At 46.7% G+C, this 72089-nt stretch overlaps 1 protein-coding gene and 3 long non-coding RNA genes across 4 annotated transcripts; 2 read left to right on the top strand and 2 right to left on the bottom strand.

Annotated features, from left to right (window-relative positions):
• Window positions 1-11082: 11082 nt before the first annotated feature.
• On the top strand, window positions 11083-21791 carry LOC144139120 (uncharacterized). The gene is made up of 4 exons (XR_013316060.1): window positions 11083-11301; window positions 14517-14862; window positions 15871-16024; window positions 21250-21791. It is a non-coding gene; the product is annotated as an uncharacterized LOC144139120 (long non-coding RNA).
• A 16477-nt stretch (window positions 21792-38268) lies between these two features.
• LOC144137985 (uncharacterized) lies at window positions 38269-45721 on the bottom strand. Its single transcript, XM_077670017.1, has 2 exons — window positions 45310-45721; window positions 38269-40473 (listed from the first exon to the last, which is right to left on the bottom strand). The coding sequence occupies exons 1-2, from the start codon at window positions 45592-45594 to the stop codon at window positions 39274-39276; spliced, it is 1485 nt and encodes a 494-aa protein (XP_077526143.1). The 5' UTR covers window positions 45595-45721; the 3' UTR covers window positions 38269-39273.
• Window positions 45722-52653: 6932 nt separating this feature from the next.
• Window positions 52654-70507, bottom strand: LOC144137984 (uncharacterized). Its single transcript, XR_013315794.1, has 4 exons — window positions 70408-70507; window positions 67544-67649; window positions 52811-52889; window positions 52654-52722 (listed from the first exon to the last, which is right to left on the bottom strand). It is a non-coding gene; the product is annotated as an uncharacterized LOC144137984 (long non-coding RNA).
• LOC144139119 (uncharacterized) lies at window positions 59268-65402 on the top strand. The gene is made up of 3 exons (XR_013316059.1): window positions 59268-59527; window positions 60761-61003; window positions 63844-65402. It is a non-coding gene; the product is annotated as an uncharacterized LOC144139119 (long non-coding RNA).
• Window positions 70508-72089: the final 1582 nt, after the last annotated feature.

Here is a 72089-nt window from a genome sequence, read left to right as displayed (position 1 = left end):
GGGTAATACAACTGGTTCATAAGTCCTACTCCTTTATCGATTCCCTAGCGTGCGCTACAGGCGATTGATTAAAAAATGTTGGCTCCAATCCACGCTGTGCAGGTGGTTGGAAAGCAAAGCTTTAAACGACACCCACAACGATTGCACAAGCGACGTCCCTTGAATTCACACACGCGGCTCTACAAAGAGTGAAACCAGAGATTCTGCCAGTCGTTACCTGGAATTCACGGGGGCGGCGTCCCAAACGCTGCAGCATCGGACACTGCGGCGTAGAGCGGCAGACGTCGCTGCTGTAGCCCGGCCGTGCGTCGGTAGGAAGAACACGGAGAGGAGTGTCTTTCGAAGGCTGAGACAGCGGAACCTAGGCACCCTGATGTGCTGGCTGGGAGCTACACCACCGCCGGACACAAGCGCAGACAGCGAAACAATTCGGCATGTCAGCTTAGTGACTCCTATTTATACCGTTTAAAACTAGTCGGCTTAGGTACTTTGAGAACAGCGAGAAAGCTGAGGGAACTTATATAACCGCTATTGATAAGATCCAGTTGCTCCCTTCGCCTTTTTTAATACCTGTTAAAACACAACCGAATTGGTATTCCCGAATTTGGAAAACGGGGACCCATTCGTGGCAAGCAGTGCGCCAAAGGTAGCGTTTCCCTAGTGGTCTTCACATTTTGTGGTCCCATCCTGCAAACAAAATTGTTAACGTATCCTTGCCATAAAATTACTTAATTTTATCGGGTTCGTGTTACCCAGGAGGTGCTGTCAAACAAGCTAATAAATCCGTGCAAAGGCAGAACACAATGGACACGAAGCTGCACCAAAACAGGCGCCTTTCGGTACCATTCGTGGTGTGCATGGATGCTTCCGCCAACAGAAGTAGACTTAATAACGATGGGCCATCAGCATAATAAGGTGATTGGAAGTCTAGAGATTTTGCAGTATATACTTGCACTTCAGTGCCAAAACAAAAAAATAAGCGCGAGTTGAAACACTGGGCGAAGCATACAGACCTACAGATACTTTGTGGGGAAATAAATCAGTCCTACCAATAAACAGACTGAGTTAAACAGAACAGAATCTTACTTCGATAGCAACGTTGCACCAGTGCAAAATCGTCTTGGAAAGCCTATCTTCTATAGGACGCGTCAAGGCGACGTGGCTTGGGTATGACTCGCGCCAGCATAGCGTGCGTGCAGCGCAATCTTTTTGTTAGGATCCTCCTGCCACAGTATTCGTCTGGAGTTGCGAACAGCTCGCAACGAGCTCTTCCTTGGTGAAGTGGCGCATGGTTCCTTCAAATGGCAGTTAACCGCAACCCTTTGTGTGTGGAAAGCTCTGCACGAGATCGCTAGCTGTTCGCCAATGACCTAAGCACGATCAGGTAAAAAGGTTACCCCTGCTGACCGCTTCAGCAGCAGCATGTCCTGGAGTTCATTTCTTGCTCCACCTGAAGAAACTGTCAGAGAACGCTAAACTGCCCCACGTTTGAAAAAGTAATGCTGCGAGAATTCGTGTTGCCTGGCACCGTGCCTCATATAAGACGTATTTCCTCCCATGAGGCTTTCAACTTGAATTGCAACTACTACCGGAAAACTTGCCTTTTGTTTTCGAATTCAAGGCTCACCTGTAACGGCATGGTGGCCTATTGGCTGGCTAAAGTACTAGACAACCACCCGCGTACTGTTGACGTCGAAATTCGCAGTTGTATGATCATGCATGACTTCCATGCTGCAAAGACATCTCGCTCCGTAACGGTATCAACACGTAAGGTACGCCATAGGAATAGCCGGTTTGCGCAAAACACGGATTCCTAAGAACGTAAAGACGAAATCCCATTTGTTCGCATCTTTCGTTATACTGTTGAACTTTTGGCCGAACTTTGTGGCAGTTTCCGTCACCACTTCACCAGCCCCCTGGACACAAGCCTCCGAAGCTCGTTGTGCTCCCTGGTCTTCGTCAGCAGTCTCCTGTTTGCCCTCGTATATACCTTAACCTCTCGAAAGAGCTCGGTTCGCGCGTGCATCGGGGCCCTACATACCCCGGTGCTGCATGTCGCCGGCCTTTTTCGCAGACCCCCTCTATTCTTTCTTCTACACTGCTACTTCTTCTTTTCCGGCTATTGGCCAAATTTTTGTTCCACGTACTTTTCTGTGCCGGACAACACAAGTGCTTCAAATATACGTATCTAAGGTCTTGACGATAAAACCGACGGCAGCGGTTTTATTGTGTAAGCACTGTCGTGAGACTCCCCCCAGAAATGTGTCCGTCTGTTCCTCCATCCGTTGGTCTCTGCATATCGGGTGCCACAGTGCGCTCGGTAGGTATAGAAAAACCCTTTGGACTATTGAAAAGTTTAAAAGGCCGCGTTGCTTTAGGAGCTCTGTGCCCGTGCGCTACAGGCACAGCGGTAAGGCTTGGATGGTGCGCGATTTATTCGGGGATTGGCTGAACGAGTTCGACGGTGACATGCAGAGGCAAGGCAGGCGCGTGCTGCTCGGGATGGATAACTGCTCTGGGCACCACGTTCAAACTTCGCTGACGGCAGTGACCCTGCTTTCCCTGCCACCCAATACCACTTCGAATGTGCAGCCGCTTGATTTGGGAATAATACGGGACTTTAAGGTATCGTATTGGCCCCGCGTTGTGGGGCGCATGGTCATCGCTGTTGACCGCCCGGACCCCAACTTGCCGTTTCAAGGTTCGCTGTATTCAACTGCAGAGATGGTGAAGGCTGCCTGGTCGTAGGTGACAGCCACTGGCGTGCCGAATTGTTTCCGCATGGGCGGCTTCGTGTACACACAACCTGAATCCGACCCTGATGCTTCCGATGGTCAGTCCGGTGGCGATTTGTGGGAGCGAGTCATCCACTCCGACATGGTGGCTATGACCTCGACTGGGACGATTTCGTTTGTGCCGATGAAGATGTTGACACTGCGGAATCGTGCGCGAACGAGGGTATCGTTAATGAAGTGCGGAGGAATCGTTAATGTTAATCGTTAATGAAGCGACGCGGAGGAATCAGACGCGAACGACGGCGAAATTTCCGTGCCTGCGCCTATAATCGCTCCTGTTTCAATGGGCTACATAGAGAACCTTAAACAACTGGTTTACGCCAAGGGCCTCCACGAAGGTCACGCGGCTGCTCTAAATAAACTGGAGGCCCCCTAATAAAGTCTGCACTGCAGAAACAAACAGCCACCACGGACTTGTTCGCGAAAAAATAAATTGTGTTTTGACATTTTTTTTTACTGTGGTTCATTTACTTCGAACTTCGGGATATAATGAACGGAGGCCGTGTGACGCTCAGGTTCCTTATAAGCGGGCTCGACTGTATTAGATGGATGCGTTTACAGAAACATGAACAAGTTAGTTTCGTGCATAAAGTTAAGGAGTTCTCGGAGAAATCTGAATAAAAAATCCTGCTCTTCTTTTTTTTATTGTTTGGTAACCTGTAATCTGTTGTAAGTTGCCTTTATCGGCGAATTGTGTTTAAATGTGCGAAATATCTTGTTGTTATCCACCCCATGTAATGCCTGCTAGGGGCTTTAGGTTATCTGATGATGAATAAACTTTATTTGAGACCAGGTGCTGATATTAGCGCACGCGCCTGGTAGGGTATCTGAATAAAAAAAATGGCCCATGCACTCAGCGTTGTAGATCAGGAGGGCGGCCAGGATGGGAAGCGGTTGCACGAAGGTTTCCATTTGAGCTCAATGGACACTACATCGCCCGATTATTCATCGAACAGTTTCTGAATCATGCCGATATGACGTCTTTCCCTGCAAGGGGGTAAAAGACTCCACTGGTAACCGTGCTGCTGCGTCTACCTGCTCCATTCAAATTCATTGGAAAAACAGAAAACGCAGCATCCAACATCCGCAACGGCTTCATCCACACACCTGTTTCTAGCACCGACAGCGCGCACCTGCACTAGCTCCGAAGGCCATTTTGTTTTCCCGTATATACGTGTGTTCCTGGGGGTTGCGTTGCGATACGAGTTTCATAATTTGTTCGACGCTGTCATCGTTTCAAGTAATTTGAGGTGGGTATGTTTCGCACTATGACCCCTCCACGTAACTGGATAGCACTGCGAAGCAATATTATTTCATTGAAGAATGCCTAAATGGTTTGCACCAATGCGATTATATATTATACGCCTGAGAATCCTTACCTTTCCGCACGATGTTCGATGTATTTTACCCGCCTACTGCTACACTGAGATTTCTCAACCGTTTGCGTGAAAATACCATCGTCTTAAACAGTCGGCTTGTTTATAGACGTAAAGCAATAAACTACCAGAGTGGTTAAAAAAGAAATGTGAAGGTTTTTAATATAAAATAGTCAAAATGTTCTAGTCTCAATACAAGAACTGTTGCCAAGAGAAATAGCAACAAGGCGAGCAGAAATACCTGACGAAGCGTCAACCTTGCCCCCTCCTCCCCCCCAGAAGAACCTCTCATAAGAAGATTTCCAAGGTATTCCAAGTGGCCGACCAATTCTACGCCAGGCTACATGCGAGCGACGGTAAAGCAGGGGAAAGTACTGAGCGTATATGCTTACATTACAACGTTCTCGGGGGCATAAAAAGACGAACAGCTGAAAAGGTTGACGTATACCCGTGGATCTATTGAGGGAGGGAAGAGATATTGTACTGGAAAAACTGACAGCCCTGTTTTCAGAGTTCATAAGGAGTCTAAAAGTGCACATACCCTGAAGATACGCCAAATGAATTTTGATTCATAACAAGGGTGATACCAAGGACCTTAATAACTACCAACCCATCAGGCTACTATCAGTTGTAATAAAGCTTTTTACCAGAGTAATAGATAACCGCATAAGTGTGAGCCTTGATCCCTAATATTCGTGACAGCGGGCTGGGTTTAGGAAAGCATACTCAACAATGGATCACATACCTTTCTTCAATCGAATAACAGGAACTGGCGGAGAGTACAGCAAACCCTTTTACATGGAATTGATAGACTACGAAAATTGTTTCATTTAATAGACATGGGCTCAATGTTGAAGGCGTTAAAGGACCAAGAAATTGAAGAGACCCACGTAAGACTAGACAGGATACTGCTAGACTTTCCCAGCAGACGAAAGATCTAGTTAGGAAACGTCAAACCATGGCAATCTCCACCCCAGCTGACAGAATAGAACTAGCCGAGGTTTCGAAGTTAATCAATAAGCGTAAAACAGCTGACACACGAAAGTATACTTATGGAGAGGAACGGAGGTAGCCTGGAAGCAGTGAAGAGGCGTTTTGGCGTGGGAAAAAAATCAGATGTATGCATTTAAAGGTAAGCAAGGCAATGTCATCACAAATTGAGATAAAATAGTCACAGTGGCCGACGAGTTCTATAGGGATCTCTACAGCAGCCGGGACATTCAGGATAATGCCGGACGATAAAATAGTTCAGAGGAGATAGACATCCCACCAGTAACGACCGAAGGCTTTGAAAGAAATGAAATGGGGCAAAGCACCTGGTGAGGATCAGATAACAGCAGACCTCTTGAAGGATGGCGGAGACATTGTACTTGAAAAACTGGGAAACCTGTATATGCAATGCCTAATGACCGCAAGTGTACCAGCATCTTGGAAGAACACGAACATCATACTAATGCGTAAGAAAGGTGACATGAAGAATTTGAAAAATTACAGGCCGATCAGCTTACTGTCAGTCGTCTATAAGGTACTTACCAAGGTAATCGCTAACATAAGTTCTGCAACCTTAGATTTCAGTCAACCTAAAGAACAAGCAGGGAGCCATAAAGGTTATTCAAGAATGGACCATATTCACACGATCAATCAGGTGATAGAGAAGTGCGCTGAGTATACTGAACCCATATGTATAGCCTTCATAGATTATCAGAAAGCATTTGACTCGATCGAAACCCTAGCAGTCAGTCAGGCATTGCGGAACCAGGGTGTAGATGAGCGTTATGCAAAAATACTAGAGGATATCTACAATGGGTCCACAGCTACCATCATCCTCCATAAGGAGAGCAGTAAATTACCTATAAACCTATAAAGAAGGGAGCCAGACAAGGAGACACAATCTCTCCAATTTTATTCACAGCATGTTTACAAGAAGTATTCAGAACGTTGGATTGGGAACAAGTCGGAGTAAGGGTTAATGGAGAGAGAGAGAGAGAGAAAACATCTTTATTTGTCCTGCAAACGCGACGCGGCCTCACGTCGTGTCAGCCGGCCAATCGGCTTCCGTCACCTACTCATGCCTACCCCCGGGTGGGGGTGACACTTTCGGGCGTTGAAGCTCGAGGGCGTCTGACACTTGCTGGACGGCCATGTGTTGTATGACGTAGTCTTTGCATGCCGCCGCACTGACAAGGTACGGCGGGAACGTCTCTGCTGCACTGGCCTCGCTCGGGTGTCTTCTGCAGTCCCACAGGATGTGGGCTGCCGTGGCCCTGTCCTTCTTGCACATCACACACACATCACTGGGGTACACCTCCGGGCATATGTGTTTAGCTATTACTGGAGTCATCAGCGCACGTGTTTGCAGCTGCCTAAACACCACTGCTTCGCGTCGCGTCAGCTTAGGGTGGGGTGGGGGTAGCGTCCGGCGGTTAGTCCGGTACCACTCCAGGGTGTCCTTGTAGGTGGTGAGTGGCACCACCTCGTCGTCTTCCTCCGCCGCAAGTTGGGGGCTCGGGCTCGCGCCGCGGCTGGTGAACGCGCGTGCCGCCCGGTCCGCCTCCTCGTTGCGGTTCTCGCCCGTGCTCAACGGGCCGGCGTGCGCCGGGAACCACTTAATAGTCACCGATGATCGTCTGGGGAGTAGGGCCCCGCACACCCTCGAAACACTGAGGGAGACACTATTCGTAGCGTAGTGCGAGATCGCCTGTCTAGCGTCACTGATGACTGTGGTGCACTCTGGGTTCGTAAGGGCTAAGGCGATCGCCATCTTCGGCGGAGGTTCGCCGAAGGGTTAATGGAGAATACCTCAGTAATCTCAGATTTGCTGATGACGTTGCCTTGCTAAGTAACTCAGGGGACGAATTGCAAAGCATAATTTCCGCACTGGACGAACAGAGTAGAACCGTGGGCCTGAAAATTAATATGCAGAAAACCAAGGTAATGTTAAATAACATCGGGACAGCACAGCAGTTTGAGATAGGTGGCAAGGCAGTGGAAATTGTAAGCGAATATATCTACTTAGGCCAAGTTGTGACCCCAGATCCCAACCATGAGGCAGAGATAATTAGAAGGATCAGAATGGGGTGGGGTGCATATGGCAGACATTCTCAGATAATGAATGGCAGCCTACTATTGTCCCTGAAGTGTATGACAGCTTCATATTACCGTATGACAGCTTCATATCAAAGTGTATGACAGCTTCATATTACCGGTACTCACCTACGGTGCAGGAACTTGAGGCTCACTAAGAGGGTTCAACTTAAATTGATAACGACTCAGCGGTCAATGGAGCGGAAAATGATAGGTTTAACCTTAAGGGACAAGAAGAGAGCGGAGTAGGTCAGGGAACAAACGCGTGTTGAGGACATATTAGTAGAGAGAGAGAGAGAGAGAGAGAGAGAGAGAGAGCGTAAACTTTATTTTCCGAAAAAAAAGGGGGGGAGCACGTGGTCGGATTCCTCATTTGAGGATCCCGTTGGAGCTTGCTGCCTTCTGCGCACTTTCCACCAGCTGAAGCTGAGTTTCGCTGCTGGAGCTGGCCAGTTCTGTCTCCCACTGCTCATAAGAAGGGTTGGGAATTGGGCGAACATTTGGGTTTTTCTGGCAGGCCCAGACCATGTGGTAGAGGGTACAGATATCACCGCAGTGTGAGCATGTGGCGCTGTAGAGGGTGGGGTTGATAGCGTGAAGTTTAGATAGGTGTGGGGACGTGTTTCTCTGCAAAAGCCTGAGTTTATGCTCCTGTTCTTTGGTGAGTAACGCGTGGGCAGGAGGATACTCTTGCCTACTCAGCTTGTAGTGCTGTGTGATGCCTTGGTATGTTACTAGGGGATGACTCGCTAGAAACCAGTCGTCACGCGGTGCCCGGTAGGCTAATTCTCGGGCTATCGTGTAGGCCATGACATTGCCGTGAAGGGACGAGTGGGCAGGCGCCCACACCATACTGATCTTGCGTTGAGGGATTCGCTGGAGAAGAATTCTTGCAGGTGTCTTGCTATTCTTCCGCGTAGGTAGCTTCGGCATGCTGTTGAGAATCAGTGATGATTGTATCGGCTGAGGTGTGGGCAATGGCAAGAGCGATGGCTGCTTCTTCTGCTTGGGTAGTGTTGATTCCAGTAAGTGTTACACTGGCGACATGCTCGGTGCATGTGGTGACGACAGCTGTCATCGTATCCATGCGAGCGTAGTCGGCAGCGTCCGTGTACACAGTTTTGGGGTTTGATCCATGGGTGCTCTCGCCGCACGTCTTCCTTAGTGAAACTGAGGGTGCGTATTCCGTGGAATAGGAGCCACATAGAAGTTTTGCCTTATGGTTGTGGGTATGTCCATGGAAGAACTGTCTTGTTCTTCTGGGGTATTGTATCCAAGGCGACCAAGCAGTTGGCGTCCTGTTCTTGTGGTCGCTAGACGGTAGTGCTGGTTTACCAAATGAGCCTCTATGAGCTCCTTCGCAGTGCTGTGTACTCCCAGTTTGAAAAGTCTATCCATTGCCGTGCTGACGGGGAGACCCAGTGCTTGTCTGAATGCTTTCCGAATGAGTGTATCAAGTTTGGTTACGTCGCTTTTGGAGAGGATCGCATACGGGATGGCGTAATTGATCCGAGAGATGATGAAAGCTTGGACAAGCCGTAGTGTGTCTCTTCCTTCCTTCATCCCTCTAGTCTTCGTGGTGATTCGGTGGAGCATGTGAACAATTTGTCCTGTTGTTTGAGTTAGGTGCCGAAGAAGTATAGATTAAGAAGAAGAAATGGACGTGGGCAGGGCATGTAATGCAAAGGCAAGATAACCGTTGGTCATTAAGGGTAACAGAGTGGATCCCCAGAGAAAGCAAGCGTTGCAGGGGGCGGCAGAAAGTTAGATGGGCAGATGAGATCAAGAAGTTTGTGGGGATAAATTGGTCACAGTTGGCACAGGACGGGGTAATTGCAGAATAATGGGAGAGGCCTTTGCCCTGCAGTGGGCGTAGATAGGCTGTCGATAACGATGATGACGACGTAAGACTCCTACACGATATAGAAGTGATGTTCGGGCGGGGTAATCCTTCTCAAGCCATGCCAGAAGTTCCGTATCCGAAAGGGAGTGCGACGGGGCGACACAATTTCCCAAAATTGTTCACAGCATATCCGGAGGAATTATTCAGGGAGCATGGCTGGGAAGGCGTACAGTTGCGGATTAACGGAGGATGCACGAACCATTTGAGGTTTGCAGAGGGCACAGTTTGAAGAACTACAATCAAAAAGATTCGCCTTTGGGCTAAAACTAACTACGAAAAAACCGAACCTTATGACAATAAATATGCGGAATCCGCCCTCTTCATCATGGGTAACGAAACTCTAGAGCACGTACAATTTAATTGTAATGGCCGGATGGTCAGAGTTGATCCCAACTAGGAGAAAAAAAGCCGCCGCAGAATCAGGGTGGCTTGCTGTTCATCCTGCAAGCACTCACAAATATAGAAGAGTAAACTCCCACTTTTCATAACGAATGGTATACAACCAATGCATGCTGCTGGTGAATACTTAAGGAGCGGAAACGTGGCGCATTATGAAACAACTGGCAAGCAAACTAAGGCCGGCCCAGCGGGCTATGCAGCGACTAAGACTAGGGGTAACACTGGGGACAGAAACGAGCACTGTGGATCAGGGAGAAAATTCGAGTAGAAGATATTGTAACTGAAATGAAGAAAACGAATTGGACTTGTGCTGGCCATTTTGTGAGACGAACCGCCTACGGGTGTCTCACGAGAGTAACCGGATCGATGCCGGGAGACTGGAGTAAACGAGGACGGTCATTAACTCGATCGAGAGAAGAAATACCGAAATTAGACTGCGAAGAATTTCCTAGGGCAGCGAGGACAGCAGCGTGTGGAGGTCAGTGGAGAGGCCTTCTTCCTGCAGCGCACCCAGATAAGAATTATCGATAATGGCAATGATGAAGATGATGATGAACTACGCAGTATAACTGAAGTTCAGTGTTATATACGCGAACCCCTATCGAAACAGGCGCTACAGTGGTGGATTTCGACCAAGCAGTTTTATGGGCATCCTGGAAACAAGGAAAACGCTGCACGTAAAGGATCCACTAAAATAGAACAAGGTGGACTCAAAAAATCGCCCCGGCCGCGGCGGCCGCTTTTCTGATGGAGGCGAAAAGCAAAAACGCCCGTGTGTACGAGATTTCGGCGCACGATAAAGATCCCCAGGTGGTCAAAATTAATCCGGAGCCCTCCACTACGGCGCGCCTCATCGTCTGCGTTGCGTCGGCGCGTTAAACCCCACAATCAATCAATCAAATCAATCAAAAAATCGCACACACCATTTTGAGCTCCCGAGATGAGACTGCAAAGCGAAAGAGTGCCCCTGCCATCGTTCTGACTGAGATTGCGCTGTCCGCTAGACATTTTGTACGTAAAGTTAACGGAGGGGCGCCAGATTCTCATTGTTTAACCACTATCGCAAGTCGTGTGCGGTACCAAGATTGCCGCACACAGAGCGGCAGGTATGGACGTACAGGGCGGGCAAGTTGTTTTGTCGTGTACGCCGAGAGTATACCCGTGGCTCCTGCGGCGCGATGGTTTGCTTGGTAGGTGGTAGTTTTCCTGCTAGACCACACGCCTGCCTCACTTGCTTCCGATCGCCGTTCGCGTCACGCGAAACGTTATGAAATGGCGCGAAAGAAGAAACGCTTTTTCATCGTTAATTTCTTGGCAAATAAAGGTTCTCTGGACGCCTAATAAACACTGAAAGGGTTACGGGGCAGTTGAACTTTCCCCTAAGCCCGACTTGCTAGTTGTCACAATTGTTCTCTGAAGCATACAGTAAGAGGACTCCTATCTAAGCCCCCCCGAACCCGCGTGCGACCCTTTGGCAAACGCAGTACACACTATAAAGAAATAAAGAACATGTTGCTTTGTTTTCTTCCAGTATGGCCGACATCAACTGCGTTACCGCACAACGGAGGAATGACTCAATCCCAGAACCAGAAAATGCCGAAGCATACGATGTAAACGTCGAACGCTACGCAAAATCCCATGCTCAAATCCTGGACAAATTCCACCTGGCTTTCCGGCGGTATGGCTCCGAAGAGAATCAGCAGTTTATTGATATCGGATGCGGACCTGGAAGCTTTACACTTAAGTACGAGGCGATAGCCTTTTTTGGGCCACTTAATTGGAAAATGTTGGTCTTTTTTTATCTCTCTCTACGTGTGTCCTTGATTCCCTTGTTTCAACCAAGCCGACAAAATGTAGGAGAATTCTTGAACGAGATTTTTGTAAAGGCAAGGCCATTCCAAACTATTAACTGTGGAAACATACTTTGTACTTTTCAACATTGTTGTGCAAAAGCAAATCTTTAGCCATACATCAGGCAAAACATCTCTGCCTTACTGGTGCTCGCAATTCTCTTTTATGGAAAAGAAATGTATCCTTCGTATGCATGGTAATGGTAATAGTAAAGGTATTGGTAATGGCATGGTAATGGTAATAAATGCGTAAAAAATATTTCACCCCAAAATGCAAAGCAGCCTGCGGGATCCTGTGTGTAAGGCACCATGGTGGTGTTGGAAGTGTTTAGAGTTAAGCAGTAACAAAACGCTGGAAGACTGGAGGAACTTGGCAAACCTTCTCCGTGCTCGTTGTGGGAGGAGCGATACGGGAGAAGAAGAGCTTGAGAGGTGAATCGTGCAGGAAAGAGAGGCATGCACGTGGCAGAGGTGACACAAAGCTACCGTCTTTCGACGGCAGTTGCCGTGAAGTGAGAAGGTTTGCAGCCAACCTTGCTCATAGCGTACTGCATAGAATCATCTCGTGCAGAATAGAAATTCTATGCGAGAGAGGTAGCTGGCTTTAAAAAGTATTAAACCACAGTCAGACCTGCAGTACATAGTTACCTTTCAAAACTGGGGAACCTTCTTTATCTTTCTGTGTCTGACAGCAGGCAGACCAAACAGGCTATAATTTTTGCTACTAAGCTTGATGAAAGGTAATCTGTCAAAGGTCTCCGCTTTAGTCACGTAACCCGGCCACACAGGCACAGGATTCGCAAGTCTTGGCTTTTGGACTTTCTCTTCTCTGGACTTGCTTCCCAACATAGAAAACTAAAGCTCCAGTTTTATATGCGTTGCAGCAAATATATGGAACGGAAGTGCAAACGGCCCGCCTTTTGACGAAGAAAGACTGAGAGGCAGATGTACACAACACATAGCGCTGTGCTGTGTGCGTTTCTTGTTCGTTCTTCGTCAAGTGGCCCGCTGTCTAAACTTCTGCATCTGCTGGCCAACAAGCTTAATACGGGTCTTTATAAACATTTTAGATGTGACAAAGCCTTACAGCTTGGCGAGTACTGTTATTTAACTTCTTGTGCGTAGTAATACCTGTTGAAAAAAATCCTTATAAAATCTAGTTAGCGTAATGATGTACTTCCTGCATATTGTGTACAGGCCATGGCCAGGCCGTGGCTGATAATAAGCGATTTTATGCCGATCAGATTCGAAGCCAATATTTTTAGGACCGAAGCCGCCTTGGGGCTGGGGCTGTTGGCGTCTCCTGTCGTGGTCATCGTTGCAACGATCATGCCAGGTAGTCAGGGTCCAAAACACCGGGAAACTGGTTTGCACCTTGCGCTGGAACGTGACGCCTACTAAAAAACACCGCGACACTCGTTTACGCCTCACGCTGGAGCGCTTCGTAACGCCTACTAAAATACACCGGGACACTCGTTTACGCCTCGCACTAGACAGCTTCGTGCTTCAAATACAACAGACTTTTGCAGCAAAGCTGTATACCTCTACACCACAACGGTTTCATCTCCGTTGGCGAAAACGCTAAGGCGCAAAGAGTACACCTAAACACTACATGTCTCGCCCCTCCCCAGGTTTGACGTTAGTCGAGATAGCCCGGGATTTTTGTTTGTTTTGTACAAGAAATCCCCCTTTTGGTAATACAAAACTTGAAAAGAAGCTACCTGTGATATCTTCAACCAGGCGATGCCTCCTAAATGAAAGTGTACCCTCAGGCGGCGTCCTAGCCATCTTTATTATAGGAGCAAACATTGCTTCCAACATTGATGCTTAGGCACTTTTAAATTTCTAAATGATGTCACAACATTATTAAAAGTCGTGGGGCTCCCTAGTCTTTGTCAGCATATTCTCCTTATGCAATATTTAAGTAAAATAATTTAAAGGGGACCACAGTCGCTCTTCTATGTCTCACTTTAGGTACCATTAACATAAGTCAATACGGCCACGCAAATCATAAATGACTAAACTTTTTATCTCAGCTGCTTTCCTTGCGTATTTAAAACACCACAAAATTGCTGTTTTATCACTCAAGAGATTTCTTATGTCGGTGACAACTGCGGTGGAAGAAAGAACGGACATTAGTAACCTTCTTCCTGAAGCATCTATCGGACTCCCTGCAAACATTCAACCATTTTCCTCTTCGGCAGTGCTTACATCGTTTTTAAGTACTTGATTATTACACGGTGACCTTCTAGATTAACCTTACAAGTTTCAATTGTGGCGTACATTAAAAACCTAATAACAACATAGCTGACAAGTAGCAAGCGCCATAGACTTACCAGGTATCTTTAGCGGGCGTCGAACTATTGGGTGCAGCAGAGTTTCCATACATCCCATCAGTCAGAAAAACAACAAATGGCACCGAAATCCAAAAACCCAATGTACAGTGACAGCAATTTATCAGGTATGTACTAGGCCATTGTTGCACCTGGGGCATAACTACGAGAATGCATACATGCATACATGCAATGCATAGATGCATACATGCATACACGCATACATGCATGCATACATGCATGCATACATGCATGCATAGATACATACATAGATACATACATACACACATACATACAAATTTGGAAAAACTCGGGATCTTCTTAAGGATCATAAAATGTTAACAAAGAAAACAGAATTTCAATAACAAATAAGCAACAATCAACCAATTACATCAATCAATGATCGCTTCATCTGACAAAGTTTAGCAGTATCCCTATGTGGCCATCCATCGAACAAACCACCCGCAGAATAACACCCACCCACAAACAGGGATTGGACACGGAGAAAATACACAACAAAATCACCTAAATCAATCAATCAGTCAAGTTCTGTCAACAGTTTTCTCAAATTTTTATTACCTAAAATTGTCGTTGCAAAACCTACACGGAGAAAATACACAACAAAATCACCAAAATCAATCAATCAGTCAAGTTCTATCAACAGTTTTCTAAAATTTTTATTACCTACAATTCTGGTTGAAAAACCTAAGTCAATGCTGAACTTTGTAAATATTATGCGGTGCTCTCTCTAAAACGTGTGCATTTCTTTCTTTTAGATACCTCTTACCCCGATGCCTTCCTTGCCGTTTGCTGGTGGCAGTAGACAGAAAGGAATCCATGGTGAAACATGCGGCACAGACATATCCACACCCAAAATTGAAGTACGCCAAGCTGGACATAGAGAAAGACGTTGGCGCCTTCGTGCAGGAGCACGGCCTTTTTCATCGCGTGTACTCGTTCCTGGCGCTCTACCTAATGAAGGGTCTGCCCCTAGCTCTCCGCAACATTGAGAAGCTGTTGGCTCCGGGAGGAGAGTGTCTCCTGATGATAGAGGCTGACATTGACATTTTCCACTACTTCGCAGCCATTATAAACTCCGGACGATGGGCCCGATACTCTCACGTACGTATTACGCTTACCCGCAATCTCAGATATCAGCTTGAATTTTTTTGTTAATCTAGTCTCGTTGAGCACATCGTTCTCTTATATTACAAAGAGGTCATTTTTGTGACTGGTTCTTACGAGTGGGTTTCATCAATACTCTACGTTACCCTGATGAAGGCCAGGGTATTGGTGGGAATTTGGGGGAACTTCGTTTTTATTGTTTATGCCTGCCTAGCATTTTTTTGCCTAGTACCCCTACCGCCGTGACGGTGTTACGCCTTGCATTTCTACAAAAATGCAGATTTAGCGCAAGTAACACCGTTAATCGTTACAATAGCCTGAATTCGTTGGACAGCGGAAATAGCGTCAATTGGTAGGACAGAATTTTAAACCTACAAAAAATAAAAAAGGAAGCAAAAATGTTCACAAAAAATGTGTGGCAAAAAAAAGGACACTTTTTTCCCCAAAACTGGAAAATAAAAGAAAAAACTGCGCTAAAGAACGTACACAATACCAATAAAAACAGCGAAAATGGTACGTCGTGTACCTTTCTGCGTTTCCACAAAAATTCAGATTTTCCGGACTTAACTCTTTTAATCTTATAATAGCGTGAATGGAGATAGTTGGTCGCACAAAATTTCGAAAAATCAAGAGCTAAGAAAAAAATACCTGCAAAAGAACGTTGGAAATACATCTAACAAATAGAGTTAACGAAAGAACTCGGTAGTACCCCTTGCTTCTTCGGGAAAAAAGTAGAATTAGCGAACTAAACGCGCTTTACATTTGCATTTAAATAATCAAACGTCTTTCTCTGCTCATACCCATATTCGGCTGTAAAGAACTCTCATTCCAGAAAAGCGGCGTAAGAATCATACGCATTAGTAGGCAGTTCTCTGAATTTCTGCAGATTTGGTTCGCATGTACCCGACTTTCCACCCCAGCCATTTTCACGCACTCTGCGAGTGCGCTTGTATGCCTGGTATACGTTTCTCATTATATGTTAATTGAAATTTTTGCAACAACCAGATGCTCGAGTTACCCAAAACGTGGGCCATAGAAGACGTGCACATAATGAGGTCCTACACAACGACGCTTTTGGATTGCACAAGTTTGATCCCACTTGCGACCGAAGTTTTTACGCTCCCGGCGCTACAAAGGCTAGGTCCAGAGAAAATCTTGGGTAAGTGGAGACTTTTCTGAACATGTTTTTTTGGTAAGTACACCTTTACGCTTAAGGTATTTTATACACAGCATTTTAAAAAGCACCTCGTCATACTCAGTTCATAACAATAACATGCCTTGTTCCTTAAAAAATACTCATAGATGTTGCAGCTGTCTGAATTCCCAATTACGTGTGATGCATCGAAACCTATTCAGAACAGTTACTTTTTCATCAAGCCTGTCAACAGGATAGCTGTTTCTTCGACGAAGCATGTACACTTCACCGTTCCCTATTCAAACCCGCACCCACTGGTCGCTCTACGGGCAGTGCGGTTTAACAGATGATATCTACACAGATAAATGGGTGACGGGACGGCGTAGGACAGGGATACCGTCTCGAAATTAACGTTTGATTTTGATTCTGCACGGTACTGCAGAGAGCCCTCGGTCTTCGAAGGACTACGCTATGGTCAAAGCAACAAGTTCTCATTCTACTCCAGCGCAAAGGAGCCTAGTTGGTTGTTTGTTTTTGACCACGATACATAAGCGCTGCCAAACATGAAGGAGAACGCAACACAAAAACGAAACGAAAGGTACCATACAAAGTGATATTAAAAATGGTTTAGTTACCTGAAAGGTTTAGTTACCAACATCGCATCTGTTTTTAAAAAACGACATGTTAAAGCAGACCAGCTTTACTATTTTAAATTGCTTTAGTACATACAACCAAATAAGGTGTACACGCCGGGCGTAGATCAGGATTCTCGTTATTCAATAGGACAAAAAAGAGGAAAATGCCAAAAAACACCTGGCACAAATTATCGGAAACATACAACTGCACACCAAACACTTTTTTTACTTACTCAATTAAATGGTAATATGGATTTCACACGTTCAGTAAGAGCATTTAAACAGCATATCAAAAATGTATCGCAGTCACTGGAGAGAGAGAGAGAGAAAATGACTTTATTGAAGGTTCCTGCGGAGGGTAGGGGCCTCGGCCACGCAGGGCCTGCCCTTCCTAGACGAGTATTAGGTCGTCCCCGAAGCAGTGCCTCGCGGGCGTCGGCGCGGTCGGTGCGTGGTGGGTGTTCGGGTGTTGACCCGCCGACCCCCCGACGACACTTCCCTGCGCTTCTGCCCTGCGAGAGCAGCCTCGAGCCGCTGGATAGTTCGTTGTTGCACCTCGTGCTCACCCGAGTTCATGGCATACGTAATGTCCTCGGGCAGGCGCGTTGCACCGTCTGCCTCCAGCGAGTGTCGTTCACATCCCCACAGCAAGTGGGCAAGCGTTGCGTTCGTTCTCGCGCACACACTGCACAGCACACTTTCGTAGACCTCTGGACACACGTGGCGCGCCAGCACCGGGGTGATCACCGAGTTCGTTTGTAGTTGTCTGTATAGCACGGCTTCCGCTCTGGTGAGCTTGGGGTGGGGGGGCGGCTTGAGTTGCCTGCCGAGCCTGTACCACTGTAGTATTTCCCCGTACGACGCGAGGGGTTCTTGTTCGGTTTCTGGGTGCCCGTCCGCCGGGGAGGAGCGGGGGGGCGCCTCGCGGTTGGAAAGTTCTCGCGCGGCGGCGTCCGCTGTCTCGTTGCGGTTGGGGTGACTGCTGGCTTCGACGTTCGTGTGCGCCGGGAACCAGCGGATGTGGGTGACCGGCGTCGCCAGCTCGCCGGACGTTGCACGACACTGCACTGTACTCACTGCCCTATCGCACACTGTGTTCTTAGCGTAATTCGCGATGGCCCAACGCGAGTCACTAAGCACTGTGGTACACCGCGGGTGTGTTAGCGCGAGCGCGATCGCCACCTCCTCTGCCTGTAAGGCGGTCGGAGCACGGACACTGCACGCACTGTACACATCACCAGTTGTAGCCTTCACCGCCACGGCCACGTAGGTGTTCGGGCGGTCTGGGTATCTCGCTGCGTCCACGTAGAGGGCGCCCGTGTCGTTTGTGTGCGCCTCGGTGAGGGCCTTGGCCCTGGCCGCCCTGCGTCCCGGATTGTGATCGGGGTGGACGTTGCGGGGCAGCGGGAGTACCTTGATGCGTTGGAGCATCTCTCTTGGAAGGCTCTGTGTGTTTTGCGGCTCCGTCCCCGCTCGGCCGCGGCCGTAGCCAAGCCGTTCGAGGATATTCCTACCGGCCCTCGTGGATGAGAGGCAGTCACTGGGTCTTCACTATACAAATTGATATTGCCTACCATTTTTTGTTAACGTGATCTGGGTGAGATTTCTTTTTCCTCATTTTGTGAATGACGTCACCGTGCTCAGCGAAACGTTGTACACATAGTTATACAAATGTGTCATGAGGAAATGCATGTACTGTTGGTGTAACTGTTTGATCATGTTGTTAGCGTTTTATTGTTGTTGTTTAATCGGTTTTATCAGCTACTTTATTTTATCTCGTGACCTTGATTGTATATATCGTGAAGGTAGTTTTTTCGCTGGTGTTTTTTTAGTTGACAAGTTGCTTTATTTTTATTTTTTTTGTTTGTGCAAATTTGATCCGTACGGGCACCCGTACTGTCTATCTCTTTTGCGTAAAATGTACACGAACAGCTGTTGAGCTGCAGAGGGGAAGAGTCCTCGTCAGGCGATTCAGCGTTTACTCTCTGTCCCTGTAGCACACGATGTACTTAGGTCTCTCCAAATAAAGGGTGAATAAATGAAAGAATTAATCTGACAATTCAAACACAGACTACGAACAAAATAACACGCACCATATAACAATCGAATGACTAAGCGCAGGTTCACTTACAACACATGTGCTCTAAAAAGATTTTTTACGGAAACAAACAGTCAGTATGAATTGTATATCCTTTTTCGCAGCAAAACGCTCGGCACTCTCACGCACTCTTCATTAGACACTGTGATGGTGTATGCTTCAAACAGTTTCTTTCGAATTGACTTATTTAATTTGCTATCATTTTTGGATTTTGAATAGGCAGGAATTGCATATTTAGCAGTGATGGCCAAGTTCTCTCGGGTTTGCGAGAGATCGCTTGTCGCAGGCAGCTGAAATCACCTAGCTATCAAACTGGCAAAGGTTCGAACCGCCAAGTTAATAAACCAAAGCTGGCGGGTATCAAGACACGCTTGTTGCTTCAATAAGAGACCGATGATCGAAAAAAATCAGTTGCCCTAGGTGGCCGTTCAGTAGCTATGGCGATGTGCCTTCCAAGGATGTCGGTGCCATCCGATACATGGGGACATAATTTTATGGAGGTGGTGAGCGGAAACGCCATGTGCCGCATATTGGGCACTCCCGGAATTCGTCGAAACTATTACTTGGCCATCGACTACGACATACCTCAGAGTGCATACGTACCTTCCGGACATTAAAATCGGGTAAGGTGATAAGAAATGAAGGAAAACAAAACAGCAGACCACAAAGCACGACGGCCAGCGGACTCCTCATGTGATAGCCGCGTATTCGAATCAGATTTTGCTCAGGTTAAAGAATGTTCCCGCCCGAAGTGATGTCGAGATTTTATTTTCAGCGCAGTTTGAAGTTATCGGCTGTGTTAAATAAGAAGCGCGCACGTGTAAAGTGAGTCGAAAATTCGTGTTCGGCCTTTCATCTCATGCGCTTCATTTTACCCTCACCATTTGCTTGTTGAAAATGCCAGACGTGTGTTGTGCAAATTATTGGCTGTTACTAAGAGTGTTTTCTGTAAGCTTAGTTTTTTTGATCGTTCTATTTCATTCTCCCTGGTGTTAGGCCTCGTGTCATTTTCTGCTCCACTCTCACTCTAGGCAATGCATTAAACAAAATACCGGTTCTTCAAAATGTTGCGAGAAGGTTTATGTCGATTTGTCTAGGCAGCTCGAATTTAATTTGTGTGCGGAGATTAGTGGCATAAGTTGGTATACTTCCGTTCATATTTTTTTCGGCAGTTAGACTTCCAGCGAACCCGTGGCCGCTCTAGTTCGAACAACAATCTATGAGCAGCAACGGTCCCCCTTTATATCTTGTAAGCAGTGGATTGCGTTACAGGTAAGACAAATGAAAACACAGGTCTCAATATTATAAACGATTTTGATATAAATACAAACGTAATACTTTCAAACGCCTATTCTATGCGTAGAGTTTTGTCTTCCAAGGAGAAATCTCGTAGACTTGCATACATCTCAACTCACGTTGATTTCCATACGATGAGCAACGATGGACACCATTATAAGACTAAAACGAGTGTGCTTGCTCCCTGCGTTTTTTCTATAACTCTTTCTGTTCTGAATGTCTGCGATAAGGTCTTCCCACCTGATCCGATTGTTAAAAATATTCTTCACAATAAGTTCGCCGGTAACTTATCTTGCGTTAGTGAAGCAGCTGTGTCGTGATTCGAAAGCAATTTCGTAATGCCATGCAAGGAACTCACCGCATGAAGTAATTGTTTGCACGACGTGCGTTCAATATGCGCACAACTCGTGTCCTTACCGCTTGGATCGGAAATAAGGTTCGCTAAACAGAGCAACGTATGCTAATGAAAGCCTCCATCTTGTGGTGTCTTGGCTGTGTAATAGGCAACGTCTTTCAAGATTTGAAGTTTTAGCAATTGTTGTGCTGTTAAAATACCTGATTTTGAACAACGTTGTGTTTGTGATTCCAAGAAAATTTGTCGTTCGGTTTCGACGTATCTCAAAGCATCTCCACTCAGGCCGGTTGATGCTTCCCTCACCCACCGCCCAGGTGGTGATGGAGGGACTCTAATCTCCATCTTCGCCATCACGTCGGGCTCATCACTAAAGGTGCAGAACAGACCACTAATCAGAACTGCTGCTGGGCAGATCATCCTGCTCATGAAGTCTGGCCAGTCCTCTCGTACTTCGTGACAATAAACATTCCAACAAAAACAGGTGTCGCCTCCTGACTATTTTTTGGGACTAAAATACAACGCCTCTCTACCATGTATTGTAACCAACAGTGCGTGATCATGAAAGTATGAATTACGGCGAAAACCAGTTTCCGGTCTTGACAGCCACCATCATGGCCGTCTCTTTAGGTTAAAATGAGAGCCAAATATGTGTTATTCATACGCATTGAGAACGGAACCACTTTCCTCTTCCAATCGGGCAATGTCTGTCACCCGCTGCTCAAGTTTGCAAATAGGCAATAGATGGGCGGGTGTTTGCGTGTGCTCGAATGCCCTGTGACGTGGTATTTACTCATTCAACACTCTTAACAATTTCTTCGAACGAGAAATCCACTAGGAGCCTTTTTGTCGATTCCATCTTTTACAGATACCTTCATTTCATTCAACCCAATCTACCTACAACTGGACGAAGAAGGAAAGAAGAAAATGATCTCGTTCACTCGGGACTTCATTAAGACAATGCTTGCTGGAAGATCCGGCGTCAGTTCTGCAACCAGGAGCATTTTTGTTATCCACGCGTGGAAACCTGACCAGTCCGAAATCTCCGAAGGAAGCAATTCACCTTCGGCGGGCTCGTTTACAGAACCATGATTTAGGTGACGAATTAAAACAAATACACGCGGACACCACACCATTTGTTTTGCAAGCGGCTTATGCTTTATAACACCCTTGTCTCTCTTAAACTTTCAAGAAGGAATCTTAGTTCGGTGAAACGAAGTAAACAACTCATGCTTCATTCACACAGTCGTTTTTCGACAAAACCACATTGAAATATTTGCTACAACAGTGTAACTTCCACCAGTATTGTGGCATTTTCTTGAAAGCGTCCGCCCTAATTTTTTTGTCTTGATATCTCGTTGTTCCTAAAGCTAAACAAAAATTGCTTCTGACGACAGTGTGAATAAACGTGCCGCCTATGACTCAAACGTGCTAAGATGCGAATTTTTGTCTTTTACTTCTTTTCAGGTTTGACCTTTTTGAAGGTGGTGACTGGATTACATACTAAATCTACATTGCTTTCTGGAGCCTGTGATTGATTCAGTTGCTTGGTAGAAAAGCTTACTGTAAAAGGTGTCTGAAATGGCAGAAAATGTCACCTCTCCGGACTATGTTTCTAATTAAAGCTAAACGCGTTGCACAAGGGAAAGTCGAAGAAAAGATCGGGAACATCGAGTATACGATGTATGCGAAGGCAATGGTGTCGTACTTTCTATCGATGACAACTTGACAAGTATTGACAAGTCGTGAACATCTTGACATGCTGAGAAATACCCAGCATGTTTATTTTATTGGCGTACGGGAATTACCATAACTCTGCCAAGCAAAAGGAACCTAGTATGGTATTTAAATTGAAAGAGGGAACCAGAGGGGGATTCAAACCGCACACGCGAAACATCCTGCGTGACTACTTCTCGGCACTCCTCCAAATCCGCAAAGATACCAACTGAACGTTGACGAACTCCTTCATGTCGTTGAGAGACATGATAGAATTCGTTTTAGGGATTTATACACACCCCTCCAACACCGCCCTCATAAGGATTTCTACACTCCCCAAAAGATTTCACAACTACCAGTACCCTGCCCAGGGATATACACAAGCAACCCCAACATCCCCCGACACCCCCGTAGGATGAGGTCGACCCCCCTCCCACCAAAAAATCGAAATTCTCCATAAACTCATAGATTCATCGTTTTGCATTGGCGAGCTGGCGAAAGATTATTGGCAGAGGTGAAGATCGAAGTAATAACGCGTTTTTATTGTTTGTTTGTTCAGAAAATGGAAGGAAAGCTTGATTTCATTTATAAGTGCGTCCTAATCGTGGAGGAAGTAACTATGTGCACCCGTGGAGTGAACAGTGTCCGGTCCAGCTGCTGCCTCCACTGCAATGCCTAGAAGCTCTGTTAATAGCGTAAATGCCGTTACTATCCTCTTATTTGCCGACATGAGCGAATGGCGCGAAGTAGCCGAGACTATAATAGCTGCATTTGCGCTATTTACGGAGATACTACACACTGCCGCGGAGACACAGCAGGTTGCCTAGATAATGGTTGGTTGGTGCGCACTGCGATCGTCCTCTCTGTCTTTATTCCCTTCTCGGCCCCATGCACCACATGAAGCTGATACCCCACTGCCTATTCTTCGCCAAGAAGGCTATCCCGTAACAATATCTCCTTAGCTTGAAAACAAAAAAAAAACATACCCAAACACTTTTTGCTTAGGCGGTTAGAATATGCAGCCATCTCAGCAACGAACCTAAATTATGTTACGTGAAACGGCAGACAATGCTCCAAACGGATGCGGAAGTGCAGACACAAAACCGCGGCCTTGAAAATGCAAGCGGCCACTTCACAATAGTTGTTGCCGATTGAGCGCCGTAGCTTCGGTGACATGTGGCTAGACTTAGCGCTTGCACATGTAAATAAAATTTACAAACACGGCAAGCGGTAATATTTCGCGATTATGCTCGCAACGGCAATACAGCTGCGGCCCAGCGCTGCTTTCGTTCGTCCTTTCCTATACGCCTTCAGTGACCGGTTGCGACGGCGACGCTACCTGGCGGTGTGCGTACCTCGGGCGCCGTATTGTGGGCTATGCGGAGGTGGAGAGTTTTACATCTGACTTTGTTTCTACAAACGTTGTCTTTCAGACCATTCTCGTCATGCCGGGCGTGTTTATGCGGAGCAGCGCGAATTTTCAAGTTTTACCGTACGTCTGCCATGTATGTCCTAATCTTTTTGCACTCCTTTTCACAAAGCCCTGGTGCCCCTTAATACAAGATGTGAATCTCCTAGCTTCAATAGTTTTAGAGATGTAAATTTTTGCGGTTCTTACGCGCGGGTAGGTTCGCGTTGAGTCACACCTGGTATTACAGGAAGTAAAACAAACCTAGCTCACTTCCGCGATAGGAAGGCCCCTCAGAGACAATGCCCACGTTATTGCAGGACTTTTCCGATAGTTGTACTCGTTAAATCAGATTGCTAGGCGCATTTTTGGTAAAGTTACAGCGAAAAGCGGGAATTTAATCAAAACCATCACCGTACCCTATTCGGCGAAGCCGCAAGAGCATAATCTTAAAATACGGCAGTAATTCACGCGGTGGGGTCTATAAACAGTTGAAGTACGTTTTACAAGCCATTCAATTGCATTGAACAGGCAATTAGAAACAAGAAAAAACCGTATAATAACGGCGCTGATAGAAACGCGATGTAATGACCTGCAGTAACCGCAAGCCTAGCTGGCCTATCCAGCTAAAAAAGAGAATTATTACCTATGCAGGATTCAAAGGTTGTGAAAAGCTAACGAAGAGCTTTCGCAGCATCGGACACTAAGATACGAAGAGAAAATCTCTAAAGACGTTCCGCGCTACGTCAAACACCGCGCCCATATCGGGGTAGGAATTGGATGACGGCCCAGGGACACAGGTAGCATCGCTGAACCCCTCGGTGCACAGAAAAGCCCAACCACTTCCCGTGACCGCCCTAGCAAGGACTACATAGATATGTAACAGAGTAGTGAGCTGGGCAAGTTGGTATGGCGTCATTCTGGGCAACATCGCGAAAAAAGACGTGGACGAACAGCGCTCGTCCTGTCCGTTTCTTTCGTCCGCGTTTTTTTTCGCGCTGTTGCCCAGAATGACATAGATATGTAATCGGTTTTAGAGACTATACCCTTTCTTGGGCTACTTAAACTCAGAAATTTTGGTCCGTCTGTACGTTAGTCTCCCTGCGACTCGATTCAGCCAGCCAGCCAAAGTGAAACTGAAGCTGCAGAATAGGTTTATATGCCCACATGCATATATAAACATCCAATTCTGGTTTTAATGTTTATACTTGTCAATATTGTTGAACTAGACCAAAACATTACCCATGAAATGAGGCAGAAGATCAATGCATAAGGGATATTTGCAGTGTTATAAAATTCATGGATGTTTCATTTTTGCAAATAGCAAACAAAACACCGCATCCACTGTAGACGAAAATTCTCTCCGTCTCTGCTGTCGCACCTGCACTATAAGCTCCCTACGGAATTTTAAGAAATCAAACGGCAACAGTAACAAAAGGTTCCCCTAGATAGCTTTCTGGTTCCGATGGAACGCACGTGGAGTAGGGCAACGGGGTTCTACAAACGCATGAGTGGGGTGCCTCTATTCACGCGCGTTTTCGCCGTACGGCAGCGCTGGCATAAAGGCATCCAGTGTGGATCAGTGCAACGCGGTAAATTTGAATTGACTTGAGGAAGGAACGAGCGTGTTTATCTTGTGAGGAGCGAGACGGGAGAGCCAGAGCATGATAGGAGAGCGGGAAACAGAAGGGAGGAATTACTTGACAGTTGTTCCAGGCGACTATCGTCTTTCGTCGACAATTGAAATTAAAGGAGCAGATACGCGGCAATTTTTGACGCAGAAACATCGAAATAGAGCCTTTGCACAACTGTCATGCTCCCAATGTTTCCGAACTTTATAGAGCACAGCGTCCCCTAACTTTTTCACATCCCTCCTAAAAGGTCGCTGTTGCTGGCGCTGCACACGATAAAAAGTTTTCCGGCTTAAAATAGTATTAAAATACGGAAGATATGTACTGCGTGAAGGTACATGATAGGAGAGGGCTGAGAACAACTTTAGTAACATCTGGTTACCATGTTAGGGGTGCATAAGTAGGATAAATATATATGAAAGAAGGTCGCTTTTCTGTATTACCTGTTGGGGGGACACACAAACATGCATTCAATAATTTCTCGCAGTGCAGGTAATTCCTCAAAGTTAAATACGTTCACCGCACTTCACCATTAATACGCACCATACCATTTACAAGTTAAAATTGCTCAGAAGTTTCCTTCTCGCAGGCCGTAATAACCATCGGTTTAACGCTTCTTGCAACTGAAGTCGCCCTAAGTGATTTTACGGCTAAACAGGGAAGAGCCGTGAAGATGGCGTACCTGTGAAGTTGTCCACGACAAAACCGCAGCCTATTACGCTACGCAGCGTAACAACTGGTAACCAATGTACCTGGATGTTAACGCTAGTCAACGCATTCTGTGCTGCCTGTCCTATGCCGGGATCACGACTACAAAAAATTTTTTTGTTTTCGGGGGGCCATTATCTCGCCTCCGGTTACTTTTCATTGGTCTGCCTGCATGTTTCTTTGCCCTACTATCGCTTCGATGCTCTGTTGCATGCCAGTATAAATTGTAACAACTTTTGTTCGCATAACAAGAAAACAACCCACACCCACACGCACGCGTTCACAAACGAGCACGGATGTGCGTACTCACTACTTGCTCTTTCCTCTCTAGCCAAAGGACGACTTCTTTTTACAAATAATAGCTCAAAATGAATTTACGGCGCATTATTTTCTTCCGAGGACTGCGGTATGTAATAAACGCAGAGATAAACAGTAATTACGTTGCTCATCTACCACATTAAATACAATAGAGTTTCTAAACTGTCTTCATTAGAGGCGTCGTTTCGGCGTAATTTATTCGTCATCGAAAGAGCTTTCGCTTTAAAAGAGCTTGGACCTGAGCTAGACCTCGAGGTGCCATTCAAAGTGCAATCGTTAAGGGGCCCTAATATATGGCGCGCGAGCCGTGGAACGCGGGAAAATTGAATTACTTGAGCAAACCTACACCGTATTTATCGAGAGGAGAGCGACACGGGTGAGAAAAAGCGTGAGAGTTTGGCGAGGAGGAGGAGAGATTTACTCGGCATTTACGTGGCTGGGGCGGCAGTTGAGTAGCGTGGTTTGGCAACATTCGCAGCCCAGTGCAGAGATAGGCGGCCAATCTTGTCTTCCGGATTATGCAGGTAACAAATACGCGCTTTGATAGACCGACATATAAATCTTCGCTTGTTTGATGCGTGATGATTGCAAATAAAACCGGCCAGAACAACAGCTTCGTTTCGTCGTATATGGGTCGCCAGTGCCTGCAGGCCGATGCTGGAGCTCGAAATTTAGTACCGATCTCTGGGTACACGAATACATGCCCTGTCATCCTCTCATTCGCACCTCTGGTGGAGTAAGCGTTGGCTGCTGTCGACATTAAGACCGAAGACGAACCCTTTTCTATCTGCTGGCACGAAGAAAATACGGGGGTACAGTTTCTTTACACTTCACGGGAGTACAGTTTCTTTAAAGGAGCCATGAAGACAAAATACAAGTTTATTTTATATGAAAGATTTCGTGTTTTATAGTAGTAGTAGTATGAAACTTTAATGAGCCGTATAAAGTAGGAGTGGTACCCTAGCCCGGCAATCCAAGTGATGACCGGGCGACCGACGCCCTAGATGCCAGTAGTGGCTGGACGTCCAGGTGGTCGCTGGTAATCAGGTTCTCCCACAGCTCATGGAGGGGGACGGGGGAAGGAAAGGGTAGGTCAGGGTTATGCACACACTCTAATAAAATGTGGACAAGTGTGCCAGGCTTAGAGCAAAAAGGCATTGGGCGGGAAATTGAGTGGGAAACTGGTGACGTTAGCGAATTGGATAGACGAAGGTATTCGTTTGGATGCGGCGAAGAGCCGTTTCTTCTGATTTGGACAGCTTGGAGTGAGGTCGAGGGAATTGTTGTCTGTCGAGTCGATAATACTCTGTAATGTCCCGAAATGTAACCAATGGTGTGGGCTCTGCTTGTTCTTCTGGCGCCTGGGGGGAGAGTGCGGAGGCTTGATGAAGGGCAAAGTAATTTATTGCCAGTCAATGTATACAGTGGGCGGGTGTCCAGACGAGGGCGACGTTTTTTTGTGGCTGATGTTGCCAGAGGAGACGGAAAGTTGGTGGGGCCACCCTACCCGCCAAGAAAGTCCGACAGGCAGCTTGGGAGTCGGTTAACATGACCGCACTCTTGGTGTGAAAAAGGGCGAGTGCCATCGCCAGTTCGTCAGCAATCTGCGTGGATGTCGTGGTAATTGAAGCACAGGTTATAAGGGCCGATTTGGTGGTGACGGTTGCATTGTGCTGCCCGCCTGAATACGAGCTAGCGTCTGTATACGCGACGTCCATACGCGGCAGTTCCCATAGATGTTCTCGTGGGCTTGACTCCGTGCTTGTTTTCTGCCCGGGTGGAGATCAGGGTACATGTTCTTCGGTATTGGACGAAGCCGTACAGCAGGTCTCCAAGCCTCGGGGAGGACTAGAAGAGCAGGAGGGGATGCTGGGTGCGCGAGACGTATGCGTTTGAGTAACCCAAGGCCCGCAGGTGCTTGAGTGAGCCGGACACGTTGGCTGGCAAGGTGGTCTTCAATTAATTTTGAAACCGTATTCTGAAGCAACAGATGTAGAAGCCGCAGAGTAGATGTCTTCATAGGCAGGCCTAATGCCTGCTTGAATGCCTTGAGTATGAACTTGTCAAGGGCGTTTAAGTATCCTTGCGTGAGGCAGAGGTATGGAGCAACGTAGGTAACTTTAGAGATCAGAAGTGCTCGAATCAGTCTAATCATATGTTGTTCTTTCAGGCCCGGATGGCGGTTAGAGATGCGTCGGAGCATGTGCGTAACTTGAGTGAATGTCTTGGATAATTTGGACAAGGTCAGATTGTTCCGGGTATTTGCTTGTATGGTGAGACCGAGAATTTTGATTGAAGAACTGGGTTTGATATCCTGGCCGTCCAAATGTACGGAGATGGGCTCAATAGTTCGAGCAGGTGAGTGCTTGCGCGCAATTATTATTTAGGACTAATGAGGTGTGTATTGAAGACCCACTGACAATGCGTAAGACTGCACAATGTCCGTCGGTTCTTGGAGAGCATCTTGTGTTCTCTATAGAGTCAGTATCTGTTCATATGGTGATACCATCTGCATATAGAGCATGATGTATCTTGGGGATGGCATCCAGTTGTTTGGGCATGTCGAGTAAGGCCAGATTGAACAGAAGTGGGGACAATACGGCACCTTGCGGCGTGCCCCAATCACCAAGCAAAATAAGATCCGAGGTGAGGTCTCAAACTTTCACGATAGCCTGGCGTTGGGTTAAAAATCTGAAATTTAGGAGTAGACGCGATGGCCACATCCAGTCTGATTGAGCCGGGAGAGAATAGCTGAATGTAAAACGTTACCGAAGGTGCCTTTAAGATCAAGTGCTAGGATGGCCCTCGGAGAATGACGGGTAGCCGGCGCCAAGACTTCTTTTTTTTGGAAGATGAATGTCGTGGGTACTGAGGTGTTTGCGGAACCCATACATAGTATAGGGGAAGAGGCCTCTGTCCTCCAAAAATGGTTGAAGACGTCTCAGTATAAGCCGTTCTACCAGCTTATCCACACAGGATGTGAGGGATATCGGGCGCAAGTTGTTCGGATGAGGTGACTTGTTGGGCTTAGGTATGAAGCGTATCTCCGCGGTTTTCTATTGGGGAGGAAGGCGACCAGACGACCAGTGGGTATTAAGGTGGTGAAGTAGATGATCTAGGGAATTGCCGTCCAGGTTTGCCAGAAGCCTGTAAGTTACTTGGTCTGGTCCGGGAGCGCTATTCTTCTTGCATTCTGAGAGAGCTGATTCCAATTAGTAAATGTGGAAGTCTCTGTCAACTAGGTCATTCGGCAGTCCTGTGTATGGGGGCGGGGAAAAGTTCTTGCTGGTGTTGAGGTATCGATCTGTTAGGGTTTGTGTAGAAGGGCTTTTGGGAAAACTTGAAACAAATGTATGGTCCGAATGATGCTTCGTTGGGATTCACTCTTGCTATTTAGGGTTCCATTTAGGGTCTAAGTGCCAAGTGCCATTTCTATTGAGGGTCTAAGTACCAAGTATTACGTGTGGTTAGGGTCCATTGAAGAATATCGCATAGTTGAAGCCAATTTTCTTTTGGTAGTTGTTTGGCATATTCAGTGGCGGTTTGATTTAGTTCGGCAATTTTATAGCGTCCCCAGCGCTTGCGCTGCAGCAAATGATACCGTATTCACTGAGAAATTATTCAATTTATGTTAAAATTTTGATTCTCCCGCCAAATCGTGTTTTGGTGACGTCTACAATGGAGTCATAACAGCGTGTATACAAACAGACTTCCAATGCGCCATTACCCTTTGCAGCCTTGTTTGCCGTCAAACCTCCGAGGTGGCGCTAGCATACTGAGCACTCCGCCGCTCCTGTTTTTGACCGTATTTACACCTGGCTTGTTTTTGTTACGGTAGAAAGTAATCGCTTCGTGAAGCATGGGGTATGCTTGACAAAGAGGGTCACGTAAGGCAACGTGACTTACGCCAAGCGGCCAGCGTCGTCAAACACAACAACAAAGCGTGGGACTGCTGTGCACCTAAAACAAGCATAGTGCGCCCAGTACCAACAGCAGTGCGCATTGGTACTTCTATGTTTACGTGTATTTTCGTAACTTTTGTTGTTTACCGCACCATTCTTACTACTGTAAAATGAATATGCATTGCATTTAGGCGCAAATAGCTCGTTCGGCAAGCGTATAAGCTCTGCCTAAATTGCGTTCCCTTTTGACGGCTTAAGCCAAACGCACAGCTGGACATCACAGGTTCTGTTATGGCAAATGAGCTAGTGGGTCGCATGGCTATTCCCTTTTCCCCTAATTATATAGCTCATTTGAGCAATTAGTACGTTAAAAGTGGTGTCAGTATGATTCTAACGAGGCAACCTTTCGAATGAGCCAAACTTGTGTTTTGCCTTCATGGCTCCTTTAGTGTGTCGCATTCTCTCGTACGTAACATTATGTATGCGAGGTTTGAAAAAACCTCCCCACAGAGAAACTGCTCGTAGTGCAATTATAGGACAAATTATCCTTGCTTACTTATTGCGTTGTCTTGTGTTTCCCCTGCTAGTTCACCTTTAACACAGAGTTATAAAAAACAATTTAGGGAAACTCTTATGATGGATTCTTTGAGTCTCTCTAAGCATTTAGGATTCACTTCGGACGGCTGCAAGTAATCATTCACCTAAAAATGACTCACAATCCATACCTCTTGCAATTATGTTCACCGTTCTCATGCTCTTAAATTAACTACTGAAGCGCTTGCAGCATTGTACTCTCAGAGTTCCAATAACGCATTTGGACCAATCTATCCTGATTATACTGATTGATATTGACCAGCAAACTGATAATTAATTTTCTGAATGCTTATTTAGTAGAAGACTGATTATTTTCACAATTTGGAGGTCATCTTAGTTAGTTTTAAGTATGATTCCTAGTATTGCTTAGTAGCAATAACTTCATTTTCGAATTATCAGTCCTTATCAGTCTTAGTGTAGCCCGACCTTAATTGTGCTTCCTCATCTTGCAGTAGCACAGCAGTCATTGCTAGTCATTGGAGTCACTGGCAGTTTTAAATATTCATAGCTAGACCACGTAGACAGTAAAAAGGTAGACAATAAAAAGCCACACCCATTGTACTTGTTGGTCAATTCGGACGACATTTATAAAAATGGACGTGTATCTGCTCGCTTGGACGTTTCATCGGGTAAATTCAATATTCTCGCGTACGACCACTCGTTTTCCACCTACTAGAGCCTTTTGTTACGGTCGACCCTCTTGGAATGGCGCCACGCGGTCCAGGCTCGCGCGAGCAATATTTTGCATTTCATATTTCCTGCATATTTTCTTCGTGAAAAAATTTATATATTACTAGAGAAGCTATTTAAAAATAGTAATTTTTTAGTGTCCGGAGATCGGCCGCCAGAGGGCCGAACGGTGAAGACGGGTTTCGCATGCGCTGTGGAATTTCGCTAGTGATAGCTCAATTCCGCGACGCGAATCCCTTTCGAAGTGCTTCATCATCCTCTTGAGTATGTGCTGCACCTCTGGAAGCGAAAATTAGGCCACTTGGGACATCGCAGCACCGAAAGGTGACCTTGGAACCTCCGGAACGACGGTTACCCTAACCCGCCAAAAGCCCTTCAAGCCGCGTCCCACTTCGAACGCAGCTGCCGGCGTGGCGGCGGCTGCTTGTGCGGCGGCTGCTGCCACTGCTGCGAGTGCGACGGAGGGCGCTACATCGGCGCCATTGCGTACGCTCTTTGAAGAAGGACGGCAAGATAGCATGGATATGTCGACGCTACAACAAGGCCCACCGAACGGCGAAGTGGTTCCTCCATCGAGAACACAAACGGACACCGATGAAATGGACGACCCAGACGACGAAGTCCCCGGTTCAGAGGGGTGGCAACGTGTCCCTCTTTCAAGAAAGAAGCGGCCCACGAGAACTGACAGGGTGAGTCGGTCACGTCATTTGCTACAACTCGGACCACTAGCAAAGATTCAAATACGAAAGATACCCAGACATGCAATCGCCAGTGCTATTGGCCTCACGGCCCCTAGCGCCGAATTGGCTGAAATGGCCGCGGTAACCTTTGATGATGCTGCAAACAGTGCAAATATCGTACTGTATGATGAAAATCACGCCGCCAAGTTAACTGAAATTGACCACCTCACTTTCCGACAAAATGGCAAGCTTGAAACCCTTGAAGTTGTCGTTGAACTCAAGCGATCAAACAAAAACACGATTAGAGGTGTTATCCAGGTTGACCCAAACGAAAGCAACGAGACAATCTTAAGCTGGATCAGATGCGAACAGGCAGACGTACTTTCAGTACAAAAAATCGGCAAATCCGACCGGGCAATCCTTACATTCGACTCAACTACGCTCCCGAAAGTTGTCAAATATTACATGGAGCTGATACGAGTGACTGAATACAGACCAAAGAGAATCGTGTGTTTCAACTGTCATAACCTGGGACACATGGCCAAATTTTGTCCTTCGCCCAGTGTGTGCATAGACTGCGGTAGGCCGCACGCTGGGGGCGATGAATGTGACTCAACGATCTTTTGCGTCGCGTGCCAAAAAACAGGACACCTTGCTGTCAGCAAAGTGTGTCCTAGCAGGCTGCCGAAAAAAGATGAAAAGGATTTCCAGAAGGAGGGCACCAAAGCCAATGGAAGTCGGCCTGCGAGCCGTCAAGCCACAAGTGGTGTCTCATGGGCCTCTGCTGTTGGAAGGCATGAAAAGGAAGCTTTCGAGAATAGAAATGTAGGCGCCACCGAGTCTATTCCGGAAAACCACCCTATTATGCTTGAAAACGCCCAGCTTAAAAAGGAACTGCAGGAACTTCGATCAGAGCTTCATCTACTGCGTAGGGAACTGAACTTCATCCGTAAATCCAACGATACGAAACGGTCAGTCTCGCCAGCCTCTCAACAGGAGTCTCATAGACGGAGCAGGTCACGCACAAAAAAGAACAAGGCTCCTCAATCGCAGTCTTCAGGGGCCTGCTCACAACCCATAACGGAACAGATGCTCGTCCAACGTGATGCCAAAATCAAATTCGAGAATTCAAAAGAATGGCAGAAAGCTTTTAATGGCATCAGTGAATTACAGGGACAGTTTAACTGCCTTAGAAATGACTTGCAGCAGGTAGCCGAACAAATGCGCCAATTGCTCCAAATGGTCGACCCGGAGGTTGTTAATGCAAGAAGAAGCGGACCCACTAAATGACTCTTTCGTCGCTTCCCGTTGCCAATCGGTTGATTATACAATGGAATTGCCGCAGCATCACCCAAAATGGACCTCTGCTTAAGTATCAGATATCTACGACGCGGCCTCTTGCTTTACTTTTACAAGAAACTAGGGGACCGTATAAAATTCCTGAATACACTACCTTTATGGACCCGAAAATTGCTCATGCTTCCAAAGATCCGGCAAAACCAAAAACCGCCATTGGACAAGCTGCGGTACTGGTTCATAAATCTTGCCAGGCCGTTCAACATAGGTGGGATGCTGCTAGCAACTCTAATAGGGAGGTTATCGTCGTTCAAATCCAACCTCCTGGAGGCAAACCCATGCTTGTCGTCTCCGTTTACTACAGGCCACAATGCAATTCCAAAACTACAGACACCTACGACTGGATAACTCACCTCTTTTCGCTGAATTTTTCTGGTCCTATAATTATTGGAGGAGACTTTAATGCAAAAAGTAGCCTATGGGGATACTCTCACTCCGATATACGAGGAAAACTCTTAGAACAAGCCCTCGAACTCAGCTCCCTCGAACTAAGAAATGAACCATTTGTACCGACCAGAGTTGGGCTTCACACTTCTCAGCGGGACACCACACCGGACCTCACGATAACTACACCTGGTATAATCAAGAAATGGCACACTCAAGACTCCACTTGGGGTAGCGACCATTTCCCCATCTTCCTTCATCTTAACAGTAAAAAGCTTCGCCCGAAACATACGTATACCGTAACAAACTGGAATCTCTTTCGATCCTTCTTTCAAATCAACGCCCGCCCGGACCTCCCCGAGTTCTTACATGCCGTCTCCGATGCTCGTACATCAGCTGCCGAATCAGTCATCGGCACTGTTGAGGTTGACAACCGAGATATCCATATGCATAGGTTGCTCCGAACGGCTCAACGTCTCACCAGGAAGTATCGAGAACGTGGCAAACGTCACCCTGACCTCATTAAACTGAAACGCATATACAAGAAAATCAACGATTACCAAAAGACATTACAAAGTGAAAACTGGCAAAATCTTTGCCATCGGCTCGGTCAAGAGAGAGGCCTTTCTCACTTATGGGGCATCTTTCGCAGCCTTTGTGGCAAAGGAAAGACAAAGCTTCCTATCATTGACGAAATGAGACTGCAGTCTGACTATTACGACGTAGAGGAAACTATTATCAAGACTCTCTTTCCACATGCTACGAAGGATAAAACGGCACTAAAATCTCTTCCCGACATCGACATACCACACCCTCTAGAAGAACTTGACACTCCTTTTACCCTGGCAGAACTCCACGTTGCGCTCGCTCAAGGCAAATCTAGATCCGCCCCGGGCCATGATAAAATCACTTGGCAAGATCTCCGCAATCTACCAACGCACGGCCATGAAGCCCTTCTGAGTGTTGTCAACGAATCATGGGAAACGGGAGAAGTCCACGAGCACTTGAAGACGACTATCATTCATCCCATCCCGAAGCCTGGTAAAGACGCCCGAAGACCCGAAAATCTGCGACCTATTGCACTAACTCCGATCCTGTGCAAGGTCATCGAGCGATTAATTAACAACCGACTTCAGTTCCATCTCGAGCGCATAGGTTGGTTTCATCCATCGCTAACCGGCTTCAGACCTAATCTTAGTACGCACGACTACCTTTGGTTGCTCCGAAGAGTCGTAAATCGTACATCTCGAAAACAACTCCCGGATTACATTCTGGCGCTTGATATGCAGAAAGCATTTGATAACGTCAGCCAAGAGGGGATCCTACACGAACTCGCCGTGGCTTTCCCAAGTAAGAAGGCTCAAGTATGGATCCGCAATTTTCTTGAGCATCGGCCAATCAGACTAAATCCCCGAGATGAATCACCCACGATGTACTATCTTGACAGAGGAGTTCCGCAGGGCTCTATTCTTGGTCCACTCCTCTTCAACTTAGCTATGAGCAGAGTCGCCCGCAAACTGGAAGAGGACTCAGCCGCTCGCTTTGCATTCTATGCCGACGATATCGTCGTATGGACTGAAGCGGCGGATTATGACAACAAAGACCTTATGCAAACTGAACTACAAGCTGCAGTCTTCAGCCTTGAAACGTCCCTTTTGAACTTCAATTTGAACCTTTCCCCAAACAAGACTGAGTTTCTTAGCATTGATGGCAAACACTCCACAAATCCAGCGCAAGTCATCCGACTCCAAATTGGCCAGGCAAGTATCGACTCCAAGAATGGTACCATTAGACTACTGGGCCTACAAGTGAGCAGTTGTAATAGCCCTAATGCGTGGATACGACATCTACGTACCTCATGGAGATCCACTATGCATCTAATATCAAGAATTTCTAACAAGTATGGCGGTTCTCAGCAAAACTCTTGCCTCATGTTAGCCCGTGCTGTAGCCCACGGCAGGATGACATATGGTTTCCCCGTGTATGAGTTCAAGTTACGACAAATCCAAGAACTCAGTATTCTGAACCGGACACTAATCAGGACGGTTACTGGACTTCCAAGGCATACAAGAACGGACATCCTTGAGCAATCTGTCTCCCTACCACCTGTTATTAACTTGGTCGAAGAAACTCAACTACGATTTCAAAACCATCTCGAGCATACTCCTCAGGGACGTGCCATACAAAGGTGGGACCTTCTAAAAAGTGAATTTGACCCCAGAACTGTCCAGAAAACGCTTCCACCATGGGAAAGACCCTTCCTTGGTATCATTCGTCGGCGCCCCATTTCTCGGCGTCACCCGGAGGCCAGGGAAAGATATGTGCAAAAACTGTCCAACGACAAAGAAGAAGGCGAAGTTGATCTTTTTACCGATGCTGCCGTTACTGACACTGCTGCAGCTATCGCATGGAAGTGCCCAGAACTTCCTCAGCTGGATGGGTCTCGCACTATTACTAACACGTGTGGACTGACCGACGAAGCGGAACTCTTTGGAATATTAGGCGCTCTACAAAGAATTCAGAATCATTCAGAACAGCTACAAACAAGGAAATTCAGAGTCGTAACAGACTCTTACGTGGCACTCAGGGAGCTTAACAAAGCCTTCACGCAAAATTTTACAGCTAATTCCATACTAAAAACGGTACAAGAACTCAGCTTTGAAGGAATCAAAGTCCGCATGGCTTGGACCCCAGCACATACACCAGGAGCGCAGGGCAACCAACTGGCACATAATTCTGCCCGGGAGTGTGTACGAAATCCTCCCTTGGTCCCCCCTGTCGTCACTGAGTGCGCTGCGTCCGCCCAAACAGACGTACCCACTACCAACTGGCAACAAGAGTACCGACGATTCAAACTACTCAGCAGACAACGATTAGCTGAAGCTTCCCCACCTGGTTTTTTGACACCTTTAAAGACGCTATCGAGACGAGAAGAAGTATTCGCCAACAAGGTGTATGCGGATGCGGCTTACACACCGGACGTCGTTTCTAAATGGACAAGAAATCAGGCTTCGGCATCTAAATGTACCTTCTGTGCGGCACATACTATCCCCAACCTCTTTCATTTAATTTGGTCTTGTTCAGCATTCTCAAGTGGCAGAGAGCAACTCCTAGAGTCCCAGGCGGCCCCACAATCACTATCTGAGCACTTGCAGCTTATTAGAGGCGATCCACGCACCCTTGAAAGGGTAGCAAACTTTGCTGTACAAAGTGGTCTGTACAGAGTTGTATAGTGGCTGACTGACTCCCACCCTTTTTTGAAGTGTTCGTGCACGCGACTGTACTCGTGTGAACCTCGTGTGAACAGTGTGAACAGTGCTCCACATACCAACGACCAGTGCCTATGTGAATACTCAAACCGTGCCTGCAGCTAACCGGAAGAGGAACTCTAAACGATTACAACGTCATGTGATCATTATTTGTAATACGGGTCTTCCCTTTTCCTTTTCCCCCCAACCCCCACCAGGGCCTCAGGCCTCTTCCCAAATAAAGGTCATTCATTCATTCATTAGTGTCCGGAGTTACAAATACCAAGAAATTGCCGAGCGCGCGCACGTGAGTGCGGGCCTCGCGGCGACCACCCGGCAATTAACAAAACCCAGAAAATGCCGAAAGGTCGTGTGTCCGTGCCTCGCGACGACCACCCAGCGTCCCCTGCACACGCTTGTCAAGCCAAGCATACCCAGTTAAGGTGATTGGCCAAGAATGACAAAAGAAAAGCTCCAGCGTTCGTTGTAAGCGTGGCAACACTTGCTCGGAACGAGAACGGCACGTCATAGCGTACGCCCCTCCAAGGTGATGAGTAATGATTATCACTTACAAAATAATGAAAGAACATCGCACTTAAAGCAACAATGATGGAGGAAAGATCGTTGCGCAAGTGAAGAAGAAGCAAATCGGCTACAATCGTGGACCTAAACCTTCGGGGTGGACGTGAAGGTTGCGTACAGCTTCGCTATACGTCTTGCGCGTTCGTGTGAGCTTCCTCCATCTTTTTTGGGGGGAAACTACGCGAATGTTGCACTATTCTGTCTAAAACAATTAATTTAGGGCGAGGACGAGCAATAACTAATGTCCCCCCAAAATATTGACTTAACATCATGTATTTACATTTTCAAACGAGCGACGACTTCTTCAAGTGTCTTATTACCTCAAACTTTAAAATATGCGCAGCATGTACTTTGTCCAAACCACAAAAACGTGCGTCCAACGATCTTCAAGATTTGCTCCGGCATCACCGAGAACACCATTCCGTGGAAATGTGAACTTTTTGCAATAATTCTGGTTCACTGGACAGCAGGCAAATAGTCTATATGTAAGGGCCTTCTTTAATGCGCGGATAGAGGCGAAATACATGCATTCAATAATTCTTCGAAAAGTATGTACATCATTAACCCGCTAAGTGTGATACCTACACCTCACATCACAATGGATACAAGTTATATTTCCTATATATTTAAAATGGCTGTGGGGCATAGTTCGCGCAGGGACACAAAATCATCCGCAGAACGCTTTCCGTTTATTCTGGTAACACATAGATTTCTGGCGAGAAAAAGGACGAGCCGCGCTGGTGGCGTTCTTGTGAAGGGGTCCATAGCATTAGCGCGGCGTACTGCGCGAGAGAGCGGAAGAGCCTATAAACCAATGTTAGCGGGATTGACGGTCGACTGATGTTAACCATTTAACAAATTCTGTGCATTCGGGCCTGTGCCGCCTTGACAAATCTAGCGAATGTTTTTTTTTTACCGGGGAATTTTTTGTTATTCACGTTTCTAAATCCTGCTAATGCGACGTTCTGGACCCCCCTTTCGCTCCCATAAACCGGTGGTGTGCCCGAATACCTCATAACCACTCTCTTTCCGGGAGGAACGTAACGGAGCGGCAGACACACCCATGCGCGAACATGCAAACACCTACATGCGTAAGTGCTACTCAGTAGCTCCCGCTATCGAAACAATGCTTTGCACTTATAGACAATTTCTCAAAAATAAATTGAGCCTGTATTTCTTTGTTTCGGAGGATTGAAATCAGAAGCACCGTAATTTTATCGTTTATATAGCCAAAGAAAGAAAATATTCTTTCGAACCTGCCCCCAACGCCAGCCTTTTACCGAAGTATTGTTCCTGCCGTCAAGGCCAATACAAGCCTTTAAATTTACGGGCTAACCTCCAAATACACAGAGACAGGAACCACTTCTTTTGTATTTCCTGTTCTGCTTGATAAGTTCTTTCCTTGCTTGCGATTGAAATCACAACGGATACATCAGATCATTAGAGCGAACTTTATTTATAGAAAGTCGGTTTAAGGTATGCGTCTAATCTGAAAGAGAGCATGCTTTGTGTTTTGGTTGTACATTAAGTACGCAGAAGCGTGTTTCTGTACTTTAATACCTATGAAACGGTGTACTGACAAACCACCCGGTTAAACGTGCGATTATTTCTAACATTATCTGGTGCGCTGGACTGAAGCGGGATTAGATAATCAACTGTTCCTGCTTAGATACAATCACGAGCCCACCTCGAGCCTTACAAGCAGCTGATCTCTTTCAACATAACCATCACTCTCTATGTCGCTTAGGTCAACTTTGGTTTTAGGAAAATATGGACCTACATTGCTGGCTCCTATTGGTCTACAATAATACTTCCTGAAAACCTCAGACACGTCTGGCGTCGTGCAGAGCACCCGTTCTTGTCGCGTCTGCGGGTGGATGATGCTGAGCTTCAGTTCTTTCGTAAATGGCCACTCGAGAAAGTCGTCCTCTTTACCCTCGTGCAATTGGACGCGCAAATACAGATACACGCTGTTCCCTTCTTTTTCGAAGTAAATTCCCCAGGACACTAAATACCGCCGTATATATACTTTTTCGCTCATGTTCCCAGACCAACCATTTTTCACTGCCTTTTCCTTGAGTGTCGCATATCCTGCTACAACCTGCTGATGCGTGTTTCTGTCACTTGGAGCCAACGTCAGTGCTGAGGTTATGGCGGTCATCAAAGATTCGCATTTTTCAGTAAAAAGGGCTTGTATTTCAGGTGCGTTGCGATCTAAAGCAGGCGCAACCTGTTTCGTTAGTGCTTCCTTCATACTGTTATCGTTGTGGCAAAGATCAGCGAGTTTTTTGGCCTGAGCGCCACTCTCTAACAAAAGTTGAGCGAGCTTAGCATCTAGTTCGCCAAGTCTCTGTTCGGTCGTTTTTTCCTGCGCTACCAGAGCTCTCACAGCAGCTTCCGTCTTTCCCAAACAATCTAGAATTTGGACGGAAGCGGTCATCAACGGTTCACGCTGATCTGAGTAAAAAGATTTTATCTCGGAGCAGGCTAGCCGAAACTGTTCTATGAGTGATTCCTTCAAATCATTATCATTTTGGCAAAGTTCGGAAAGTCTGTCACTCAGAGAGTCACTTTTCAAGGACAACTGAGCAAGCTTAGCGTCTAGCTGGTGTACTCTCTGCTCTATTTTTTTCTCCAACGCCATAAAATGCGCCCTTTCGTTGTCATCAGCCCTCGGTGACGCTTCGGGTGAAGCTTGCACTAGAAGCGCTGCACATCGGGATTTCAGATGTGCACACATGTCGAGGTTCAGCACCACCGCCGAGCACGACGGGCAGCGGGTCACGTGGTACTGGCAATCCTCGCGAACGTGCTCGCCTACTTGAGAAGCCGGGAGGACGACACCACAGCCGTTGATTTCGTTCCAGCAGTGCACCTACGAGAAAGACAGAAACCTTAGTAGTGACTGGAAATGGGAAATAACGCCTCCAATTTTGTTTTGCTAAAGCCAAATTGCGACGACCGCGCTTCTGCCGAAAAATCCGCCTGAAAAAGTAAGTAGACACAACGGAAGGGTTAAATATCTCTGACGTATATTCCTGTTACGCTGGAAGGGAAATCGAATCGTACAGTCTCGGTCCCCTTTGTAAGGCCACAGAGTGGAGGCTTTATTTTTTATAAAGACTGACGTCCGAGTATCGAGCTGCCTCCCTCCAGATGTGACGCCCCCTCCTCTTCTTCCTTCACCTGTCCCTCTTCTTCCAATCTCCCTTCTCATTCTTCCTCCTCTCATTCCTCAACTGCCCTTCCCCTTCCTTGTTGCCCTCGAAATGACCTACTCATCTGGTGTTGAACCCCTCCCCTCCGCATCTCTTCCATGATTTTTAATTATTTCATTCTTCCTCACTATACAGGTACTAGCCTCATATACTCACATAATACGAAACGAGGCCTCTACAACCAGGTGTCTCACCCTTGTGATATACTTGTACGGTTTTGCCCCGCGGCAAGCGCAGGATGTCATAGCTCATTCTAGGCATTTTAGGCGATCTCCGAGCATGTGGTTTTATATAAACCAAACCGGTTTACAGTAAGCCGATAGTTGAGAAATTCGGCTCGAGATAGTCGAGAAAGTCTAGATAGGCTCGAGATAGTCGAGATAGGCTCGATATAGTCGAGATAGTTGAGAATAGTAGAGAAAGTAACCGAGCTCGAGTATGAATAAATACAGTAAGCACTACGTACAACCGCAAATTGGTTAAAAGAGGAAATGGGTTCATTTCACGACAATGGGGACAATGGGCTGGAGAGAAAAGTGTAGGTATTTTGCTATGCAGGATGCTTTTTGAATATCCAGGATGGATGTTAATTTAGAAAATCAGCTACGCAAAGCATCTAACGCTCGCAGGCTACCTGTTACTCTATGTCTTACCTATTTAGCCAAGAGAGGCTACATCGACGATAGCGTACTAACAAGGACTGCGTAACGACTAACGTTGCCTGACGACCAGCTATGGCTGGTGGCGCAAGGATAAAAAGCATAACGGTCTCAAAAGGGGTCCGGGAAGTACGAGTCTTCCCCGAGGAAAACTGCTACATAGCGATGTTTATTCCTCCACCTCATTCATGAATTGACGAGAATGCATGTCCGTCGTTTTCAGTTACGGGTTTGTAAATTCATCCCTAGGGCAACACGGTTTACGCCAAACAGTTAATCAAGGATATGAGCCTAGGTATATAATATAATAATTTTTTTTTATTTTAATAATATACTAACACTTATTAATAAGGATATCAGCCGCCAGGTATCTCATTCTGTCACAGTAGCCTGCAACGGAAGACCAGCAGTGTGGTAACGCTGTGTGGAGGCTTGTTGTTGCGCAACAGCCAGCGATGGCCATGTATGCCGAAAGCAGGTGGCAATACAGTTCCGTGCTGCTGCTTCCGGAACTTCGACGTGGAACTCATTCTACGTGATTGCACCGATCATTCCGCGATAATTCTTTGAAACGCGCGCACGTCTGTGCAGCCCGTGACGGCTAAATCACTGGTCGCCTGTACAAGGAGGATACGACCAGCGCCGCCTGTATATTTCTTGCCCAACGCGTGAGCGATAGATTGCTCTACAGCCACTCTACTGTTGCTCGCTTTCACTCTTTCCCGCTCCGTGGTCTTCCTAGACGCTTTCATGTCCGCTAGCCAGCGCCGCTTCTCGGAAACTATGCAAAATAGTTGACAGTTTTTCTAGTGTTCCCCAGGCAGCGCTCCCACACCTTTGAGGCAAGCTGACAGACACACGCAGTAGAAATGGGCGCAGTGTTCGCCACTCGAGAGCAGTGAAGTAAGGCGGGACGACCGCCGCCGCGCGCCACATAGCGGATGAGTGCCTGAACTAAGCGTTCCCAGCGCTCCCATTGGAAAGCGGACGACGCGTTAGGAAATGTTTATACAGACGGTGTCGATACGACTGAAGACGAACAAAGGACCGCACAGTCTTCGATGGATGGTGCTCTGTCTAGTTGATAGATTCACAAGCTCCGCACATGCTCGGTTTGCTTAGGCTGTTCGACAATGCGGCCTGCTGCGAATTCTAATTCCCATTCAACGAAGTCACGCTGCATATTCATCCGGCTCTGCTTTTTGGCGGCACTCTGGCACCAACGTAATTTCGGTCCCCAGCATGTATCATGTCAAACGTATTCGTGTGTCCACAAGTATGTGTGTTTGAGAGAGGAAACAAGACCACTCCAAAAGTCGGGCTTATGTTCATACCCCGCTTTTCAAAAAACAGCCCCAGCAGAGCTCCGGAATCTTATCGGCGACGACGAGCCAGTCCATCTAGCAACGCAGCCGGGATAGAAGTCGCGTGATACGAATGGCTTGGGCCGTAGCTGGCTTCTTCCTAATCGGTGCAGCGGTAGCACTGAGCGTACTACTCAGGCCTATACTGCTAGGCAGTGTACAGCCTCCCGAAGTTTTAATAATATAGCGGGAGCGACGACCGATCTGCATGTCAGCGCCTTATCACGGTGTTCACCGGCAAAATAGGCGACGGTACGCGCATCCGCATAAACTATCAGTTGTGGGAGCATTGTCTTGACCGCTTTTCTTCTTAAGGCAAACCACCCCCTGTTTTTCTTATCTTGCAAGGCCGTTTCGCTACCGCCAAAGGTAGCTAAGCAGCGTGGGGCACAAAGTCATTCAAATGCAGTGGCAGGGGGTGTACCACTCAAGAAAACAGCGTAGCAGACAACACTCATACAGCAGATAGCCCTATGCGCGTGCGCTTACTCTCGACTATTTCGCTGCTAAACACCGTGATAAGGCGCTGACATGCCGGTCGGTCGTCGCTCCCGCTATATTATTGAACATTTGGGAGGCTGTACACCCGCCCAATATTGTCACGAAGCCAAAGACGACGCAGTTGTCTTCAAGGAAAACAAGTTGATTGGAGCGAACTTGTGCTCCCCTAACAGCTCAAAGAATACACAGGCGGCGAAGCAGCAGTTAACAAAGTGACGTGCGAAGGTGAGCGTTGACGATTCGAATGCCGCGGCATCTGCTCTACGGGAATTTATCTATAGGCGCGAGGGTTTCTCGAACAGTCGAATTGTGTCCAGAACACTGTAGATCAACGAAGATTGTTCTAGGCTTCTCACGTTAATTCAAAACGCTCTTCCTGTCAGAAGAGATAAGACATGCTGCACAGAAAGAAAGAACGAAACACGCGCCCACCTTGGCGCACAGACAACCCCGATAACACAGACCGGCGCAGCCGGGCGGCAAAAGCGAAACACAAATAAACAAACCCAATGCATGGTTCGCGGCAATATCACGGGAGCATCGACCATTCGGTCCATCAGCGCCGCGTGATGTAGTGATACGGCAAATTAGCCGCATGCGCACTAAAAAGGCCGCGGCTGCCGTCGTCTGCTGGGCTGTTCAGAGGGCAGACGGCCGCCCCCAATTTTTGTTATTCGCTTATCCCACTGCATGCCATACTCGAAATGTTTCTTCTACACGTTGCACGTGGCGCCAACTGAAAACAGCAATCAGCGTTGCCGAACGCAAGGTGCGTTCGGCAAGGTTCGTTCGGCCGTCTGCTCTTGGGACAGCCTAGCAGACGACGGCAGCAGCGGCCTTTGCTGTGCGCATGCGGCTACTCTACCAGAGTTTGCCGTATCACTCCGTCACGCGACACTGATCGACAGAACGGTCAACCCCCCCGTGATATTGGTGAAGAATTGGGCGGGTGTACTCTAACGAGTGAAAGGACAGTGTATCCACAAATCGTTCGAACCTTGCAACCAGGGGCCGAATTCTCTAAAACGACGGGGCGTCGCTTTGAAACGACGGGGTAGCGCCATGCAAATGCATGTGTTCTGGGGTTGGGGCCGTCGCTTTGGGGCGGCGGGCTGGGGCAATCACCGCAGAAAAGCGCCGTGGCAAGGGCGCGAAGTGACACCCACTGCCCCCCCGTCGCTTCACTTGTCGCTTCGCGCCCTCGCCACGGCGCTTTTCTGCGGTGATTGCTCCAGCCCGCCGCCCCAAAGCGACGGCCCCAACCCCAGAACACATGCATTTGCATGGCGCTACCCCGTCGTTTCAAAGCGACGCCTGTTTTTTAGAGAATTCGGCCCCAGATGTCGCCTCGTAATTCGGACGCTGTGGGCCTCCTTGTTCGTATTTGTTTGTATTCCCCTGTACGATGAAAAGTCCTCCAGCTCGAATTTATTAATTGTCCTCCTGTACTGCAGCTCCAGCAGCTGATCTTGCTGGGAATTCCAACCGCTACGAAGCAAAAAGCAGATCTCCAGAGCAAAAATCTTGTTTGCGTTAGATCGAAGGTAAGCTGAAAGCCTTTACCACAATAGTTTACAAATATTTTGAATTGACGTAAGCGCTTGAGGAAAATAGAATTATTCAAGTTTAATATTTTCGTTATTTACAACACCACGACGACGAGGTTTGCGTAAACGACCCCATGGTTTCACAAAATTCTCGGCTGACATATGCCCGCTAGTTGCTTCTCAACACGTCTAGGAAATCATCCGTTGTATCAGGAGATACAGCGAGAATGAGCGCATTCCAGGATGCTCAACATCCTCACTACGTCCGCTATTGACTCCCCAAAGTAAACGCACCGACGATACTCAAAACCATGTTACAAGTTAGTAAACGAAGCGCGCCTATATGTGACCAATCAGTCGTAAAACCGCCCCGCCCCGGCCCGCCTTTCCCCCCCCCCCCCCCCCACCCCCTCACGCCTTACCTTTCGCTTCAGTAGCTGGTCGGCTGGATAATCCTTCTTGCTAACGTCGTCTCTGGCACAAACATCACCGTCCAGAGGACAGACACACTCCGAAGTGGTGGCGCAGCTCTTGTAGCATGGTTCGCAGAAGCTGTGGCCGCACACAAGCATAAACGTCAGTTTGGGAATGTTGCCGCACGCACTGCAGAATCTAGACGCAGGAACGGGATCCACGAACTTAAGCGGCCTGCGGTCAATGTCTTCAGAATACCCAACCAGCACGAACTGCTCTCTGTTATGAGCCATGTCCAAAGGCCTGCACAGACTGAGGGCGTATGCGGTCACGTAGCCTACTGGTTCCGAGCGCGTCTGGTGTGCACGACGACAATCTGCCGCCCGTGGAAGTGTGCTGCTGGCAAAAGTCGTTTGCGCTCCGAGATAAGCGAGCCGATATGGTAAGACGGCTCGCCGCTCGCAGTCAGCGCATACGAGGTAAACTGATAGTTGGCGCTCATTTTTTGTATCAACGATGCGCTTTTAGTTCATCTCGAATGCAGAAATGTAAAGCATTTCTGTGTCTTTCCACCCTGGAAAAGAGGATGGCGAGCGAAGCTGAGATGACTATGTTGGAGTCGTCTTAGCGTTATAATTGTCATATAATTTTGTTCCGGATAGTTACGCTAGAAGTACGGTTGCAGCCGTTTTCTGTGGCCATAATCCCTCCGTAATGAACACGTATGGAAATAGGTGGCCATGTCGTGACATCAAACAGTAGTTCGGAAACGTTTACAACTTCAGTGTGAAAACTAGTCTCCGATTTAAGGTTTATGTTCCTGCTTCACCAAGGCGGTTCGAAGGTAGGCCGAAGCGAGTATCTTAAAACTACCTTATCATCGTTTGAGCCGTACAAACCGCCGTGAATGTGGGTGGCCGTTCATTTATTATTGGGATACTTCTAATATTCTTTGTACGCGCGGATGATCGCACGGTCGAATAGGTTTCTGCGTGAGATTGTCGACATGGGTTGTGCCGACATTTTTGCTGATAAAGAAAGTCGAACAGGTTGAGGTACCCATCAATGCATAAAAATACATCGTGTTTAATTTTCATGTCTGCAGGTTCTGTTGGCTATATAATAGTTGTGTATAAACTCTGCGTTAGGAGTGTTTTTCCTCTTCTTCGCGTTTCGCGTTCAGGTGTACAACAGTGTATGTTTTTTTTTGTATACAGTCTGACTATATTTGCGCGCCTATCTTGTTGTAAAAGCGGAGCGGTTGTTACTGGCCGTAAGTTCACTCTTGCAGAAAACATTATGCCCACCTCCCCTCGCGGGAACCCTGGTGTAATGCGACGCTGAAGGGGTTTCATTGGCATCGTATCAAGCAATCGTCGGGTGCGGCAAGAAAGCAAGCGCAAGCGCAAGCGTGGACGACCGTCGACTGAGAGACCGGCCGGAGCGCGGCACTCCGCTTCTATGCGGAGCGCGCCCGAAGGAGAGGAGACCACGGAGAGGGAGAGTACTGCATATGCGCACAGTGCGCAGCCGCGCGCAGCGCGACTGCAGGTGTTGGGAGCGAGTGTTCGCTATCGGAGAGAGGAGAGGAAGTGAGCGGAGGAGAGACGCAGCTGTGCGGACGCGGACGACGGACGCACGCAGGACAGGGCCGCTGGCAAGAGATGCTCCTCTCAGCGTCGCATCTAAAAAAAAACACCACGAAATTTCCGAGCGCCCGGGAGCGCGTGCCTCGCGGCGACCGCCGAGCGTCCGAGTAACGCGCAGTGGCTTCAGAAAAAAAAGAGAAAATAATCCCGCCATCTCTACGAAGTCATTGATGATGAGTGGGGCGAAGCTCCAATACTTATCGGTAAAACCGTGAAACATTCGCTCACACATCATATAAAGACTCGACACGTTGTTATAGGGGTGATAGTATATACACTTATATACACGATGTTTATTATTTACATATCGATGCAATTATCCAGCGCCCGCTCCGATTCGACGTTCTCTTGCCGCTGCTTGCGTGCCGCCTCTGCTTCGCGGGCTCTCACTTCGGGATCCGCTTGTCGACGAGCCCGCTTTGCTTCGGCTGCGCGAGCCCTCGATGCTGGTGCTGGGTTGTGATTGCTGCCGACGCTGGCGTCTTTCTTCGGCCTCGCGAGCTCTCACCGCGGGGTCTTGGCGTCGGGCCCGCATTGCACCCGCGTCGCGAGATCTCCGCGCCGCTGCCTTCGCTTCCAAGGTGTTCATGATGAGTAGCTTGTGACGCGCCACCTTGAGCAGTGGCGCGCCATCTAGCGGGTGACCTATGAACTATTGCACAGCTGCGCCTCTAGCAGTCGCCTCGAGAACTAGTGGACACGGCGATGGCGCGACGAGGGACTTGCCCCGAGAAAGAGGAGCTCCGCCCCTAAAACCGGCGAAAACCCCTGAGGAGCGAGAAACTGCCCAGCCCTCGTGAGCGCGTGCCTCTCCTTGCCGGCCGAGTCACCGGCTCCCGCAGTGGTTTTACCAAAAATATCCAGCTCTGCCATCAAAGCCTACCCCGCATGTAAAAAAATCTCCACCGCTAATGCTAAACCGGAAAAGCCACCCTGCTTGGGAGAGGTCACCGTGGCCGCCGCATTCTCTAGAAGCTATTATGGGTACTTGGTGACATGGCGACGAGTTTGCGACTCCTTCCCGAGACGACTTGCAGGTCCCGCCACCGCTGCCTCGAGTCGATGACGAAGAGCTGGTGGAAGTGTACCGTGCCCAGGATGACTTTGCATGCGAAATTCGCCGCAGCAAAGAAGACGACGACGTCTCCGATGCCTATGACGACGAATTCGCGCACCAAAACTATGCAAATAAACAATGACAATGAAACTTAACTTTGTGTCCGGCAATGCACACCTACAACTGCTCCGTCATTCAAATCTTGAGCTTGAGTGTCAAGCTTCCCTTTATCAATACCCTTCGGCCCTGGCAGTGGAACTGTACGGGGTATCGTACTTCCGATTCCCTACACTTTCCCGCTGCCTGTCATTAATACCTTTGTTCGCTTCTACCAATATATCTAAATTTTCTTTTTTTCCGCAAAGTGAACAGTTAAAACAATACACGCGAGCAATTTTTGAGCTCTCTTGATTTATTAGAAGGTAATGTTTAGTTGTGTCTGGCAACCAGTGTTGTCATACTTTCTTTGTTTGTTTGCACAGTGGCTGCATGCATTGTGTACTGAATAATATATTTGATGGTGTTAGCACTTTGTGCCTTTCCTGCTCGTGCCTCTGGCCTGTACGGTATTCTTTAACACTGAAGTGAATTTGTCAAGCTCCCGTTTTCGCTTGCACTGTGTAGACTGGCTCAAACAGACGCACTTTTAATCGTTTATCCTGGCAATGAGGTGGTATTTATTTTATAAAGCCTGAACGAAGAAGAACTACCTTGCACGCTGTGCGGTGCCTGCGCCAACTAACCTCAGTAACGTCACGTAAAGGTGTTATGTGATTGGGCGATGTCCAAGACTAGCATTCCAACAAGATTCGGTTTCAATACTGTAAAACAACAGGCTTGACATCCGACGTTATCGTTGAATGGGCATTGTCGCTATCTCAATAATCGCCATACTACGCTTCTGTAATGTTGTCGGCTGCAACATGGCTCCGATAAGCCTACCAGGACGGCTTGGAATCGTAGCAGTCACTATAGCCGACGCATACGCAGTGGATAAATGTCCTCCGCGTCAACGCCGACGCTAAAAGCCCACGCGCTTTTCCCCCATCTTTAAAGTTTGCCTCACTCATGCCTGTATCTTAAAATGCATGTTCGCACGAGGCCAAGGCTGTGCTGATGCTGGCCTGTGCCCACTGCCCGGAAGCAGTCGGTGTTTATGGCAACAGCACGCCAACGAGAACTCGCTAGCGCCACATCATCAGTCTACACACGTTCTGCGAACTCACGCGTGTAGCAATGAGCGTTACGGCTCAAGAATGGGGAATTTAGTATAGAAAACATGGTCTGAAAACGAAGACATCAACTTGCAAGAAAAACCAAGAAAAACCCTCCGAGATTCGAACTTGCGACTTGCAAAAGAACATACCTAGTGCTCCACACCACTAGGCCACGAGCTAGCGCTGGCGGTGTTGGAAATAAAAAGTATATAATGTATAACCACTCTACATTGCCTGTATCGTAATGCCAGTTATGCCTGTATCGTAAAAAGCGTGTTCGCACCACAACAGGCTTTATAGATACGACCTGCCCATCGGCGGCGGAGATAATGGCAGCCGGCGTGCCAAAAGACTGCCGTGTAGGGACGGCGCGCTCCGTCAGATGGGGCTAATCCCCAAACTAGCAGCTTCGCTTCGCTCGCAGTGCGGCCGGCGGCTCCTCGCATAAAAAGTAGCGGTCATACTAATTTATGCCAATTGTAAAGTTCCCTACCTATTATACCAACCAGCAACGAGAAATGCTGGTTAAGTCAAAATTACGCCCATCTTCCCGCGAGGGAACCCTGATGTGATGCGACGCATCGGGGGGTTCAATTGGCGTTTCCATTGGGTTGATTCCCTTGCGCTGACGCTGGTATTGGATTGTGTCAGCCCACTCACTGAAGGGACCGTCGCTTCCATCACGCCTTCATCGGAAGAATCAAGCCAAGCAGGAAGTCGTCAAGCAAGTCACACGGAGTCGAACGAGAGCGAGCGCTGACTGAACCACCACAGCGCGCTACCCGCTTTATATTCACAGCGCCTGAAGGAGAGGAGACAGTAGAGGATAGTCAAGCATGTGCGCGCTTCGCGCGCTTCGCGACGGGAGCGGACGGGGGGGTGGGGGGAGTCGCACTTGCGCGACGGGAGCGGAGCGAAGCGAGCGAAGCGCGCGCACGCAGCTGTTATTTATGATAATGAGACGGAGTGAGAGTGTTGCGCACAGCTGTAGGAGAGAAGAGTGGGGGAAGAGTCGCGCATGCGCAGGTGGCGTCCGGACGCCGCCGACGCCGACGCAGGAGGGACATGCCTCAGAGGAAGAGATGCGTCGCATCTAATAAAACCGTTTCTTTGCTATGAAAAGTTCAACGTATACAAGTAAACTACAATGCTACCGTTTCCGCCTGTGCGACTGGCATTCTTTATTTCCCAGCATTTTTGTTCATTTAGGCATGCGGAAACTTCGAGAAATTTCATTTTACGTCAAGGAACTTCCTTTCGAAGTGAAGCTCGTCTATGCACGTGCAAAAGGGCTCATGGAAGGCTCGGAGTTTATAAACACCCCCAACAGGGCCCATCCGTGCGAGAAAGCGCTTCATTCTTGCCGGAAAATAATGGTTTTCCAGCGAAGGGAGGGCTAATCGAGGGCAACCTTTTCAGCTGCTGCGGCGCGTTCACCATAACGGAGCGCCGCATTTGTAGGATTAAAGGGTAGCCTTGCAAATGGCAAACTTGAGTATGGCAGCCCTCCACGCTAATTGCTTGCGGTGAGAACCACATATACCTTCGGGATATCTTTTTGAGCCGAAGCGATCGGAACCTTTACTTTTGGCTAAGTTTGTGGCCGAGCCTCCTGACACGGCTGCTCGATCAAGTGCGCACTCACGCTCTCATCCAGTCAGTGGTCGTGCTCTTGCTTAAGTCGGCTATAACCTACAACCTCGGTATCAGACTCACTGCAGCTACATTTTCAAAACATTACTACTCATGCTACCGCTACACTGTCCGCACATAAGCTGAAGGTCCACCAAGACTTCGGGGAAAATTTCTGACGCACACAGTTTCTCTTTCTTTTTATATACTCGTAGGGCAATGGGAATTGACCGCACGCTGATTGTTTCTTTCCGTGTTTTTCTTTTGTTGCACTATATGAAGCAGTGTGCGCAAAGGGCTTCTTCTTGTTAATTTTTTTCTTGATGTTTTTTATGTTCAAACGCGGTGAAAATTTAGGAGGGGTTTATTCTTTCGATGTAAGTGCCCTATCGAACGCCTGGAACGCCATGGAACGCGTTTGCAGTTGCTCTGTGGAAACTGTTTTACGAATGAAATCCGAGTGGGTTCGCGTACGGTGGACTCCGGCCTTGTGCGTGCTTTAGCCAGCCTAGCCTTGTAGCAAGTTCGCGTCAACATCACTTATTCGAGCACATCGTCGGGCCCACAGGAGGTGTGTACGTGGCCAAGAGGAAATCGGCAAAGGCTGAGCACAACATACTGAGAACACGACAAAGTAACAACGATGGCAGACCGAGCAAACGCGTATAAAGCGGGGAAATTTGGATTACAAGCAGCGCCCGCCGGGGCAGTGGCATCGGAAAGAACTAACAATGTGGTTGTCGCCTCTTTCGGTGAAACCGGTAAACACGAAAGTGAAATGTGCCTTCACAGAAGTAGTTGAATGTTTATTGTGCATCGATATGAACTTGCGTAGGAGCATTGCGTAAATCCGAAAGAAACGAGAGGGGCTCCCAAACCGTCAGTGCGAACGAAACCAAACTGGTTTTCAGCGAATCGTTTGGTGAACACACGGTCCCCTGCAGCGAACCGAGTGCGGCATACGCAAGCCGCCGTCGATCTTACTCTGTGGTCGTTGCCTTACAAGCTTCTCCGCACGTCACGCTTCACGTCCCGCGTACACGAAGGCGCTGGCATCGAGGCGCCAACTGGCGGCGCTCATTAACACCATGATGCACTGTTTGCTTCGCCTCTTCAACATGGCAGCACAATTTAAAGGAAGGCTATAAGGCGCGTTTGTCGTCCTCTTCACGCGTCTTCTCTTGATAGCACCGTCGGGAGCCCGTTTCGTACCTCCCGTTGCGGCGAAAGAGTTCGTTGCTCGAATCCCGCGGTCGCAGCGTCAATGAAAGTTTTAAAGTAAAACTTTCTACCTCTACCCCCCACGGGTTCCCTATTGAAAATGTGGAGTTGATGGAATCCATCAAAAATCAACATGGTGGATTATGGTAATGGAATTAATGATGGCATGACGGCAGATGACTGCATGCTGGCAGGGTGATGGATGATGGCAGATGACTGCATGCTGGCAGGTTGATGGATGACGGCATGCGTCGGTAGCTGATGGCAATGGTAGCGTCGATGCTGGCAGCTCGGGTGACAGTATGATGGCAGATATGCGAAATTGCAAAAAATGATGACGACATGAAAAGGAAAGATGCTATGCAATGCTGATTAAAAACTGGTTTCATTTCTTGCGAATAAATTTATAAAATAAGATTTGCAGCAAATAAGTAAGCTTGCATATGCGTTTTGCTCTGTCCATTCATGCCGTGATCATTTTTCTGCTATCCTGCTACAATGATCTGAAAACTTAACCATTTTATGAGAGCTTAGATGTGTGTGCTGGGGTGCTTAAAAATATTACACAAAACAAACTTGGTTTTAACGTTGAATATATTATCATTAAATATCAAATACGGTGACTATCTTCGAACAGGTGGGCAGCTGAAAAGAAAAAAAAAACTGAGTTACACACTAAAGCTTATACAATCCAGATCAACTCAAAACAAATGTATATTCACATTTCACATACCTCCTTAAACATTCTGAGATGGTCACTCCGATGTGGTCCCTTGCTTCTGCCCTTCCTCTTTGCCATAAAAATAGAAAGCCTGCAGAAAAAGAACATTTTCAACAAATTAAGTGGAAACCATCCTGCTAGGACTCCCTTCAGGTCATGGAAGGGTGCTCTTGACCGGCACTGCTCTAAAAGGCATCGCATGGTGGCAATGCCTTTCCCGGGAAAGGATTTTAGTAAGATGCAACCGAGAATTTCAAGAGAACATGCGTTAGCAGCAGGTGGGAAAGAAGCAAAACACCCTCGTCTAGAAGAATCCTATGCTCAAAGCGCAGCCAGCGAATACCAGGCGCAAAAAAATGTAGCTTCAGGCGAGTGTGTTGAAGGTTAGGAACACGTTAAATTGAAAAGTGAAGAAGGCCAGATGACATTAACCTGGTTGGATGCATTGAAGCGACGAAAAGAAACGCACACAGTCTTGAGATGAAAGTGCAGACTAAACGAACGCTTGCAAAAACTTCAGCAAACTTGTGATGAATTTAGAGAAAGTTCAATACTATGAGGACAACCGAGCTGTGCAAGCACTAAAGACCCTTTCGGAAGCCGCAAAAGAAGGAGAACGGGTGTGCCAAATTTGCCATGGAACAGATTATCAATAGTGATAAGGCGCGCTAACTAGACAGGAACCCACGTTGCGGCAAAGTGTTGTGGAAGGCGACTTCTTGTAAAGGATACGAGCATGTGAGGGGCAAAAAACTGCTGAAGCTGCCGTGTCAAAGCACACTAAAAATCTTGTCGGACCTTCTGCAAGAGACTCGAGTAATAAACCTAATAAAGGAACGGCTTCAAGTGGAGGGACAAAGCTTGCGGTCACTAAAAGAACCATACTGCAGCCTGATTACTGACGAAATGTCAATACAGGAAAAAGTAATTTATGGCTGCCAAGTCGACATATTTTCGGCCTTGATATAAGCTGTGAACCTTGAACCGGTGGTGCCACTGAATTAGCCTGCAGGCTCCTTTGGTTTGTCCTGCGGGGGCTTTCCACGGCTGACGTTATCCCCTTAGGGTATTTTTTTACCGGGAACAGGAAGCATGACCGGCTCCGTAACCTGAATTTTAGTGTGCTCAACTGTGTAAGAGGTAGGGTTCTTCATTATCCGTATTGTCACAGACAGCCACCAGACAAACAGCGCCATGTTCCTAGGCATGTCGGTTGACAACACACTACAACATCAGCATGTTTTGCTACATCCAGCGCGGCAAAATGACCCATCGTTCCTTTTATTTGACCAAACCACCTCATTAAGAACCTTAGAACAAATTTTCTAGAGAGAGAGAGGGGGATGTTTGATGGAATGCAGAAAGTTAGGGACTGTTTTGTTCTCAAGGCCCTCTTTAAGATCCAATAAAAGTTGTCACTTGTGAACCCAGTTTGGCTCCTAAGCTGATCACACATTGAGCCGAACCTGGAAAAAATTAAGCTGTCCCACGCCACCTTGATATTTTCGCCTGCCGTCATCAGCAGCCCCAAGTTCCTTCAGAAAAAGCCCAAAGGTCACGAATACGCTACAGAATCAAAAATTCCAGTAAAACAAGCTGAATAGTGCAATCCCATGTTAAGGACCATGCATCTACTCCACATAAATATGTGATTGCAGCCTGTTCAGCAAGGTGTCTCAAGTGAAGCATGAAGCGCAATAACACAACAGCCGAACCAAGAATTGTAGCGCGGATGGCTGATTGTGTGGCCACTTTCCGAATTGACGCCACCGCATCACCGATAGCGTGCACCACAGGCGACGCGGCGGAGGAAAAGAGAGCTATCGTTCTTACAGGCGGAGAGGAGCATTCGGTGGGCTGCACGAAAAGGGGGATATCAAGCAGCTGTGTCACTTCTAAATGTTGCATCATGTGCATCCTAGTTCTCTTTTTTACTAAGAACTCCCACCTTCGTGCTTGTGTTTCAGCAGTCCAATGTACAATGGCAGCAAAGGTTCATGTTAAACAATACATAAAGACGTTAAATACAATACATCCAAATTCACTGATTCCAAACTCGGAGAGCAATGAATTGCTGAAATGAAGATGCCGACCAGCATATATATACAGTGCTATTGGAAGACCAAAGCACTGCACTCTCGGTCAAATTAGGCAACACACTAAACTTTTTAACACCCTTTAAGGTGCTAAAAAGGTGCACTCAACATTTTGCACCCTTTTTGCACCTTTTAGGGACCAAAACATTGCTCCGGCACCCAATCATGAGGGTGCCACAAATTAAGGGGTGTAAATCTAAACATTTTTACACCCTTTAAGGTGCTAGAAGGGTCTACTGAACATTTTGCACCCTTTTTGCACCTTTCAAGCGCCCAAATATTGCTCGGGCACCCCACCTCGAGGGTGCCAAAATTCAGGGGTGTAATCAACAGTTTCAAAGGGTGCTACGACCATTAAAGGGGTGCTAAAAAGTATTTCTCCTCGATTGGGGTTTTACCACGGCGCCCTATCGTTAGGGTGCCTAAAAGAACGGTTTGTGGGAATGCAAGCATGCAAAATTGCACAAAAACAGGCTGAATGTTTAAACCGCACATTGCACTATTTCACCTCCCGTTGAGAGGTTTAAATATGAACTCTCCACATAGACCAGGGGAAATGCTCTAAAATTGCTGTTCGTAAATTGCACAAAACGTGCTGAATGTTTAAATTCCACTCTGCACTAATCTACTTCTTCGAGTGTATCACAAGGTTCGTTTCGATGTCTGGGTGCACGGGAAGGGAAGGCTACAAAATGCCTCTTGTAGTCCTATAAATAAACTTTTACGCGAGGCCACGGAGCAAGATAAACAGGAGCGCCGACTTCGCTCTCCCCTACGGGCTCTTAATGTCCATCACTCGCGGAGCGCAATGTAGATGGCGCAGCGAATGGTCCGGCGGCTAAGCGGCCGGCGTTCCCCGTGCGCCGGCGGGCGCGTTGGCGGAATGCATTCCGTCGGCTTTTGTCGTCTGCTTCGGCGACGGTAATTTTGGGCACGGCGTGATTGGGCCTGCGTTGGCGCCGCTTCGCGTTCATTGCGCTCCTCCTTCGCACGGCTTGATTAACTTGTTCGACAGCACCTTCTGGGTAACCCGAACCCGAAGGAATTGAGTGGTCGTACGGCAACGCAAAGATGCGTTAAGGATTGGTTTGCATGGCGGGAAAACGAAATGTAGGGGCACATATAGACATATGGCTGCTATACAAACACTACCTTTTGCGCAGTGCTTGCCGAAAATGTGACTCCGTTTGTAAATTTGTGAACACCAATTAGGCTGTGTTTTAACAGGTTTTACAAAAGGCGAAAGGAGCAACTGGTTCTGATCACTAGCGATTATAAAAGTTGCCTCAGCTTTCTCGCCGTTCTCCAGCTTACGTCCAAAACAAAGTGTGCCTAGAACACGGACCGGCACTCACACGCTCATCAGAAAATAACAGAAACGCGATAACATCACCCGCGACTGCTCGCGACGTAGCAATCTGCTCAAGATCGAGGCCCTGACAGTGCGGTCTTTTCACAAGCCTTCATTTCGCGATATTTGAGTTCGTATATCTCTGTGGTGATGACTCGCCAAAAGAAAAGGTTTGACGAGCCGGTTGTTTTGCTGGTCAGCCGCTTAAAGAAAAAAAAAACGCCGGGAACTCTCGTAGGCCCAAAATTGCACCCATACAAATCGTAGCATTTTTTTGGAGTCCACGGCGTTATCGACGAGATAACACGACCGTTGAGGGACAGTGAACATCGGGCGGTAAGTTGCGGTATGGGTTACAATGAAGGTTGCGTTTGATATTCTTGGGTGCCTTATCAAGATGACAGTGTTTTTGTACACTTATTACAACAGGGCAGCCGTCCAATTCAGTAATTGGCACAGAAATGTGTGTCTCATTGCCGTTTGCCGATGGAGACTCCGAGCGACCCTTGTAAGCATTGTTCGTGCGCCGAAGCGGCATAAATAATTAAGCAGGCGGCCGGAGAGCGGGCCAAGAACAGAGGGTAATTTTTGCGCTGCATCAGTTTTTCGTAAGCATAATCACGCTAGACTGCATGTTGTGGCGTTTCATATTACTCTTGCTAATTCTTTGGTGATTCTAAAGTCGTCGTCGTTCAGTTGCGTCTTACATCTGCTGGGTTAGTACAATATTTTTAGCGGGTCTTCATAATGTCAGAATAAATGCCCCCCGATAGGGAATAACCCGCCGCGGTGGCTCAGTGGCTAAGGCGTTGTGCTCCTGAGCACGAGGTCGCGGGTTCGATTCCCGGCCGCGGCGGCCGCTTTTCTGATGGAGGCGAAAAGCAAAAACGCCCGTGTGTACGAGATTTCGGCGCACGATAAAGATCCCCAGGTGGTCAAAATTAATCCGGAGCCCTCCACTACGGCGCGCCTCATCGCCTGCGTTGCGTCGGTGCGTTAAACCCCACAATCAATCAATCAACCGATAGGGAATAAGCGATCGCCATGTATGCGGTGGCGTGCGATTATCTGCGCCGCTTATTCCGGCTGCACACGGGTGTTTAAATTTCGCGCGTGCAGGCATTCCTCCTGCATAGTAGGACTGGCATACGACAGGCGTCTTTGCGAAAGAAACGACGCCTCTGGGAAGTGCGAAGAAGGGAAGAGCCATGTACAGAGGCACAGCGACGAGAGGGCAAACGAAGGAGGAAGAGAGCAAAGGGAAAGCTGGGCGGCCGGCGGCGCGTGGACATTATCGGCCCGAGCAAAATAAATTTTCTGGGCCACAGTCGGCGCTCCTCTTTATATCTTGCTCCGTGCGCGAGGCATCGGTGTCCTCAACGAAATCGAATTTACGTAAGAATTTGTTCCCGTATTATTATGCCCCGGGCACAACGTCCAACAAGACTTTCTTGTTGGGCGCACAGCACGCCTGTGGGGCCAATACGAAGTTCTGTCGGCACTCTATCGTTCCAATAGCCTAGTCTTCCAGCAGGGAGTTTAACCTTGATGGCGTTAGTGGGGCCAATAAGAAGCTCTGTCGGCACTCTATCGTCCCAACAGCGTAGTCTTCCAACAGGTAGTTTAACCGTGATGGCGTTTACCGGCTCGCCAACACGATCAGTGAACGCCAACAGACGCCTTGTTCATAATCAGCGGCGCGAGCGCGCCATCAGACAGAACCGACAGACGCCCTGAAGGTGGTATTTAGGGCCTAAATAGTAGCGTCTATGTCTGGCATAGACGCTAGACATCAACATTTGTGTTCTGAATTTTCCCTTCAATAAGTAACAGTCAGACGGACGATAACATAATGATGTGCAGATATGCTTTGGCTCATACCACGGCAAGCACAATCGTTTGTGGCTGCAGCCTCGGTTGCTCTTCGTCCACAACAAACTGAATCGGCTGTACAGCTTTCTTCGAGGGTGTGTATGCAGGGGTTCTATCTTCCTTTTTTGCGCAGGCCTACGGGGGCGGTCGTGCAAAATCATTTTCGCTCGTCGCTGCCGTTCTGCCTACCTGTTTGCTGTACCTATTACGTCGCCGCCACCGCATGCTTCGGTCGCTTTCTAATAATCCCCACTTGTTACAAACTCAGACGTTTTCGCACTGTTAGCAGTCGTTTTACACGACGGGTTTGATGCGCCTGACATGCCAGGAGTGACATCGCTTGTAGTATTAGCGCGACGTTGCTTGTCTGCAAGACGGTGCCGGACAAACAAGCGTTATCAACGCCATAATTCTAGCGGCACATTCCATTTATTTCGTGGCTACCGTGGCTTGAGCAGAAAAGGTCGGGTTGACTGCGATAGCTTTTCTCGAGTCAAATAAGGGAGCTTTGGCTCGATCGCTTGCAGCGCTAGCAATGCGGCCTCGTCTGCAAGACCGGTGCGTGAGAAACAAGCGTTAGGACAGCCAGAATTTCAAAAATGCAGCATAAACTAGACACAAGCGACAATATTCGTTGACAACTTACGTAAGTATGGAGTTGTTTTAGGCGCTCCAAACACCGCGCGCCGAGATAGCTGAGTGTTAACGCGTCCGTCAATGGTTCGATTCCTCGTAGAACCTGTTATTTTTAGGTGAGGGTTTTATTAGCTCTTTTTTTTACGACCAGGGTAAGCGCCTGTTCCTTGCTTTCTATCACGCCGACATTTACCGCCCTCTTCCTAAACCCAAAGTAGCTCGTTTTCTCGCACCTTCTCTCTTGAGAAGGCCGCCGTGAAAACAAAACCAAAACAAACGTCAAAACCTCTTTACAATATCAGTATATATGTCAATTACGTTATGTGTATTCAATTTTGGTGTTTAAAAACCTTAAATTTAAGTTATGAACACATTTCAGACTTTGAAAGCAGAAAGATAATTACCAACATTACAGTACTAACACAATTTTCGTCAAACATAGAGGTGCTGCATTTGAAGGCTCGGCAACTATCTCTCACTTTTTGTGTGTTTTTTCATGGCGTTTTGTGCCGAGTGGTTGCTGGTGTGATTTGATCAGTTTTATCTATTTCAAGCTTAAATCATAGTTATAAAAGCTTTATGGGTGATGTCTACCCTTCCAACCTACGCGTGTGTTGAACATGGGGACCCCGGAAGAACGATCATCGCCGGATAAAATACTGCGCCGCGTCAAAAGTGGATGGCATTGCATCAGAACAAAGCGTGTCCGTGTGTCCGCGAGATGAAGACGACAGTGAAAGAGAATTGTACGTTAAAAACATCGTTTTTGCTCGGGTAAGTGCGCATTTTTTATTATTCTGTATTTGGTTGGAACGAGTTCTGGTGTTTATGGGTCAGTAATTCGCAAGACCCCCATCTCGTTTGCTCTGAGAGCCTACGTGAGTTAGTATACTTGTGTGGCGCCCAGTCCACCGTTTCCGCAGAAGTCAGCATCAATTTGCGCTGAAGCTAGACCTTGGCTACGATGCTCGCGCTGTGGTACACGGCTGCTAATAGTTTCACATCACGCAAGGATCTTTAACACCGGTGCGTTTTTTTATGTGTCTCTCAAACAGTGCCTTTGCGGTTGCAGATCGCAGTCGCAATTTCGCGTGAGTGGCACAACGCTGTGATTAGTCCTCTCTTGTGAATACCCGTGATATACCAAGAAATAATATTAACAGGAGGTTCCCTGGAAGTGCATGTGAAAAAGCGTACACTTGATTCTTGGCTGGCGTCTCGTAGGTGTTGTGAAATCTCCCTTCCTACACGAATTCCGTGCAGTGCGCTTCGCTGCTATTGCGCTCGCGAGACCGGCGACCGTACGCCTCACGGTCTTCGGGCCGCGAAGAATTCACGTACGTGCAAATTAAAGGTGAAATGCGCGCATGTGGCCTCGCAGGGAGTTAGCATAGTCTCGGGGTAGTGGGGGAGATTTCACAACGCCTACGAGGCGCCTGCCGATTCCGTCAGAGTAGCTCTAGGGAAGTCTGTGGCTTAGTATCGGAGGCATATGTATTGTTTAAATTAGTGCAGAAAATTGAGCGAATTCGCAAGTTCTCATTTTCGCAAAACCGCAGGCCATACAGAGACTAACAAGAAAGCTGTAGGCACTCACTCAACTCGATTTATATTGGAGAATTGAACGTGCAGATACAAGTCAGACATTGAAATGGAGGAGCCTCAACTATCACACACCAGTTCCGATTGAAAGCAAGGGATACAGATGAGCTGCTAGCATGCGTTACATGCAAATTAGCTCAGCAGTGATCTTTGCATATATCATGCATACCCCACTCACAGTACCTGCGGGCCTAATAAATACATTCTTACTGTGACCTAAATTTCACTTAGGGTATTCCGGGAATGTTCTTATTAGTGCCTTGGAGGTTACTGTCTTTAAACGATTAAAAATCTACTTGATGTAAGCATTCGTGCTTTGTGTGTGCTCTTCTTGTATTTCAACAAGTGTCAGCACACTCACAGATTATGCACCTGCATGTGCTGCTGCTGGCTGTCCTGGGTCAGCTGCCTTCCAGTCCAGTTTCAAAGGCTTTGCCAGGGCCTCTCTTGGCCAACCGACACTGCACCTGCTGTACCCAAGTACTGCCTGGCCTTTCGTTGGTGCTCCGTACGGTTTGCTGCCACGAATGGTCATTCTTCCATCATCTGGCCGCTTGGACCACCCGTTCAAAAGTCAGCGCATTTGCTCGACACATCGGTCCAGGCACTGCTGCCATATCGGTGCACCCACCGATTATGTACTTTCAGGTTTGTTATTGCATGTTGTGGAACCTGCCATGATGTATACCTGTTAGCAGTGCTGTGCGTTTGGAGCGTGTCATTGCTTAGCAGAGAAATTGAAGAGAATCTGGGGCCAATGACTAAAGGGCAAGAAGAGAAATTGAACTGACTTTGAAGCAAGTATTCGTATGTAATCAAGCAATCAAACATTTAGGATCTTTCGATGTGGTTTTGAACTTGCAATACAAACTGGTCTACTTCAGATCATACTGGTATTATATACTATACCAAAAAGTACATCCCGCAGTCTGTAGAATTCTGACAGCGCTTTTTTCGCAGTCTCTCATGACAGGCACTATTCTCAATGGTTGGAAGATAGTCGAGGTAGCACCAATCTTTAAATCAGGAGGCGGTACTTCACCATTAAATTTCCCTAACACGCACCATATGCAAGGTCGGGAAACATTTCATCCACTCTCAGGTCACTAATTATTTATAAAATCACAATATCACATTCGAGTATCACCACGGTTTTCACAAGGGTTACTTGAGAAACACAACTTTCAGGATTTGTTCACGATCTACATTGATCCATTGACGCAGGCTTACAAACTGCGGTAGTTTTTCTCGATTTTGCTAAAGCATTCAATCGCATTGCACACCACAGACTACTTCTCAAACTTCACCCTAATGTCCTCACTTGAGCGAAAGATTTTCATTCTTCTCAAATGCAGTTTACTTCTAATAACTATATACTTCTTTTGCTCGTGCCACTTTGTTGTCCCCCCAGGCAGGTTGCTTGGTCCTGTCTATCTTTCATGTTGCATGTCCTCCCATGTAGGTCTATTTGCAGATGATGTTGTAATTTATCACACAATTTCTTTCAACTACTACCGTCAATGCTTTCAATCTGATCTTAACACAATTAACTCCTGGTGCTGCAAATGGCTAATGTCGCTTATCTCTAAAACACAGTGTATGACTTTAACGGCGGCAAGTCTCGAATTGTAAATACTTCGTTCATTAACAACAGCCTGATTACCTCTTGATACAAAGGTGTTTTGGTAGGCCGGTAGGGGAGGGGGGATTGCATGGTGGATTTCAAAAGGTAGTTCGATTGGGAAAATAAGACGTGTGAATAATATTTGCATTTGCACTCCAAAATTCGCTTTATTTCATATGTTTAACCCACTGCAGTGGCTACGGTGGTGTGCTGTGGAGGCGAATGTCGGTTAGATACCGCTTGGTGTGGCCGCTTTTCAGATGGAGGCAACACGTTAAGACGCCCGTGTTTTGAGATTTCGGTGTGCACAAAAATACCCAGGTGGTCAAAATTATTGCGAAGCCTTCCACTACAGTGCTCCCCATATCCCAAGTGTAGCTTTGGCGTGTTAAACCACCGTTTTTTTTCATGTTTTTGGTATATTACCAGCTGCTGTAGCAGGTGCAACATAAAGGTGAAATTATACACAATCTTTCCAAGAGCTAAATATAAAGGCCATATTGAAGTGCGTTTATGGGTCTATCTCATAGCAGTAGTGAAAGGTTATATACTCTGGTGCCGGTTAAGAACAGCAATGGCTCATGTGGTGTAGTCCAGTGTTTCACGGAATGCCGTGTAGGCAGGTAAAAGCATATTGCAGGGATGAAACGTAGGTCACTGACCAAGTCACGAAAGCCATTTAACGGTTTGGTGCTTGTTCGCGGTGAGCATGTGTCGTGGAAAACGAAGCTATATATTGGGCATTACGAGGCGCAATGAGTTTGCATAGATGTGGTGCAGATTGCCATCCATTATGTTGATAATGTTGGGCGTCGTCTGAATGATGAGGGACTCGAGCAGTAATCGAGAAGATAGATTGCACTCAGTTGTCAGTAATTTTATCTTGTTCCAGTCGACCACGTGTCCCGTCCTCTCACGGTGCTCTGCCAGTGGACTTGTTTTTGCATGGCCCTTGTTCACTTCGTTCCAGTGCTGCGTTAATCTTCTGTGCAGATTACCCGTTTCGCCAATGTACACTGATTTGCATTCAGCGCATGGAATCTAATAAACAAAACCCGGAAGCTTGGAGCGTGAGAGGGTGTCTTTCACGCTGACAATGTCAGAACGCAGCTTGCTATTGCTAGCAAATGCACGATGTATGCATTGCGTTTCTTGAAAATGTGTGCGAGAGTTTGAAACATGCAGCAATTTGACTGCATCAAATTGGTGCACGTTTTGATGCAGTCCTTGTGGCTGCCTAAAGCATTATATTCACAAAGAAGCGAAGAGGGTGACTAGCAGGAATCCGCATTGACATTAGCAGGCACAAGCGTCCACAAGGCCTGTGTCAAAACGTGCGGCAATTCTCGTCCAACACATCAATCAAGCTTTTGCACGCATTTTCAAGAAACACATTGTGCACATCGTGCACGTGGCCACTAGCAAGCTATGTTCTGACATTGTCAGCATGAAAGACCCCCTCTCACGCTTCAAGCTTCCAGGTGTTGTGTATGTTTTGAACGAAAAAAGTGCCATTTAGAGGTGACACCTCCTTCCTTGCTGATTTCTGATGCCTGATTGTTCAGTTTGTGGGGATAAGTTTAGCAGATTGCTCACATGTCTAACCTGTATTTGTGCTTGAGCAGTCAAACGTTGATGTTAGCAGTGAAGTAGGTGAAAATTGTAGTTTGATTGTAGTTGTGTGCAGATTACCTACATTATGTTAAATCGTAGAAAAGCAAAATTGAGGTAACCTTGCTAACTGTTCCGCATTGCAGCATTTTATTATGCGAACTTTAAGGAGTTCAGCTGCTTGTTAAAGGTGAAATAAACAGTGGTACAAAAAAAGAGCATATACTAAACAGAAATATCTTCACAATCGCAGGATACCAACGGTCCGCCTACCAACTTGTGTCCTGCATCGTTTCTGCTGGCTGGAGCTGCTCATGGAGCATTTTCCAGCTTCTCAAAGTTTGTGGTCAAGTGCTCCTCCCAGTGAAAGATGCCGCAGAGGGATCTTTTGTTTTAATGCCACAATTTCGCGTGCTCAGCAGCAAATTTACTCGTAAGGATTTTTAAATATTCATCACCCAAGAGGGCATGTTACCTTCGTCTTCGATGGAATGTGTCTGCCTCAGGTTATTTGTGACAGAAACAAGTGGACCACGTCGTGAGAGTCATTGAGGCCTTGTTGATTGTGCATGCTTCTGAAATGACATTTTCATTCGGCTGAATACTTTCCAAATATTACGATTTATGAACAAATTATGGTAAAAGTCATGATTAGTTGTACATCAGTGCAGGAAGGAAATGCCAACATACGTTTTAAGCGCCTCTGATATTTTAGATCGTTGGCTGGTGAGCAATAAAACAAAACTGAAATTTTTTTAAAGTAAAATCAAATATTCGTTGTCACCAGTGCATGACCATAGTAAAAGCTGTCTAGTCACCAAATTTAGAATTAGACACGAAATGCCAAGAAAAATAGGGAAATAAACTAGACCTTTCGCTACAATAAACCAATTCGTAAAATTCCTCAATGTCTATAAAGTGATGATTTAGGCGGGTTAGTTAAGATAGTGGGTTTACACACCCAACTTGCAGGGAAGCACATGAGCTCTCAATATTAACATGTTTTTAGTGAAGACCGTCTTCCTTCATTAAGCTGCTGTGCACATTGATGCCAGTCTGATAAATGTAGTCCTGAATTTTTCTTATGATCAATCTTTGTATGGGAACCATATATTTTTATATGATGTCGCTGTATTTCTGAAACTATCTAGTCACTAATTCCAATTTGTTGTGGTCAGGTTTTTTCAACTAATTCGTTGCTTTTTTAACAATTATGGTATATTTTGTGTGCCTAAAGGAATGCCTCATTGCATGTTTAGCCTATGTAGTGTTGAAAGCGGACATTTTGCTTCAAAGTGGAATTTCGGGCTAGCAACACGGTACTTCGCATGCTGCTCACTTTCATTCATGCCATTATTTTTTATATTATCATTTAAAATTAAAAGCCAACCATTTTGCTGTCGTTTTAATTTTGTCACCTACTTTATACTTTCTTTTTTTTCAACTTTCTGTAAGGATTGACTATCCATATTTTTATGATACCAAGGCGTTGGACTGGGCTAGCTGGTACATGTTTGAATGGATGAAAAACCATAGGAAAACCCAGGACACAGAAGAGAACGACGGGACAAACTTGTGCCGTCATTCTGTTTTAACTGTTTCCTGTGTTTACCACTGGTTTTTTATGCATTCAAACATTTTTTATGAGTTTGTTGAACAGTGATTAGTTTAGGTGCTCAAACAATTTTTGGCTGCGAAGGCTCCCTGTAGCATTTATATAAGTGCTCTCTGCTCTTTTTTGAGCCAATACCCCATTACCAGTCTTCATGAGGTGGTCTTTTGTAGAAATGAAGTTGAAATAAATATTTGTTTGCATTGCTTTACATGTTTTGAAAGAATTTCTTGTTCATTCTTGTTTCTTTCAACCCTGTTTCAGAATCCTGCTTAAGGCATTTTCTCTGTTATTTTTTTTCAGAACCAGGAAGGGTGCTCATCCTCGGTTCTTGCTGAAGCAGCAGTATCCATACTTCACACGTGAGCTCTGAACACACAGTAATTATGGTATGAAACATTCTACCAGTATAAGCTTGCTTTGTAGACGTCATTGTAGATGTCAAAGCTCTTGACAATGTAGTCCAATGTCTGGTGTACCAGGCAATGTCTAACACTTGTAAAAATTTATTTTGCGGCTATAATGTTTGAGATTATTTTAAAATGCACGTCAACTACTATTTAGAATCGCTGTCTAAATTGGCAGCCATTTTCCTGGTGGATACAGAAAGTGAAAAAGCGCATGTGTAGAGATTTCAGTGCACCTTAAATGTCCCAAATTTGCTAAGGCTAATCCAAAGCCCTCCTTGTGGTGCACTTCATATCCCATGTACAGTTTTGCGTAAAAACAGCTAAAAATTTATTATCAATTTAAACTTATTTTAATGTTTTTAAATGCAAATATTCTCAGTTTAAGCTGCCATATTTAGAGTAAAATATTTTGTAACAATTATATAGCTACCAAAGGTTTACAGAAAAGCTTTTTGCTTTTGGTTATGCACTTTCTTATCAAAAGAAAAATGTTGTTAAGAAAGGCAGAAGAAACCCAAATATGGAAATTAGCAAACCCTAAAGCTGCGGATAGACTGAATGTTTTGTAGGGAATCTTTTGCCGATTTCAGTTCTAGTCAACTCTAAAAAAGTCTATCGACGTAGAATGCTTGCCGTGAGGCACCTCGTAATACTAGCCAAAACTAATGGGCCCTGGCTGTTGGCTTTTCATTTGCAACAGTGACAAATGACCCCGCATCCACCGGCAGGGACATAATGCAAGGCACCATGTACAAGCTAGCCTCATGATAAAATAATGTTTTATGAACAATGACATTACATTTCAACCATGGGCTTCACCAGGGAACTTCTATGCATTGTTCTGGGATGTTTGCAGTTCTTGTTATTGCTATGTGGGGTCATTTAGTCTAAAGGTATGCTTTTAAAACTCCATATACCACCAAACCTTGCAAGTGCTGTACCATATGAATATTTTTTCGTAAAGCAAAAATAATAATGCAAACGAAAATAAATGGCTTGGGTACCCAACTTTTATAAGTAGATTATGAGCCGCAGTATGGAGGGAACTATATTATGACCCGCTTTACAGAGGAAACTATACATTTTGCATTTGGTCTTCCTTCATATTGAACCTTCCTGCTCAGCTCAAGAATAAGGCACTAAACATTGCAAGTAGCTACCTTGAGTGGAAGTTTGATGCAACACTGAGAAGCCAAGAGTTTTAAGGTTGAAGGAAGTTTTGTGTGGTGGAAGTGTTGCACACCTAATTGCTTTCATTGCACAGCATGGTTAGGCTGTGCAGTGAAGCTCGAAGGATGTGTACTGCAGTTCGGCAAAGTGAACATATAATTGTTTTTTTACGAAGTTTTGGATAATCAACTACCTCTAAAGTTATAACTCTGTACTGAGATGTGGCTCCTGACTCTTTAAATTGATGTTTTAACAATCGGTGACACAAGTTCAAGGAAAATATCAGCTGACGTTGAGCTTCAATGGAATGTCTCAAAAAACCGAGCTTGGAAAGCACGAATGTTTCATACTTTATACGTGTGTTATAATTGCAATATGTGGTCTCACACCTGCTGCACCATTTGTGAACCGAGGATGACGCACCCTTTTTGTACCCCTTTAGGTGGGTGCTTTTGCAGAAGATGCTCCTACAGATTGGGGTGCTAAGTAGCACCCTAGGATACTTTTAGGCCGAAAAGGGTGTTATAAGGCACCTGTCTTCTGGGGTGCCTCACAAAGGGTGCTCCTGCGGCGACAGAATCCAAGCACCCTAAAGGGTGTAAAATATTCAGGTTTTAGGGTGCTCCTGCGGCGACAAGCTGAAGCACCCTTTTGGGCGTAAAACTTTTTAGTGTGAAGTTCTGGTTACTGAATTTCACAGTGCACGTCATAGCGTTGCACTACAATTGTATAGAACTAGGTGCTCACCTATTGCAACCAACCTGAAAAACAGCCAGTGACATCTGATGAGAGGTCCATCCAGATAGGTCCATCCACCAAGTAGGGCATGCCAGCTGATCTCCACTGCAAGGTGTAACAGTCAGTAGCCTGCAAAATAGAAGTGAGCGGCAAACAACAAGCAAGTTGCATTAGCCTTAATCCTTCAAAGTTCTAAATGCGATATTAAGGTGTCGAGCAAGGTGTTCTTCACACTCCAAGCGAAAATATGAGAACGTTAAAATACCACATTACCTGGATGTAAGGATGGCTGAAGTGACTATCACAGCATAGTGACAATGTCAACGATCAAGCTTCTAACTCAATTCTCTCTTTGGAAGTAGATGCCGTTCATTATGACCAGTTCATGTATGCGTAAAAAGGTGCCGAGATAAGCTCTCTCATTGCTATACGGCAAATTGCTTCTACGATTCTGTGACAAAGCGCAGACCTAAATGATGATAACGTTGCCTTAACAATTAGGGAGTGCCTAGCGTTCCATCCAGCCGGAATGCTAAAAACTGCTAAAGTTCCGTCCAGACTGAACGCCAAATCAAAACCAGCCAATTAGCCGCCATTTCTCATTCTGGGATTTGGTGTAGTGGTTCCGCGGCTGACTACGAACGTTGTAGGCCCTGGTTCGATTCTCGCACCATTTTTTTTTTGTGTGTGTGTGGCCGTGGTTAGCGTTTTGTAATAGCAAAACTTCCCGCCCGCTTTACAATTCACGCGATGAGAGCAGTAGGTCTTGGTTTTTTACTCAAGCGGCCGAGCCGCTCCCTCTCACTGGAGCCAAGGCCGACGTAGCCATCGCCAGTTACACCCAATCTCCTCTAATTATTACCAGTGATTCATAATTAACAGTGACTCTGGCTAGTCAGTGAGCGGAAGCGGTTTGGCCGGTTAGGTAAAAATCAAGACCGACTGCTCTCGCTGAAATATTGTGAAGCGGGCGTCGGGTGGCGATTGGAGATCTGTCCAGATTGAGCTAGAGTTAGTCCGATCATCTGTAATTATTAATAATGATTAATAATTATCAGTGATTCTGGCTAGTCAGTGAGCGGTAGCTGTTTTGCTGGATGGGTAAAAATCAAGAAAGACTGCTCTCAACGCGAGTTGTGTCTCCTCCGGACGGAACTTTAGTGACAGTTGCCGTTCCGTCTAGACGGAACGCTATACACAGCCTAACAATTCTGCCAAAGGAGGCTGGAAAGGCTGTGATGAACTGCTGAACAACAATACAAGTGAAGCAATTTTTTTTGTTTCTAAAGTCTCTTCTAGGTGATTGCAGCTTAAACCAGGTTCAATAATTCTTCCCACGCAGTGCTTGAAGCCCACATGATGCGTCGGTGCATGTTTTCAGCTGGTACCGTCAATATCATGGCAACAATTTTTTTCCTTCAAAACATGAATCTAATTAGTCCTTAATAATGGCCGCGATGTCTTAGGGAAGCATAGGGAACCAGATTTAAGGTTGTGCTCACATTGACATCAAACCCATTGAAACGATTTTCAAAAATGATACACATTGGTATAGGCCGCAAAATTTGAAACATGACAATAATGCATTACTGCCAATAATGACAATAGCCAGTGCTTAAAAAATTATTGCGATGAGAAAGAGGTTATCCTCTTCTGAAAAATTAAGAAAAAACTTTCAGTGTGATCTAACCATCTAGAAAAGGCTGTTCTCCCATCTATTCTCTAGCGGCATATTTTCTAGAACTATATTTATTCACATCAAGTCGTGTTAGAGTGTATTATTTGCTGTGCAATTATGTACACAAGCTACTAGAAAGAGACCTTCGGCCTTAACCAGTCCAGAGGAGACCCACTTTTTTTTTTTGAAGCATTTGCTCTTGTGCGGGGTGCACTCATCCACAGAATGAGAGCCCAATACAAAATTTAACTGAGCAACACGCGTGGCCGCGAATTATTCGGAGACGGTAGTGAATGTTGCAGTGCTTAAATGCTCCCCACGTGCGGCCAGCATTGCTTATACCTCTGCACCAGACGCACGATACGCGTGTAGTTTCGACGTGGTAGCAAATTCGGGTTGAATGAACGTTTTTGGTGCTACTGATGCACATGCACAAACATATATGCGATTATCGAACGATTGGAACACTCAAACATTCACTGCACATGCGGGGCTTGCGAGTGTGACGCCAATTTCAGCCATCGTACCCTCAATCTGAACGCAGAGAGCCTTGTTTGTACCAGTGCACTTTTCTGAGTGACCGCTTTGAAAAATGACAATCCCTGCAGTGTAGTGTAGACTGCTATGTGCCTCGGCTAAAAGTTACCTAAAGCGTACCACTCCAGTCCAGGTACGAAAAATGATGCGAAGAACAATTTGCAATTCCTTAAAAAGAACTACCCACCAAAAAAAAAAAAAAAAGAAACTTGCGAACTCAACCTGGAGCGGTCGACCGCGCGTATTGGCGATCGGTTGTTGCGAGCACCAAACCGTTTAGCCAACGTAGCAGTATGGTCCTACTTCGCTCAACAAAAAGCCTACAAACGGCACAAACAATAGGGCTCTTCGATTTACAGACTCGAATTCACCGCGGATATTCCGCCGGAGTCCGATGATTCCCCGAAGCCATAAGGATACACAAGAAAATCGAATGCCTGACTGCTTTCAGGGAATCGGCGGTGAGTCCGGGACTGTAAATCGAACAGCCCTACTGTTTCTAGTCCCGCACGCAATATCCGCGGTCGAAAGGCAGATCTACGTAACCCTCAAAATCAGTCGCTGTCAAAAAACATTAGGGCTAACCGACGACGCAAACGTCTAACACGGAACGGAAGAGCCCTGCCCTGTTAAATACACAAGTAAAGTGCAAAAACTTGACTAGTCACTTACCTTAAATCACAGGCGACATATCTTCGTCGAAACAATAATCCGCTGTCTTCAAAACAACCACAACAAAGCCACTCGACAAGCGCGCACAACTCCACCGTCTCGGCGGCCAGGAAGAAAGGAATGCGGCGGCGTGATGGCGTGGCGATGTTGCTGGATGGAGCAGTGGAGTACTGAGGCCGGGGTTTCGGTTTCGGCTGTAGCCTTGGTGTTTTCGTAACGCAGTTCATACACGGCGCGAAGTGAACAAAATGCGTCGAAACAAATTCTGGCTTGAACATAGACACATAAAGCAATGTAAATAGAAATATAAGGTTGCCATACCCAGCAAAAAGTTGAGTTTGTTGGGCTATCCTGTATATGAGCGATTGAGTTGTGGAATAAACCTCCGACATCACTTTGGGGGAAATCACTTTTGGTTAAAAACTACCAAAAACAGGCACATTTTTCGTTAAAAAAATCATATCGTGCTGTCAGCAAAAAAAAAAAAAAAAAAAAGAAACAGACCACCGGAGGATCGAACCACCAACTGTGCAACAAAAAACGAGCGCGTCACCACTGCACCACCGCTACAATCGGAATTCGACCTCGAAAAAGTGCCATTTAGTTGGTCTATCAATCTAAATCGCCCATGAATGCATAAATATTGTGAGTTATGTTTACTGCTTCTCGTATATAACCCATTCCGGCAGTCATACCGCTTCTTGGGCACGCACCAGTCTCCTAAACGAGGCTGACCTTGAGAAGTGTAGCCAGCTATCTCAACCTAAAAGAGATATCGCACATCCCCGTTCTCCCCGACGAAAGCCTACGTAGCTATGAGTGAAATGGCATAGAGGGAAATGGCATGTGCGCCCGGAATTAAAATTATGTTGTGTAATAATACCGTGCTTAGATCTGTCTCAAGGCAGCTGATTACAACTAAGGAGGATCGGCGAAGCGCTAGACCCGTAGTCTGCCGCGTACAATTTAAGCCATGCCACGGACGGTTCTGTCCCCGGGCTCAGCGCAGCGAAAATGAACACGTACGGTTTGACGGTTTGACCCTGTCGCAGCGAAAAAAAGCTGCCCATGTTTTCAACGTAAGGGTCCGCACTGCCATCCTTACACCAAAAACGGCGAATAAAGGGCATACAGTTTCATACCAGCCCTCCAAGTTCTGGCTTAAAAACAAGAAGCGCTAATCAAAGTAGCTTTTCTCTAATATGCCAAGTTTTCAGCAGCACCTTATCAAAAATGCAGTTATTGTTTTTTTTTTTCTCGAAATTCCCAATGCCACCGCTATGTTTCTGTTATTATATCAGTCCTTCGCTATCGAATGAATTTTGGCTTGCTGCCAGCATTCGTTCGGAAAATGCCTTTCCATCATCAGTACAGCAGTCAAGCTTGCCGTCACGCGAACATCTGCCGTCATCGCGCAGCGTGCGTGCGAAGTTTTCGGCAACACCTTTTCAAAAAGGCAGCTTTTGTAATTTTCTCGCAACGGTCAATGCCAAAGCTATGTTTCTGTTATTACAAGCGCTTCGCTCTCGTATAAGTTTTGGCTTTCTGCCGTCATTCATTCAGAAAATGCCTTTCCATCGTCAATTCAGCAGTCAAGCTTGCCGTCACGCAAACATCTGCCGCCATTGCGCCGCAAGCCTGCCAGCATGGAGGAAGGTGCTGGAAGGTGCTGAAAGGTGCTG

The sequence above is a fragment of the Haemaphysalis longicornis genome, unplaced genomic scaffold, assembly GCF_048455015.1.
Source record: "Haemaphysalis longicornis isolate Haplotype H1 unplaced genomic scaffold, Haemaphysalis longicornis Haplotype H1 scaffold_5, whole genome shotgun sequence".
Classification (NCBI taxonomy): Eukaryota; Metazoa; Arthropoda; class Arachnida; order Ixodida; family Ixodidae; genus Haemaphysalis; species Haemaphysalis longicornis.
The sequence above is the reverse complement of the archived record's forward strand: the minus strand, read 5'-3'. Positions and strand labels throughout refer to the sequence as shown.

What these genes read in the sequence shown, in the direction of transcription:
- LOC144137985 (XM_077670017.1), bottom strand. Translation starts at nt 45,594, where the DNA reads ATGGCTCATAACAGAGAGCAGTTCGTGCTGGTTGGGTATTCTGAAGAC. An exon ending in ACCAGCTACTGAAGCGAAAG is followed by an intron (nt 40,474 to 45,309) that starts GTAAGGCGTGAG and finishes TCTTTCTCGTAG; the next exon opens with GTGCACTGCTGGAACGAAAT.